Here is a 72,089-nt window from a genome sequence, read left to right as displayed (position 1 = left end):
TGTATAATAAATTCATTTATTAAACAAACTGTTTATTTGTGTGAACAACAATATCTGAAGTCCCCAATTTTCTCAAAGAATTCAAAAAGGGTGCGTATGTTATGTAATATGGTAAGTGATCGTAATAATTTGGAAATATACCATAATTTAGCTGTTTGGTAATTTATTATTAAGCACCAGGATTAATGGTATGATTCACTAAATGATTCCCTAAACGATTCATTGAATGATTCACCAAATGATTCACTAAACGATTCATTGAACGATTCACTAAATGATTCACTGAATGAGACTGATTCTATGGTATGATTCAATTCAACGAGTCAAATTAAACGATTCAATGGGATTGATTCATTTTAATTATTGACCTTCAAAATTTAATGAGACTGATTTAACGAGATTGATCACTTAATTTCAATAATTAACTGATTGCACCCACAAGATAATGAGAGATGAGATGAGACAACATATCAAATGTTGAAACAGAAATTTCATTGTTTTTTGAAAAATATATGCTCATTTTGACATTGATGTCAGCAACACATTTAAAAAAAGTTGGGACGGGGCAACAAAAGACTGAAAAAGTTGTGTAATGATAAAAATAATAATAATTTGGTTAATTGGCAACAGGTCAGTAACATGATTGGGGAAGAACATCCCAGAGAGGCTGAATCTCTCAGAAGTAAATATGGGGATGGGTTCATCACTCAGTGAAAAACTGCATGGGCAAACAGTGCAACAATTTAAGGATAAAGTTCCTCAATGTACTGTAAAATTGCAAAGAATTTGGGGATCACATCATCTATGGTACATAATATCATGAAAAGATTCAGAGAATCTGGAGAAATCTCTGTAGACAAGAGACAAGGCTGAAAACTGACATTGGATGCCTGTGATCTTCAGGCCCTCAGAAGACACTGCATTAAAAGCAGACACATGTCTGCATTGGAAATCACTGCATGGGGTCAGGAATGCTTGAGGAAACCATCGTCTGTGAAAACAGTTTATTACTGCATCCACAAATGCAAGTTAAAACCAGATATAAACAATATCCAGAAATACTGCCACCTTCTCTTGACCCGAGCTCTTTTATGATGGACTGCGGTGAAATGGAAAATTGTCCCAAGGTCTGATGAATCAAAAGTAGAAATTCTATTTAGAACTCATGGACACCACATCGTCCAGGCTAAAGAGGAGAGGGACCATCCGGCTTGTGTACAAAAGCCAGCATCTGTGATGGTATGAGGGTGCATTAGTGCACATGCCATGGGTAGCTTGTACATCTGGGAAGGCATCGTTAATGCTGAATGATATATATATATACATTTCAGAATAATATGCTGCCATCCAGACAAAATGTTTTTCAGGGAAGGCCTTCCTTCTTTCAGCAAGACAATGCCAAACTGCTTTCTGCACATATTAAAACGGCATGGCTCCATAGTAAAAAAATTAGGGTGCTAAAATGGCCTGCCTGCAATCCAGACCTGTCTCCCATTTAAAACATTTGGCACATTATGAAGTGCAAAATACAACAAAGGAGACCCCGAACTGTTGAGCAACTGAAATTGTATATCAGGCAAGAATGGGACAACATTTCTCTTTCAAAAGTACAGCAATTGGTCTCCTCAGTTCCCAAACATTTACAGAGTGTTGTTAAAAGTAGAGGTGATGAAACACAGTGGTAAACATGCCCTGTCCCAACTTTTTTAAAGCGTGTTGCTGACATCAAATTCAAAATGAGCATATATTTTTCAAAAAACAATAAAATTTCTCAGCTTCAACATTTGCTATGTTATCTTTTTACTATTTTCAATGAAATATAGGGTTTCCATGATTTGCAAATTATTGCATTCTGTTTTTCTTTACAGTTTACACAGCATGCCAACTTTTTTGGAATTGGGGTTGTATATATAATTCATATTAAAAGAAAAGGGAGGTCTTTGCCTGCATGCAAACTGTTCATAAGAATTCATCTGTTTATCTGACTTTATTGAGTTTTTCATCAGTAAAGTTTTATTGTGTAATAATATTTTTATTCCTCTCTCAACCACTGTGAAACAAATGTAACTTCACATCCTTTTCTTCTGCACATCACTCATGAACAAGAAAAGGGGAATCCATGTTTGGGGAAATGTGTCAACACAGGGAATCCATGTATATGCATGTGTCTTAATGAAAGAATAAAACAAGATGGCATCCCATTTTAGGAAAACAACAACTGGGAGGTATTATCGGGCCTGACATGAAGCAAAGTTACTGTTAACACAGGAAAGATCCAATAACAGCACATCCTGAAGAGTTGTATTCCTCTAAAATAATATTGCTGTATGTGAATATTGCTAAAGTGGGACACTTTAGGTCCCAACAGGTGCTAAAAGTATGTCTACAAATACAGTATCAGTCAAAAGTTTGGACACACCTTATAATTTTTTTCTTTTTTTATTATTTTCTTCATTGTGAAGAAAGAGAAGAAGCCAAGCAGCTTTAATTTGTCACATGTACACTCAAGCACAAACAAATGTAACTTCACATCCTTTTCTTCTGCACATTTAACCTCTGCATATGCACACACAAGTGAGCATTGAGCACACACACACACACATACCCAGAGCAGTGGGCAGCCATGCTAACAGTGCCCAGAGAGCAGTTGGGGTTTAGGTGCCTTGCTCATATTAGCCTAACTGCATGCTTTTGGACTGTGGGGGAAACCGGAGCACCCAGAGGAAACCCACACAGACACGGGGAGAACATGCTGCTGGGCTTGAACCCAGAACCTTCTTGCTGTGAGACGACCGTGCTAACCACTACACCACCGTGGCGCTGAAGCAGGGCAGGAATTTCACGAGGGCCACGAGGGCCATGGCCCTCGTGCCGTCTCATTTTAGCCTTGTGCCCTGGGAAAAAAATATCTGCCATAAGGCCACAGTGGCCTTGATGCCCTGCAGTTTTGCAGTCTGCCAACATGCTTTAACATCACCTGCGTCTATTGAGAAAAAAATAAGTCTTTTGATGACATTCTGGATTCTTATTGGGCAACTCATCAGTTGTGGATCGGACTAATGAGTGTAATAACACGTGTAATAACGTGTAATAATGTAATAAGAATGTAACAACACGTGTAATAATGTGTGTAATAACGAGTGTTGTAATAACAATGTAATAACGAACGTAATAACGGGTGTAATAACGCATGTAATAACGAGTGTAATAACACATGTATAACGAGTGTAATAATGCATGTAATAACGAGTGTAATAACATTGTAATAATGAGTGTAATAATGAGTGTAATAACAATGTAATAACGAGTGCAATAACAATGTAATAACGCATGTAATAACGAGTGTAATGTAATGACGAGTGTAATAATGTAATGATGTGTAATAACGAGTGTAATAATGTAATAATGCATGTAATAACGAATATAAAGACGAGTGTAATAATGTAATAACGAGTGTAATAATGTAATGAGTGTAATAATGAGTGTAATAATGTGTAATAACAATGTAATAATGAGTGTAATAATGTAATGAGTGTAATAACGAGTGTAATAACGAGTGTAATAACAATGTAATAACAAGAATAATGTAATGAGTATAATAACAATGCATGTAATAACGAATGTAATAACGAGTGTAATTACGAGTGTAATAATGTAATAACGAGTGTAATAACAATGTAATAACGAGTGTAATAACAATGTAATAACGAGTGTAATAATGTAATAACGAGTGTAATAACAATGTAATAACGAGTGTAATGTAAGATGAGTGTAATAACAAGAGTAATAATGTAATAACGCATGTAATAACAATGTAATAATGTAATAACAATGTAATAACGCATGTAATAACACATGTAATAACGAGTTTAATAATGTAATGATGAGTGTAATAACGAGTGTAATAACATTGTAATAACATGTAATAATGAGTGTAATAACAATGAATAACGAGTGAGGTAACGAGTGTAATAACATTGTAATAACACATATAATAACGAGTGTAATGTAATAACTAGTGCTGTCAAGCGATTAAAATATTTAATCGCGATTAATGTCGCGACAGTCATAGTTAACTCGCGATTAATCGCAACTTAATCGCACATTTTTGTCACATAAACCATTGTAATTCTCTTATCAGCATAAAAAAGTGAATGGGCTTGCTTTGTACCAATGTTTTTTTTTATTGCAAAGCATAACACGTCTTGACACAGCCACCGCAAAGTGAAACCTAAGCCAAACACCAGAGCAGGGCTAGCAAGAGAACCATGAGTGAAATGATCTACTGTTTGAGTTAGTCTCTAATCAGAGAGATAGGTTACACAGTGACGGTAGGCTTGACATGCTTGATTATAATACAAAGTACACTATTATATTAAGTTTAAGTTGTTCGTTGATAAATATTGCATTGAATCTGATCTTTACTGTTTCAGCTCACTTAACACATTTTGTACTTTTACACTTTCTGCCTGTTGATGCGTCGCGCTGTCCAATCAGAGGCGGCCAAATTTGCATATTACAGGAAGGATTTCTGGGATAGCATTGAGTTTACAGTTCAGAGGGATCTGGCTTCTTTAGACACTGTCTTTTTAAAACTGAATGAATATTTAAAAAGAGCCAAATGAGCCAGTCTTCTGAACGGCTCTTTTCAAAGAACGGATCACAAAGATGCGGATCCCATCAAAGAGCCATAAATCCCATCTCTACTAGCGCGCCCTGCCCGCGCTGGTTCTTTGGGGAGGGCAGAGGACTCTGGCTGTGCAGGGCATTACAGTCTAGCTGCTATCGGGTTTTTTTTGCAAAGTCTTTGTTCCAAGTTCCTGGCAGTTTCAAAAGCTTATGAAAAACCTACATTATGTCACAGAGCGTTAATCTCGCGATAAAAAAAATTATCGCCGTTAAAATTGAGTCAAGTTAACGCGTTAATAACACGACATTTTTGACAGCACTAGTAATAACGCATGTAATAATGAGTGTAATAACAATGAGTGTAATAACGAGCGTAGTATAGAGTGTAATAACAATGTAATAACGTGTGTAATAACAATGAGTGTAATAACAATGTGTAGTAACGAGTGTAGTAACGAGCGTAATGTAATAACGTGTGCAATAACGAGTGTAATAATGTAATGATGAGTGTAATAACAATATAATAATGTGTGTAATAATGTAATAACACATGTAATAATGAGTGTAATAACGAGTGTAATTACATTGGGGTTTCTTTGTTACCCAGGCGAGGTAACAATTCAGAAACCCCACCAAAAACAATACCTCGCCCCTCGTAATAATTCCATATATCTTCATAATGTCGATGACTTTAGTATTAATCTATAATTCAGAAAATTTTAAAATAATGAAAAACCACTGAATTAGAGGCGTTTCCAAACTTTTGACTGGTACTGTGTTTCCAATTTCCAGGAGAAATTAATAAAGTATGTAAGTCCATCCGGCCTTCCTTCCTTCTGAATTCTGAAGGGTTCACACACACACACACACACACACACACACACACACACACACACACACACACACTTTTCAAACAAGTCCTAAAAGTAGATAAAGATAACCCAGTTAACAAATGAGAAAAAAATATTATATTTGGTCATTTATTTATTGAGGAAAATGATCTAATATTACATATCTGTGATGAGGTTTTAGGTCATATTTATGCAGAAATATAGAAAATTCTGAAGGGTTCACAAACTTTCAAGCACCACTGTATATACTTTTGTGTATATATATATACTCATGCATAATGTGAAAGTCTCGTCTCGTCTTCTTCCGCTTATCCGGGACCGGGTCACGGAGGCAGCAGTCTAAGCATGGAAGCCCAAACTTCTCTTTCCCCAGAGACCTCGGCCAGCTCCTCGGGAAGAACACCGAGGCGTTCCCAGGCCAGCCGAGAGACATAGTCCCTCCAGCATGTCCTGGGTCTTCCCCGGGGCCTCCTCCCGGGGGGACATGCCTGGAACACCTCCCCAGGGAGGAGTCCAGGAGGCATCCGAAAAAGATGCCGGAGCCACCTCAGCTGATTCCTCTCGATGTGGAGGAGCAGCGGCTCAACTCCGAGCTCCTCCCGAGTGACTGTGCTTCTCACCCTATCTCTAAGGGAGCGCCCAGCCACCCTGCGAAGGAAACTCATTTCAGCCACTTGTATCCGCGATCTTGTTCTTTCTGTCATTACCCAAAACTCATGACCATAGGTGAGAGTCGGAACGTAGATCGACCAGTAAATTGAGAGCTTCGCCTTTTGGCTCAGCTCCTTCTTCAACATGACAGACCGGTAAAGCGACCGCATCACTGCGGAGGCTACACCGATCCGCCTGTCGATCTCACGCTCCATCCTTCCCTCACTCGTGAACAAGATCCCGAGATACTTAAACTCCTCCACTTGAGGCAGGACTTCTCCACCAACCTGGAGAGGGCAAGCCACCCTTTTCCGGTCGAGAACCATGGCCTCGGACTTGGAGGTGCTGATTCTCATCCCAGCCGCTTCACACTCGACTGCAAACCGCCCCAGTGCATGCTGAAGGTCCTGGTTTGAAGAAGCCAACAGGACAACATCATCCACAAAAAGCAGAGATGAAATCCTGTGGTTCCCAAACAGGATTCCTTCCGGCCCCTGGCTGCGCCTAGAAATTCTGTCCATAAAAATTATGAACAGAACCGGTGACAAAGGGCAGCCCTGCCGGAGTCCAACATGCACTGGGAACAGGTCTGACTTACTGCCGGCAATGCGAACCAGACTCCTGCTCCGTTCGTACAGGGACCGGACAGCCCTTAGCAAAGAGCCCCGAACCCCATACTCCCGAAGCACCCCCCACAGAATACCACGGGGGACACGGTCGAATGCCTTCTCCAGATCCACAAAGCACATGTGGACTGGTTGGGCAAACTCCCATGAACCCTCGAGCACCCTATGAAGGGTATAGAGCTGGTCCAGTGTTCCGCGACCAGGACGAAAACCGCATTGTTCCTCCTGGATCCGAGGTTCGACTATTGGTCGAATTCTCCTCTCCAGTACCCTGGAGTAAACTTTCCCTGGGAGGCTGAGAAGTGTGATTCCCCTATAATTGGAGCACACTCTCCGGTCCCCTTTCTTAAAAAGAGGGACCACCACCCCAGTCTGCCACTCCAGAGGCACTGTCCCCGACCGCCATGCAATGTTGCAGAGGCGTGTCAACCAAGACAGCCCCACAACATCCAGAGACTTGAGATACTCAGGGCGGATCTCATCCACCCTGTGTCTTGCCACCGAGGAGCTTGCAAACCACCTCAGTGACTTCGGCTTGGGTAATGGATGAGTCCACCTCTGAGTCATCAGCCTCAGTCTCCTCAGTGGAAGACATGACGGTGGGATTAAGGAGATCCTCAAAGTATTCCTTCCACCACCCGACAATGTCCCCAGTCGAGGTCAACAGCTCCCCACCCGCACTGTAAACAGTGTTGGCAGAGTACTGCTTCCCCCTCCTGAGGCGCCGGACGGTTTGCCAGAATTTCTTCGAGGCCGACTGATCGTCCTTCTCCATGGCCTCCCCAAACTCCTCCCAGTTCCGAGTTTTTGCCTCCGCAACTGCCCGAGCTGCAGCACGCCTGGCCTGCCGATACCCGTCAGCTGCCTCAGGAGTCCCAGAGGTCAACATGGCCCGATAGGACTCCTTCTTCAGCTTGACGGCATCCCTTACTTCCGGTGTCCACCACCGGGTTCGGGGATTGCCGCCACGACAGGCACCGGAGACCTTGCGGCCACAGCTCCGAACAGCCGCGTCCACAATGGAGGTAGAGAACATGGTCCACTCAGACTCAATGTCCCCCGCCTCCCTCGGAAGCTGGGAAAAGCTCTCCCGGAGGTGGGAGTTAAAGACCTCCCCAACAGAGTGCTCGGCCAGACGTTCCCAGCAGACCCTCACCATACGTTTGGGCCTGCCAGGTCTGTCCAGCTTCCTCCTCCGCCAGCGGATCCAACTCACCACCAGGTGGTGATCAGTTGACAGCTCAGCCCCTCCCTTCACCCGAGTGTCCAAGACATAGGGCCGGAGATCAGATGAAATGACTACAAAGTCGATCATCGACCTCCGACCTAAGGTGTCCTGGTGCCACGTGCACTTATGGATACCCCTATGCTCGAACATGGTGTTCGTTATGGACAAACCGTGACTAGCACAGAAGTCCAATAACAAAACACCACTCGGGTTCAGATCGGGGAGGCCGTTCCTCCCAACCACGCCCCTCCAGGTGTCATTGTCGTCGCCCACATGAGCATTGAAGTCCCCCAGTAGCACAATGGAGTCCCCAGTCTGAGCACCCCTCAGTACCTCTCCCAGGGACTCCAAGAAGGCCGGATACTCTATACTGCTATTTGGCCCGTAGGCACAAACAACAGCAAGAGCCCTCTCCCCAATCCGAAGGCGCAGAGAGGCGACCCTCTCGTTCACTGGGGTAAACTCCAACACATGGCGGCTGAGCTGGGGAGCTATAAGCAAGCCCACACCAGCCCGCTGCCGCTCACCACGGGCGACTCCAGAGAAGTGGAGAGTCCAGCCCCTCTCGAGGAGCTGGGTTCCAGAGCCCAAGCTGTGCGTGGAGGTGAGCCCGACTATCTCTAGCCGGTACCTCTCAACCTCCTGCACAAGCTCAGGCTCTTTCCCCCCCCAGCGAAGTGACATTCCATGTCCCAACAGCCAGCCGCTGTGTCCGGGGATCAGGTCGTCGAGGCCCCTGCCTTCGACTGCCACCCAATCCACACTGCACCAAACCCCTACTGCTATCTCTGTGGGTGGTGAACCCACAGGAGGTCGGGCCCACGTCACCTCTTCGGGCTGAGCCCGGCCGGGCCCCATGGGCAAAGGCCCGGCCACCAAGCGCTCGCATACGAGCCCCAACCCCAAGCCTGGCTCCAGGGTGGGGCCCCGGCTGCGTCATACCGGGCGACATCACGGTCCTTGCTTTTTTCTCCATAGGGGTTTTTGGTGAACTGCTCTTGGTCTGGCCTGTCACCTAGGACCTGTCTGCCTTGGGAAACCCTGACAGGGGCATAATGCCCCCGACAACATAGCTCCTAGGATCATTCAAGCACACAAACCCCTCCACCACAATAAGGTGGCAGTTCTAGGAGGAGATAATGTGAAAGTAAGGTTAATAATATAAAAACTTAGATTACACATTTTTTCAGTTTTACTCAAATTAGGGTGGTGCAAAAATGAGTACTTTGTATGGCCTCCATGATTTTTAATGACAGCACCAAGTCTTCTAGGCATGGAATGAACAAGTTGGCGACATTTTGCAACATCAATCTTTTTCCATTCTTCAACAATGACCTCTTTTAGTGACTGGATGCTGGATGGAGAGTGATGCTCAACTGGTCTCTTCAGAATTCCCCATAGGTGTTCGATTGGGTTCAGATCAGGAGACATATTTGGCCACTGAATCACTTTCACCCTGTTCTTCTTCAGAAATCCAACAGTGGCCTTAGATGTGTGTTTAGGATCATTGTCATGTTGGAAAAGTGCACGATGACCAAGGGCACAGAGTGATGGTAGCATCTTCTCTTTCAGTATAGAGCAATGCATCTGTGAATTCATGATGCCATCAATGAAATGCAGCTCCCCAACACCAGCAGCACTCATACCGCCCCACATGACACTGCCACCACCATGTTTCACTGTAGGCACCATGCATTTTTTTTGTATTCCTCACCTTTGTGACGCCATACAGTTTTGAAGCCATCAGTTCCAAAAACATTTATCTTGGTCTCATCACTCCAGAGTATCCCAGTAGTCTTCATCTTTGTCAGCATGGGCCCTGGCAAACTCTAGGCAGGCTTTTTTGTGCCTGGGCTTTAGGAGAGGCTTCTTTTGTGGACGGCATCCATGCATGCCATTCCTCTGCAGTGTACGCCGTATTGTGTCATGGGAAATAGTCACCCCAGTTTGGCTTTCTACTTCTTTAGATAACTGCAGTGAACTTGCATGCCAATTTTCTTCAACCCTTCTCATCAGAAGACGATCCTGTCGAGGTGTTAACTTCTGTGGACGACCTGGAAGTCTCTGTGAGATGGTTGCAGTTCCAGCTTTCTTAAATTTTTGTACCACATTTACTACAGATAAGTAAAGCTTTGCTGATCTTCTTGTAGCCTTCACTTTTGTAGTATAAAGAAAATAATTTTCTTTGGGGAATTCTGAAGCAACAAGGTGGCTCAGGTGCCGTACCATAAATCCGGGGACCTGGGTTCGATTCCGACCTGAGGTCATTTCCTGATCCCTCCCTGTCTCTCTCTCCCACTCATTTCCTGTCCTGTCTCTACACTGTCCTATCCAATAATGGTGAAAAAAGCCCCCCAAAAATGTGCCACACTATCGGGGACAGACACCCTCTTCTCCCGTAGCTATGCCTTTGTAATGTGTACAGAATGTGGTATCACATTGTCTTGTTGAAATCTCATCTCATCTCATTATCTCTAGCCGCTTTATCCTTCTACAGGGTCGCAGGCAAGCTGGAGCCTATCCCAGCTGACTACGGGCGAAAGGCGGGGTACACCCTGGACAAGTCGCCAGGTCATCACAGGGCTGACACATAGAATATCCCTTGAAAATATGTCATCTTGAAGCATCGGCGTCGCCAGGGGTATTTTACTGGGGCACGTGCCCCAGTATAGATCTGTAGTGCCCCAGTAAAAAAAATCCAGTGACGAAACGCTCTGAATTTTAAACTTGGGAATAGCTGCAATTTAATTAATTCATAACGTGGGGTAGGCTAACCGATGCGCGAAGAAGACCATCTACAATGCTTTTACATTGGTAGTTTTGGCTGGCCTCGCGCACACTAAGCAATGTGAAAAAAGTGTGCGCGTGACATGAGTAACATCTTGGTTGCTATGGGGACCGCAGACTCCAGCAGCCCTCAGATGCAATGAAATTCAGAGCAGGGGAAACCATCTCTCCGTGTTTTTCAACTGTTTACAGGTTAGTAGACAGTAATTCCACTGTCATTTTTGTAACACACACACACACACACACACACACAGTGGTGCTTTTAGAGGCTTTTGGATTGTGTTTAGAGATGTTCAATGCTGAAAATGCGTGTGCTTACAAAGATATGTTTGGTGATTTAAAAGGTATCAAGTGTGAATACTGTTGGCCATTAAGTACTCTTGGTTGAGTTTAAAAACTCGGCGGTGTTGTATTGTATGTTAATATGTTCTTTTACAATATTACCAACAGTATAAGTATTACATTGCTATTATCACAAATGTTGCAAATATTCATACTGTTATTATTAAATGATTGACCTGGATTCAGTGTCCTCGTAATCATTTTGAGTTTTACAGCTCTAGTGACTAGTTTTAAGCAGGCCGTTTCTAAATATAAATATCAATATATAAATATATATTACATAAAATATAATATATATTACATAAAATGTAATATATATTATATAAAAAATATAAATATAAATATAAATATAGTGCAAAATTTTTAGCTCGCGCGCTTCGCGCGCTCGCATACATTTCCTGTGCCCCTTTTGTGCCCCAGTATGGTCTTGGGTCTAGGGACGCCCCTGTCTTGAAGGCAGCATATGTTGCTCCAAAATCTTAATGTACTTTTCTGCATTAATGTTGCCATCACAGAAGTGTAAGTTACCTTTGCCAAGAGCACTGACACAAACCCATAATATGACAGACCCTGGCTTTTGGACTTGTTGCTGGTTACAGTCTGGATGGTCCATTTCTTCAAAAAAAAATCTGAAATACTGATTCATCTAACCACAATACACGTTTCCACTGTGTGAAGATCTATCCCAGATGCCTCCAAGCCCAGAGAAGTTGACAGCACTTCTGGACACAGTTAACATAAGGCTTCCTTTTTGCGCAGTAAAGTTTTAACTGGCATTTGTGAATGTAACTCTGTATTGTAGCTTGACAAAGGGTTGGTAAAGTAACCCCAAGCCTATATGGTTATATCAGCTATAGATGAATGATGGCTCTTGATGCCATCCAAGGGATCAGAGATCATGGGTGTTTAGCTTATGCTTGCGCTCTTGCCCTTTACTCACTGAAATTCCTCCAGATTCCTTGAATCATTTCAGGACATTATGCATCATAGAGCAGCCCCCCCAGGATTTCGCAGGCCTTTTTTGTGATTGTTGCGGGCTAAAATGTCTGATGTTGCGGGGGGGGTCCAAAAAATTGTGATGAAAGTTGCAGGTTTTTTTTAGGTTTTTGTTGCGATTACATTGCGGGAGGAAGTGAAAGTTGCGAGAAATTGTTGCGATTTTCTCTTTTTGTGATTAAAATTGAGTGATATGTTAAATATTAAGTTATTACTGAAAAACTATTGATTAAAAAAACAAAGACACTGAGAAATGGTCCTATAAACAACTTTACCAATATAAAAGATTACCAGGACTATAAAAATGCAGAAAAATAGGCTTTACTTATCCAAATGCACCTGTTGGTTCAAAAGTTAAAGTGCATAGAACCTCACAGCACAACATGAAGTTACCTTAAAATATAATATAAATGCCTCAGCTTTCATGTAAGAAAAAAAAATATTAATACTAGTACTGTGTGCAGGCAGTCTCTCCTGAAGACTAAATTAAACAATAATTATAAACTAATAAAATAAATGGCTCAGCCTTCATAGAAGAAAAAAACAATTTGAACAGAATCTCACAGTATGATGCTGAAGCTGCCTAAACAATGGAAAATAAAATACCATTTTGGCAAAAATATTGGCAGCCATTAATTTCTTGTATTAAGTAAAAAAATAATGTAAAGTGCACACAGTCCTTCACTGTAAACATAACACACTTTCAGTAACAGAATTTAAGCCTATATAAACACTGACTAGCACATGCTGCTGCTCTTGAACGTATACGCGAAAGTAAGGCGGAAGGTAGTTTGTCGACGTCACCAACGATTGGTCAAATTTGCGGGAAAGTTGTGGTGATTGGATATAATTGCAACACCGCCCTGAATTTGTGGGGATTGGTTGAATTTGCATTGAAGTTGCAAATCGCAACATCGTGAAACCCTGGAGGGTCTGATAGAGTGAAACATCCAAATCCCTTCATATCGTTCTTGAAAAATTTTGATTTTAAAGACTTCAATAATGGGGCGGCACGGTGGTGTAGTGGTTAGCGCTGTCGCCTCACAGCAAGAAGGTCCTGGGTTCGAACCCCGGGTCCGGCGAGGGCCTTTCTGTGTGGAGTTTGCATGATCTCCCCGTGTCCGCGTGGGTTTCCTCCGGGTGCTCCGGTTTCCCCCACAGTCCAAAGACATGCAGGTTAGGTTAACTGGTGACTCTAAATTGACCGTAGGTGTGAATGTGAATGGTTGTCTGTGTCTATGTGTCAGCCCTGTGATGACCTGGCGACTTGTCCAGGGTGTACCCCGCCTTTCGCCCGTAGTCAGCTGGGATAGGCTCCAGCTTGCCTGCGACCCTGTAGAAGGATAAAGCGGCTAGAGATAATGAGATGAGATGAGATGAGATGAGACTTCAATAATGTTCTCCTGCATTTGTTGACAAACTAGAGATCTTCAGCCCAACTGTGTTCCTTTCCTGGATACTCATTTTATACCAAAATCATGATCATAATTACTTGACATGACCTGTTTCAAATCACATTTTTAATTGTTTTACTTCATTTCTAATCCTAAATTGCCCCCATCCCAACTTTTTTGGAACGTGTTGCAGACCTGAAATGCAGGAATGGATGTATATTAACAAATGAAATGAAATTAACCAGATAAAACATGAAATATCTCCGGTTCATACTGTCTGCAACGAAGTACAAGTCAAAGTAAATTTAAAAATCATTGCCTTCTTTTATTACTTGCATTTTCCATACCATCCCAACTCTTTCTGATTTGGGTTTGCAGATTCTTCAAACTAGATGGGATGTCACTGTAGAAAACTGTGGTAGTGATGCTGGTTAAGTGTGCCTTCAAATTTTGAATAAATCCCCAACAGCGTTACCAACAAAGCACCTCCCCACCGATGGGAGCCATACATAGATACCATCCATTCCGCTTTTCTGCATCTCGTAAAGACACCAAAAATCTCAAATTTGGACTCATCAGACCAAAAGCGCAGCTTTCCAGTGGTCTAATGTCCATTCCTTGTTTCTTAGCTCAAGTGATTTTCTTCTTCTTATAGACCTCCCTCAGTAGTCGTTTCTTTGTAGCAATTCGACCATGAAGGTCTGATTCATACAGTCTCCTTCAAACATGTTGCGATTTTTGCTACTTGAACTCTGAAGAATTCATGTCGCCTCCAATCTGAAGTGATGTTAATTAGCAATTTCTGAGGCTGGTCCCTCTAATAACTTTTCCCCAGCAGCAGAGACCAGTCTTGGTCTTCCTTTTCTGGGACGGTCCTCACACGAGCCAGTTTCATCATAGCATTTGATGGCTTTTGCAACTGAACATAAAGTTCTTGCAATTTTCCAGATTCACTGAGCTTCATGTTAATGACTGACTGCCATTTCTCTTGACTTATGCCCAGATCAGCTGGCAAAAAGAAACATGCTGTGACTGGTGATTAGTCACCACCCGACCGATTGCAGGTGGATGCAGGCATTTTGCGTCAACTTCTTTGCTGTGGTCAGACGTATCGCAAGGTGCAGAGTTGTTAAGCTAAATCAACCAGGCAGAAGCAGACACAGCTAGACAGCACACAGAAAACCTTTTAAAAAATTTTATATATGCCATAGGTTGCTGTAAACTATTTGCAGGTGCAGTCTGCATGGACCTGTGATCAGGGATGTGATTTGGGGCTGGTGAAATTATCTGAAAATTTTAGCCGGGTCCAGGGCAGCGGCCTGGTGGGGGGACAAGGGGGGGAAGCCCCCCGAAGCTCCTGGGTTCTGGGGTTTTCTGACTTAAAATTTGTACTAAAATGGCAAGCAAACACACAAGAAAAAACTTGTCATGATTAACAAATTCAAGCCAATTTAATGGTCAACATGCAACTCTGACACACACACACACACACACTCTCGCTCACACACACACACATACACTCTCGCTCGCACACACACTCACTCTCACACTCTCTCACCCCCCCCAAAGAACCAGCGCGAGCAGGGCCCACTAGCCCCGCGCCTTGTGACGTAATTCACCCCGAGGCGAGCCGCGGTTTTTCTCCAACCATTCCCAGCGGAACTTTCATTATTCTGTCGATTTCTTTAACTCGATTTGCATCTTTACGCTCGATCACGGAGGCTGCCATCTTTCAACTCTGTTTGAAGCGAGCTTACGTACAGCTATCTAACAAGCGCGTTCATTGGTTGTTACAGATAGGGTGTTCACACGGCACATATTTGCATCGATGCTGCACCGATGTATTTTGTTGCGATATATCTTACACCGGTGTAAATTTTGCGCAGCGTTCACACGTCACAACCCTGCTTACTAGAGAGAAGCGTGTTAGCACCGGTGCAGCCCCACTTGCGGTCACACGGCAGTTTCTGCGACCGTGTTATAGTAGCAAAAACTTTATTACTATCATTTCCTATCATTATTACTATCATTTCCGATAGTAATAATGCGGAAATGAAATATGCGCATGCGTGAAAATGTACTTCTTTTTCCCGGTTGTCATGGCATCACCAAGCGCCGGGAAAACAACGTGGATGAAGACACCAGTGTTGCCAGATATTGCTGACGTTTTCCAGCCCAAAATATGTTCAAATCCGCCAAAATGCACTTAAAACTGCCAAATCTGGCAACACTGGAAGACACGCAGTTCTGTTGTTGTTGATATTCGCCATTTTGGAAGCGCAAAATACCAGGATGCAAATTATGCAATACCCTTATGTAATCAACTCTCCTCACGCGTAGCGAGTCTACCCCTGTAGCGTTCAGACGGCCCATTTTATATCGGTGCTGCCCCGCAAACTAGCATTTACTCCGGAGTAAATTTCTTAAACCACCTCCCGAGCAGGGTTAGATTTGCACCGGTTTAAGCAGCTTTCAGGGGCTACACCGGTATAACTTTGTACCGTGTGAACGCTCTACCGGGGCAGCCCCGGTGCTACACCGGAGTAAAAGTTGCCGTGTGAACACCCCTAGAGCGATGAGCCAATCATGTACCTCGTTTCATCTCATTGACGTAATTACGTCATTTACGCAATTACGTCATTGAGATGAAACGAGGTACGTGATTGGCTCATCGCTCTGTAACAACCAATGAACGCGCTTGTTAGATAGCTGTACGTAAGCTCGCTTCAAACAAAGAGTTGAAAGATGGCAGCCTCCGTGATCGAGCGTAAAGATGCAAATCCGAGGCTTCCATCTTTCAAAGTCGGAACGAATAGGATACGAATGTGGATGAGGGAAAAATCGGAAAAAAAATTTCTTCCAGTTTTGAGGTGAAAAAAGCGGAATTCCGCGAATTCGCGGAAAAATCACATCCCTGTGTGATGCATCACAGCCATCTCTAAAGACTTATCTTCCCCTGCGCCAGCTGCCACTATTTGCTTCAACCTGCGATTGGTTGCTCAAGCGTTGCATGACCACCTGCCTCTACATGCGTCAACCTGCTATTTCCACTGATTCTAACTGGAACGCAACTGAAATGCGAACAGATCGTGATCCACTTGTATCAACCTGCTTCTACGAAAGATCCTCTGCAACACTACCATTATCTGCATCATCGTGCGTCTACCTGCAATTTTAATCATCGCAGGTAGACACGAGTAGTTGAAAACTAGTTGCAGCCTTCCATCTGACCTGGGCATTAGTTGAGCAGCTCAACATATGGATTACTATAATTGTCAAATAGGGCTAATTACTGTATAGCAACATTACCCTGATTCAACACAACTGATGGTCTCAAATACATTAAGGCAGCAAGAAAATTCCACTAATTAGCTTTTAATAAGGCACACCTGTTAATTGAAGAGCATTCCAGGTGACTACCTCATGAAACTAGATGAGAATGCCAATTTGGAAAGCTGTCAATATTGTTCTACAATGTAGAAAATGGTCCAAAAAAATAAAATGAGTAGGTGTTCAAACCTTTGACTGGTAATGTACATCACCAAATATTTCACAAGTTTAGCACCTGATCAGTTTAAACAGCCCAGCCTGATGTTAAAATCAAACCAAAACTTTATTCAGAATGTGCAAGTCAGTAAAGCGGACAGTTTAAAATTTATGTCCAAGGAAAAATAAATTTACACCAGCTCAAAAGTTCTTCACATTAAACATGCCTTTTAAAGAAATGGCACAAATTCAATTGTGTATAGAATGGCTTCTGAATTGGTCTTAAAATTAGGTTTATTCTGGATTAGTACAGGATTCTGTATTATCCAAGTAGTAAATGGCACAAACTATTCATACTTGGTCCTTTTCAATGCATGTTTACTGTTATTACAAAAATCAAACATTGCACTTAAATAGCATCACTTTATATATATAAAAAAAAAAAAATGGGGTGGGGGGGGGAAATGAGTCTTGGACAAGAATTAAACACAAGTGGCATTCTGTAGTTGACCAACAGTGCAATTTGATATACTGCAATAACGTGGCTGGTTATGTGCTGCAATAATTAATATCTGACTAAAAATTAAGCATATACAATGAAACATTAAGGCTTACAGGGAAAAAAAAAACTGCCTAAAAGTGAACTAAATAGAAGAACCTTTTAAACAACTGGTTTGTAGTAGTAATAGACATCAAGAACAGCTCAAGACACTCATCTGTAAATCCCATGCTGCCAAATGGAGGAGACTATATATAGGCTTTTAGAATAGATGCAGAATTATAATAGCTTGGGTATCAAAACGTTACCATACATGGTTCAAATTAGCTGAAGAAAATGGCGCAGCAAAAAAAAAAAAAAAAAAAACCCACACTCCACCCACCCCAGGCTGATTTCAGAGGCAGGATGTAGCTGATCACATTGCTAAGTTTGGTATCCAAGCTAAAAGTTGTGTGGCACAGTAGAGGAAGCCAACAAGAAAAACCATCAGTTCATTCCCACAAGAAAATGATTTCACTACAATACTCTTCTACAGCAAGCATACAATCATGCATTTCCCTGCTCCCTACCCTGAAACCTGGTTTTTAAGAACACGCTCGCTGGCAGCACAATACAGAGAGGAATACTGGGAGAGAATGAAAACAAAAGCAAATCAATATTCAAGACATTTACACTCAAGCAGAAAGTGATTACTCAAAATGCAGAGCACACAATCTTCATGAGCCACACAGCAACTTCATGCTTTTCTTCTCTTGATTAGTAGTCATCAGAAAACCTACAAATGGAGCGAAAAGAAAGCAGGTCAGTGTACGTGATATGCTTTGAAGTATTGTCGTTTGATCCCAAAAAGACCTTTCGGGAACAGTGCGTGCCATTTTGTTTTATATCAACTTGCCTCATCTCTCAGTTGGAGTTTCTTTGTCGCACATTCTTGTCCTTATGGTTTGTAGCAGAGTTGCTCTTCCTGAAAAACAGCAGTGTGTTTCCTTAGTTTCCTCTTTAATTCACTTAAAAGGCCATTGTGCAAAATATTGTTAGAAGGGGAAAAATAATGAAAGACTTACAGTGGGGCTGATCCTGAGTCATCATCTAGTGTCAGCAGGAAAGCGGGGGGGGGAGGAAAACAGCCTTGTTAGACTTTGGCAAGCAAGTGGAAATACTTGTGCATCTCAGAATATTGGAATATAGTGGGGGCAAAAAAAAAAAAAAAAAAGTGTTTAATTTTGTAATTTAATTAAAAAAATAAAGGTACACTTTCATATTCTATATTCATTACATGTAAAGTGAATGATTTCAGGGATTGTTTTAATGCTGATTATAGTTTACAGCTCATGAAAAATCAGAAATCCAGTACCTCATGTTAGAATTTCATTTCGAGTACAGCAGTATAAATAGCGTCTCAATCTAGTTCAGTACACACAACCACAATCATGGGGAAGACTGCTAACTTGACAGTTGTCCAGAAGATGATTACAGACACCCTCCACAAGGAAGGTAAGCCACAGAAGGTCACTGCTGAAAAGGTTAGCTGGAAAAGATGCACAAGCAACAGGGATGAGCACAGGTTGAAGAGGACTGTCGGGGGGGGGCTGCATTCCCAATATCAAGCCACTCCTGAACCAGAGACATCAGAAGCATCTTACCTGGGCGAAGGAGAGAAATAACTGGACTGCTGCTCAGTGGTATAAAGTCCTCTTTTCAGGTGAAAGTAAATTTTGCATTTCATTTAGAAATCAAGGTCCTAGAGTTTGGAGGAAGAATGGAGAGGCACAGAATCCAAGATGTTTGAATCCAGTATGAAGTTTCCACAGTCTGTGATAATTTGGGGTGCTGTGTCACCTGCTGGTGTTGGTCCACTGAGCAACAGTCCAGTTCTTTCTCTCCTTAGCCCAGGTAAGATGATTCTGACGTGGTCTCTGGTTCAGGAGGGGTCTGATATTAGGAATACGACAGTTGTAGCCCCTTTCCTGAAGACGTCTGTGCTTGGTGGCTCTTGATGCACTGACACCAGTCTCAGTCCACTCCTTGTGAAGACCTCCCAAGTTCCTGAATCAACTTGACAATCCTCTTAAGGCTGCGGTCATCCCTGTTGCTTGTGCACTTTTTCCAGCCAGCCTTTTCAGCAATGACCTTTTGTGGCTTATCCTCCTTGTAGAGGGTGTTGACGATTGTCTTCTGGACAACTCAAGTCATCAGTCTTCCATGATCGTGGGTGTGTGTACTGAACTGACAGATGTACAGTATTCATAAAAAGTTTGAGTAAAACTCAAAATGAAATATTCTAATACTTTGAGATTCTGGATTTCTGATTTTCATGAGCTACAGTGCCTTGAAAAAGTATTCATACCCCTTGAACTTTTCCCCATTTTTCCACCTTACAACCACGAACTTAAGTTTTTTATTGAGATTTTATGTGATAGACCAACACAGAGTAGCACATAATTGTGAAGTGAAACGAAAATGATAAATGGTCTTCAAAATTTTAAACAAATAAAAATCTGAAAAATGTGGTGTGCATTAGTATTCAGCCCCCCTGCATCAATACTTTGCAGAGCCACCTTTTGCTGCAATTACAGCTGCAAGTCTTTTGTGGTATGTCTCTACCAGCTTTGCACATCTAGACACTGAAATTTTTGCCCATTCTTCTTTGCAAAATAGTTCAAGCTCAGCCAGATTGGATGGAGAGCATCTGTGAACAGCAATTTTCAAGTCTTGCCACAGATGCTCAATGGGATTTAGATCTGGACTTTGACTGGGCCATTCCAACACATGAATATTCTTTGATCTAAACCATTCCATTGTAGCTCTGGCTGTATGTTTAGGGTCATCGTCTTGCTGGAAGGTGAATCTCCTTCCCAGTCTCAAGTCTTTTGCAGCCTCCAACAGGTTTTCTTCCAGGATTGCCCCGTATTTAGCTCCATCCATCTTCCCATCAACTCTGACCAGCTTCCCTGTCCCTGCTGAAAAAAAAAAGCATCCCCATAGCATGATGCTGCCACCACCATGTTTCACAGTGGGGATGGTGTGTGCAGGGTGATGAGCAGTGTTAGTTTTCCGCCACACATAGCGCTTTGCATTTAGGCCAAAAAGTTCAACTTTGGTCTCATCTGACCAAAGCACCTTCTTCCACATGTTTGCTGTGTCCCCCACTTGGCTTCTGGCAAACGAGACTTCTTATGCCTGTCTTTCAACAATGGCTTTCTTCTTGCCACTCTTCCAAAAAGGCCAGATTTGTGGAGTGTACGACTTATAGTTGTCCTGTGCACAGATTCTCCCACCTGAGCTGTGGATTTCTGCAGCTCCTCCAGAGTGATCATGGGCCTCTTAGCTGCTTCTCTGACCAGTGCTCTCCTTGCTCGCTCTGTCAGTTTAGGTGGACGGCCATGTCTTGGTAGGTTTGCAGTTGTGCCATACTTTTTCCATTTTTGAATGATGGATTGAGCAGTGCTTCTTGAGATGTTCAGAGCTTGGGGTATTTTTTTATAACCTAACCCTGCTTTACACTTCTCCAGAACTTTATCCCTGACCTGTCTGGTGAGTTCTTTGGTCTTCATGATGCTGTTTGTTCTTCAGTGTTCTCTAACAAACCACTGAGGCCTTTCCAGAACAAGTGTATTTATGCTGAGCGCAAATTACACACAGTAGGACTCCATTAACTAATTAAATGACTTCTGAAGGCAAATGATTGCACTGGATTGTATTTAGAGGTATCAGACTACAGCGGGCTGAATACTAATGCACACCACATTTTTCAGATTTTTAATTTGTTTAAAATTTTGAAGACCATTTATCATTTTCGTTCCACTTCACAATTATGTGCTACTCTGTGTTGGTCTATCACAAAATCTCAATTAAAAAAAAAAATTAGGTTCGTGGTTGTAAAGTGGAAAATGTGAAAAAGTTCAAGGGGTATGAATACTTTAACAAGGCACTGTATGTCAATCATAAAAACAACCCTTGAAATATTTCACTTTGTGTAATGAACACAGAATATGAAAGTTTACCTTTTTGAAAAAAAAATACAAAAAAAGAATTTACTATATTCCAATACTTTGAGATTCACGAGTAATTGATCAGGATTTACATTTCCAAATATAAAAAGTTTCCAGATGACTGCACTCATGTTATATGGAAGCAAATCAGCACTCGGCACACAGTTTAACATACTCCATGTCCACTATCTTCACTGAGCTGTGGCAAGAAACCCATTTTATTAGCCTGCATATTGATAAAGGATAATTACACCCATATGCATGTAGCATAACTTGGAGTATTAATATTCCATGCACAATGCAGTTAATCATGCATCATAATGACTAAACATATGAAATATTCCACCCAGTGTAAATTTTCCATGCAACCACAAAATCCAAGACCACGGTCCATTTGATTGAAAATGTCACCCTCCCTTATTTTATTTTCACGCTGTTCTACATGGGTCTCTGAGCAGTGAGAAATACTGCAATTCACCAGCATAATCCATGCAATGAGAGTTTGATGCAGAAAGCATGCACAACAATGCTGCTAAACCTCTCCTGAGGCCTGAACTATTACATTACTTGACCGAATACCTAGATAGAGAAAAATAAATCTAGCCTGGGTTCAGGTCAGATGTTTTCAGCACTTTCATTGGATGTAACTGAAAATCAACTCATGAGAAATATAATTGTTTGACAAGTTCATAACTTTTTTTTAAAACCCCCTTTTCCCAGTAACCAATGAAAGAGCTGATCGCTATTCATCATAGCAGCAGCTACTCTAAGCAAGAAGTGCATCTGGACTTCAAAACACTGCTCCATGTCCCTAGCCTCAGTAAAACCACTTCAGCCTGACATGCAGTTTTGAACACTTACCACAATGTAAAAGCAGCAGCGAACAGAGAAATAAACAACGTAAATAAAAACACAGACCCAACTAAAATCACTGCAAATACTTCTCCAAGAGATAAAAATAAAATTACACACGTATGTACAAGAAGGGGGGAATGAAACAAGGCCAGGCATCCTTAAAAAGTATGTTTTTTTTTTTTTGGGGGGGGGGGGGGGGGGGGTAAAAAAAAAAAAAGAAAACCCTCACTGATGATGCATACATTTATCGTACATTCAGTGGGCTGCAAGCAAAATGAGTTAAACCAGGTGAATGATGCATACCGTCATTAATCTCGTCAGGCTTTCTCCGCTTCTCATAGACAAAGATAATGGTAACAAGGATAATGACCTCAGCCACAATGCCCAGAAAGGGCCAGAGAGCAGCCAAGCGGCTACGCACACGTAGTTGGATTTTGCCGGACTTCTCGCCAAGCTCATTCATCCCGATGCACTCATAGTCAGCAGCATCTTCGTTATTCAGGTTATCGATGATCAGCGTTGAATTGTTTGGTGTGCTCTTGATTGAATACCTCCCAGTACCATTGGTGTGGATTTGAATGGTCTTAAAGATCAGAAAAATATTAGTTTACATTAAAAAGGCATAGTACTGAGCATTTGCGTTGCAAATTCACTGTGTCATGAATGATAAACAGCTAAAATGAAACCAAAAATGCAGTACAACTGAACTTTCAAAAGCAGAAACAAAAAAGAAGCCGGCAAGAAGCCTTTGCCACACGTACACTCAAGCAGACTTAAGCACACAGTAAAATTGGTCCTCTGCATTTAACCCATCTGAAGCAGGGAAAACACATGAACAGTGAGCAGCTATGCTACAGCACCCAGGGAGCAGTTAGGGGTTAGGTGCCTTATTCAAGGGCACTTTAGCCCAAGGCCACCCCATGTTAACCCAACCACATCTTTGAACTGTGGGGGAAGCTGGAGCACCCAGAGGAAACCCACACAGACATGAGAACATGCAACCTCCAAACAGAAAGGCCCCTGTCGGCCACTGGGCTTGAACCCAGAACCTTCTCGCTGTGGGGCAAGTGCTAACCACTACACCACTGTGCCACCCAGTACACCCATCTCATCATCTCTAGCCGCTTTATCCTGTTCTACAGGGTCGCAGGCAAGCTGGAGCCTATCCCAGCTGACTACGGGCGAAAGGCGGGGTACACCCTGGACAAGTCGCCAGGTCATCACAGGGCTGACACAGACAACCATTCACACTCTCACCTACGGTCAATTTAAAGTCACCAGTTAGCCTAACCTGCATGTCTTTGGACTGTGGGGGAAACCGGAGCACCTGGAGGAAACCCACGCGGACACGGGGAGAACATGCAAACTCCACACAGAAAGGCCCTCGCCGGCCACGGGGCTCGAACCTGGACCTTCTTGCTGTGAGGTGACAGCACTAACCACTACACCACCGTGCCGCCCCTAGTACACCCAAATCTAGTGATTTATTTTTGAAATTAAAAAGTAGCTCCAACACTTTGAGGGCTGCTACAGCAGAATCATAACCACAATAAAAGCACTTTGAAACAGACTGTAGACAAAGGCACTGACCACAGCCTGGAATCACTGTTGTATTCCCAAAAGTACTAATGCTTTCAATCAACAGTACCATGGAGTTTCACAAGGTTAATTATCCAAGTAAAATTAGGTGCAAGTCATCAAAACTATCTGAACAATCGTCAGCATCAGTGCATACGTGCACGCACACACCCATGCATAAGACTTAAGCACACCATTTTTCGGTTAGATTTAAGACTAGCTTTTTCAGTAAAACAATGCGTTAAGGAAATTAGCTGGCAAGTTTTCAGCATTGTGCTGAACCAGCCACAGTTCTTCCACAGACTTTGACTGTTGCACTTGCTTCTTAGTTTTGCATACAAAACCCAGCAGCATTAGGTGTGCGTGTAAGTAATACTGAAATGAAGTGTCCCCTCCAACACTACTGCTGAGGGCAATATAAGGCTTTTAGAAAACAATGACTCCAAGAACTTGAAATGCAAAAGGATACATCTCGCAGACTCGACAAAAATCTCAATATGTATACCTCATCCAACTCCGTGACCTTATTCCAGAACCACTCAGTGACCAGGGGGTAGCTCTGGCACTCGCACACCAGCACCGCTTTATCATTCTCATTCCCGTTCTCAGAGCGCTTGGGGACATGAATATGAGGAGGAACTGTGGAAAGAAACATTGCATTAAAGTATTGGTTACAATCTCCAAATCTAAATATTCTACAAACTGCAAGTTTGTAAGAAACCATATGAACACCAATGTTCCATAAATGTCCAAGTTACATTAAAATGTGCTGCTCTGTGAAGCTTTCTTGTCTAACAAGGTCAAAAATTCTCACCTTTTACTTCGATGACCTTTTTAACAGGTGTCTCCGACTCAAAGACGCAAGCATATTTTCCAGAGTTGGCGTCAACCTTTTCGATACTGCCAATGGATGAAGTGGAAGGGGGGGGGGGGAGAGAAAAAAAAAAAAAGTTTTCAGTTCCAGGAGCTTCCTAAGTATTTCATATACCCAGAGGGCCCCCCAAGTCCAGTCCTGGAGCTCAAATCTAAAACCAATAATTAGTCAATGATTTTCACTCAGACACCTGAGAAGCAAATCCACAGGCTTCCATTTGTCAAGCTGCCATCACATCCTCATACAACCCCCCCTAAATAAATCTCACACTTTCATTTTATATACACGTGTATTTAATATACATCTTATTATACGTGTATTTTTTTTTTTAAATAACTACTCTCGGAATGTTCAAGTCAGCTTTTTTTTTTTTTTTACTTTTAGCAAGCCTAAACCACCCACCACACCCCACTCTCAGATGTGAAAACTATCTGTTTAACATCTGAACATTCCAGCTTCATAAAACATGGCTCAAAGTTGTAATTAATGGCATACTTCAAGTAGAGAAATTATGGAACCACTCAATAACCCCCCCCAAAAAAAGTTTGCATTTCTTAAACAAATACAAGTCTAAATATGCAAATTAGCCTGCATTTAAAAGAACGCTTGCAGCCCTTAACAAGCTGTTGCACCTGGCCAATTGAAAGGAAGCATGACCCCAAATGAGAGCTGGCAGTTGAAACAAAGGATTATAAAATTCCTTCAAGAAAGTACACTGCAACTCTGCTACAATGAACTCCTTGGGGGACATCCAAATAGTTTGTTATACCCAAAAGTTTGTAATACCAAAATGGACCCACTTGCACCCCAAACATCCCTCTTACATCAAACAAGACCAACTATGTTGAGGAAATAAGTCACTCTTCTATGCATCACGTAAAGGACACAGATGGATGGATGCAATTGCAGAAAGTGTGTTTATTTACAAACAGGCAGGTAAACTGAGCCAAAACGTAACCCGAAAGCAGAATGAGGAAACAGGTAAGGGTCAAGCGAGGCACAAACAGAATACCTGAGGCAAAAACAAAAGGCAGAATCCAAATATCAGTTTGTGTGACAAAACTAAGAAATCAGCTGAAGGAAGTGAGATTTACATCCAGAGAGGCCAAACAAAAACCATCACCAACATCTAAACAGAAGAAAATAAGGTTACAGTGGGCAGCAGTCATGGACTGTGGATGACTGGATGAAAGTGATGCTCCATAATGAATCACGAATCTGCACTGGCCAAGGTGATGCTGGAACTTTTGTCTGGTGCTGTTCTAATGAAACAAAGATGACTGACTGGAGAAAACAAGCAAATTTCCACAAAATCGCTGATAATACGGGGTTGCATGTCCGGTAAAGGACCATGGGAGATGGCAACCATTACCTCTATAGTAAATGCACAGGTGTACACTGAAATTTTGGGCACTTCTCATTCCATCCATAGAAAGTAGGTTTGCCTGCCACAGAGTGTTAAAACTTTTCTTCAGGAAAGGCAGATCAACTCCATGACATGGCCAGCAAACAGTCCCGAGATCAATCCAGCTGAAAATTTATGGTGGAAATTGGGGTGGGGGAACACGACACACCATCCTGCAAAGCTGATCTGAAAATTGGAAACGGATTGAATACTGGTTTTCCATCAGTGAAGTCCATGCCTCAAAAAATTCAAGCTGTCAAAAGCCCAAGGAAGTGCAACAAAGTATTGTGTTACCCCCACTTGATCAGGGAAGGAGGAAAAAAAAAGTTACAATTCAATTTAATATGTTTGAGGTATGTTTTACAAAGCCAGAATGTTCAGCTATTAAACAAAAATAGTTGAGTCATATGCAATTTTTTTCACTACAAAGTAAAAAGAACAAAAACTGACTGAATATCCTCCAAGAGTAACGATTCTTTTTTTTTTTTTTTTTGCCAGGGGTTGTAGTTACAACATTCAGTCTACTGTGATCCAATGAAGGAATTACATTCATTGGTGGTGGTTTAACTCTACCAGCTCTGGGTTACGTGCAAAGCTGCACAACAGCACCATCCCTACCTCACTGGGAATCAACTGGGCTACATGTTTACAACCTAATGCATAGAACTGCTTGAAACTTTTTTGCTCTTTGGTCAGTGTTCATCTAGAACAGGGGTGTCAAACCTGATCCATAAAGGGCCTTGTGGCTGCAGGTTTTCATTCCAGCCATGCAGCAGCACACCTGACTTGGCTCATTCAATCAACTGAACTGTCTTCACACAGTCAAATACTTGCAGCCACACCCACCCTTGATTAAAGGGTGGGTGTGTCAGTTGATTGAATAAGCCAAATCAGGGTGCTGCTGCATGGCTGGAATGAAAACCTGCAGCCACACGGCCCTTTATGGATCAGGTTTGACACCCCTGATCTAGAACCTCTCCCCCATTTCAGGGTTTATTACTATTAAAATATTCCATACAAGTAACATGAGAAATCTTTGAGCAGTGTCTGTGTGATGAGAACGTACGTGTACTCCGTGTAGAGCTCTGCGCCCTTCTTTTGTGTTGTCGAAATGACCTCGTCATTTTTTTCCCAGTGGTGGCCTGTGACTGGAGATGCTGGGCTGGTTAAATTGCAGCGGAGTGTGGCAGAGGTTTGGTTGGTAACCTCTTTGGGATTAACCTCAATCACAGGCTCTGCAGAGGTACAAATTAAAAAAAAATAAATAAATAAAGGTTATGCACATTAATGGGACACTTAAATGGAATTTCCTGAACTTGCTAGTAGGGAACTGCATAAATCAGACTAATCAGTGGTTTATATTAACAAATAAGCATAGAAACATCCATGGTCTAACCCACAAGACATGCCCAATTTAACATCTGACAAACTGCCTTGAAATTTAGCTCAAAGTTATTTAATTACAGAAATGTTTACTACGCATAACTACCAGTATAATAATTTCACATTTTAAAATATCACAAAAATCAGGCAAAGGTTAGGTAAAAAGTGCACAGGGGCAGGACTAAGTCAAGAAGGCAAGTTATATTAGGACTATGGGTTAGCGGGAAAACAAAATGTAGTGCTAACATACCAGTGATAGGAGAGGGACTTCAAACAACCAAGAAGTGGACTGGAATTCAGGTAATACTTAAAGGATTAACAAGTAATGCTGAATAAAGCAAAACAATGCAACATGGGACCAAAAATAAAGTGAATCAATTTACAGGCCACTTATTTTGCAGTGGCATATTTTGATCTCATAAGAAATAAATTTAACACTATTATTTAAAAAAAAAAAAAAAAACCTAGGGAGCCCTGAACACCATCCACATAACCAGCACTAAGCATACACAAAATGGAAATCTCAGGACACTTCCTGGAGCAACTGTAGTTCTAAAAGAGCATTGGTTTGCTAACTCAGGTACAGTAATATTGGTGGGCTGGTCTGTGGTGGAAGGGAAGACACAGGAGGAGCAATAGAGGGGTAAGAACTGAAATCTAAGGGGTTCACATCCTCTAATTGTAGGCTGCTCCTCTACACCTCCCCACTCACTTTCAAACACAATAACATTGGCCTGTGAGCGGATCCACTTGACTTTGGGCAGCGTCCTCAGGGAGTTGCGGTCGGGGTCATTGGAAGCACGGCACTCGTAAACCCCAGTGTCGCTGGATGTGAGATTGTAGAGAAGCAGGGTGCTGGCGCTGTGCTGGATGTAGGTGGTGTTGATGTGCACACGATCATACTGTGCTCCTTCAAATAGCTGAGAGGCTGTCTCATTGAGCTCATCACCCTCTATAAACCACCACTGCAACTCTGGGATGGGGTTCCCCATCACCTCACAGTGCATAACAGCACTGTCACCTACCAGCTTTGTCTGAGACATGGGTGACTTTATAAAGCCCGCTGTCCATAAAGGATGACGTGGCAAGGATTGATTTTGGATTCAGAGCAAGCAGTTTATTGGAATGAACAAGTGATGGTAATGTTGATGGTTTAAAGTTAAGGAAAAAAAGAAAAAAAGATTGTTAGAGCAAAGATAAGAATAACCATGCTTGTTTGGTCATTAGTATGCAAGAACAAATGCTGGCTTGCATAAATGTAGATACTACATGATACCCAACTCCATCATGGAAAAAAGTATATTTTGAAAAACAATGAGAACAGTCAGGACATGCAGTAAACCTTGAAAGAAAACATTGTGGTGGAGGGACTACGAACAAGTTAAACAGAAAAGCTCGGAGTAAAAAAAAAAAAAAAAAACCTGGTGACTCCTGACATACTTAACTTCTAAAGAACAGTCATGCCTTAGCAATATTGTTTCAGTTTTACAGAAGCTCAAGTGCTCTTCCGATGAATCTTGAATTTTTTTTCTGGGAAAAAAAAAAAAACACAAGCAAACAAAAACAAAAAACCCACACATACCACTAAAGTTTAGGTAACCTTAACCCCCTATGGAGATTTCAGTGGAACTCCTCAGACCAATATGAAGAGCAGACAACCTTGGAGCACATGCATGTCCAATTAATAAATACATTTCAACACCAATGCTGAGAACACAGACCATAAAATGTGATTTTTTTTTTTTCTTTAAGCAGAGTACAACTGTATATTTTCTCAAAACAAGTGTGGAGTCAGTCTCCTTATGCTCTCCATTATATTTCACAGATGAAATATAAAAAGCTCAGCTGTATGACTACAGTATTGGTAGAATACTATCAAGAATTTATTCAACTGCTCCAACTGGTAAACTCAGAAGCAGCTGGTGCATGACTGGATAACATTTGGCCTTTAAACTGGAACAGGCTGCATTTGTTTGACCATTACTAAAGGTCATCTTTACAGTATTATTAACACAAGGTCAGAGCTGACTGAACAAACTTACTAACCTCAAGTCATGTTGCAAAGGTTCAATTTCTCATCACATGTTAAAGTAAAATATTTATTAGCCATCGCCTAACTCATGAGCATCAAAAATTTCCTGCATTCGTCTGTAGATATTCTGACTGGAAATCGATTTATTATGAATTAAGATCAGAACAGCTGTTTATAAGATATCCGTCAAATAAAGGGCACACGCAACGCTCCTAATATGTACAATCCCTGAAATATAGCTTGAGATCACAAATGCTGGCCAGGATGTGGCCTACCATGCTTTGAATAGAAGGCAGAAAATATTACAATATTCTGAAATGTTGATAATTATCGTACTTGTATATGTCTCCCCCAGAAAAAACGAAAGCCCTAAATTCTGGCATGATAATACACAGACAATTGAGTGCCAACGGCACGAAGTGAAACTGGGGGGTGCAGGGGCATGTCCCCCTGGAAAATCTTTTGAAAATAGATGCTCTCAGGTGCATTTTCAGGATCTCTCAGATTTTAGATACATGATTATAGGATGGATTTTACCAGTGTTTCAATGATTTCTAACCTAAAAATAGTATTAAAATGTATACACATTTGAAATTTCACCGTAAAAGTTCAACATGCAAGTCAAACTGTTTTGTTATAGATTACTTAGGTATATGTAGAACTGGGCGATAAATTGATTTTATCGATTAATTCGATTTTACAGTTAAGGACGATGTGTTTTTAGGAAAATCGGTTTTCTCTCAGTTTTAACTTCCGCCACCAACGCTCCCCTCTGTGCATGTGCAGAACAGATCAGGCAGCAGGGACAGATCGGGCACCGACACTATAGCCCTCCTCCCGCGCGCTTGCCATAGACACACAAACATGGCAGCGATTGGGGAAAGCCGCAAGTTGTGCCCAAGAAAGGAGCAACTTTCTCCGTGATCTGGAATTGGTTCGGTTTTGCGGCATCGGACGCAGACCAAACAAGTCCTTGCTGTACAGTGTGTTTGATAACGGTTGCTTCCAAAGGAAGCAGCACGATTAATTTATTCCAACACCTTAAACAGAAGTATGCAGCAGAGTAGGAGAAGTGCTGCTCCCAGCGGAATGAAAACAGCCGCAGCACTAGCACACCATCCAAAGTAAAGCAAGCAACCATCCCGGACACATTTTCAAACTGTGTGGAAGGCAATCACAGACGCTATCGCGATGTTCTCATCTACAAGCTTGTTTTTTGGCTTCTTTTTGGTTTCTGGTTGCACTTTAACCCCAAAGGAGAACTTTAAGTGAAAACAAAAAAGGTAAAACTTGTTTTTAACCATTTCTTTGCCATCTGTAGTTTGATTTTTAGTGTGTGTGTGTGTGTGTGTGTGTGTGTGTGTGTGTGTGTGTGTGTGAGATTAAAATCAAATAGGATTTTTTGTGAAAAAAATATATTTTTTTCTTAAGACCATATCGCCCAGCTCTAGGTTTATGATAGATTGAAAATCTACGGGGATCCCTTAATTATCTATGATCAAGTAGTATTGTAACAAAAACATGCATGAAAATACGAACAGTGCTTTGCTCCATCTTATGCAATCCAATGAAGAGAATCGATCTTCATGACCTCCTGTTGATCACAAAGGGATCTGAACCTCAGAACTGCCACCTTAAAATAAGTTGCTGTATTACTATAACTAATGATTTAGAATGTTTCTGATGCAATTACCATAATATATGTATAACCAAGATGCACTGAAAAGAAAAGTAAGGCAACTGCATATTATAAAGTTTAAATTGGCACTTTATTAAATGGACTAGATTAAGATTAAAACATTTAAAGGAAAAGAAAACTTAAATGTATGAATTAAGTTTGCAGAAAGATTATGTACTTATTAACAGTCTCTTCATGAATGTGTTTATAAGTGTCAAATATAGCATAATTTCAAATAATTAGAGATGAAAGTGGAGCAAAGAAAAAAAAATCCTGAACTTTTGAAAGTCAAACTAAGATGGGGGGGGGGGGGGGGGGGGGACAACAACATCCCCACCCCAAAAAAATTTTAACATAACACGCAAAACTCTGCATTCTAGTGCATTTTAGTACTTCTTTTCACTAAAAGAAGTTATAACTTAAGCCTTTTTCTTTCATGTACATTAATGATTAACATGTCAAAATATAAAATTTAATTCCCCTAGTTAATGAGTAATTTTCAGGAGTGCATTTAGAAAACGCGGTGATTTTCCTGGCTACACAGTTAAATTTACTTTGGGGGAAAAGACAGTTGAAGGTAGACTCAGCAAAATCCCAAAACAGTACTGTTAAAAAGTAAAAGGTCTGTTAGAGTTTCTAAAGCTTTCAAGTTTCAACGTTGGAGACATTGATAAACGAGGCTCAATCTTTTAGTAGAGTTGTGCGTTTGCATAAGCTAAAGTGAACTAAAAATTTCCAATTCATATTTATGCGAGCTGAAGCCAATTGTTTACAGTAGTTCGTATTGTCTGTAAATTTAAACACTCCAATGAATACCAAATTTCTCATGTAAATCAGGGGCATAGCTAGGATTTTTCAGGGTGTGTGTGTGTGTGTCACACACTAACTGGCAGCCTGAGTACATTATGTAGAGGGACTGAAAATCCGCGATCACGGAAAACGGACGCAAATCGCAAAATTATGCATCTGAAACGGAATTTATTGTCAGAAATGGAATCTACACATTCTAAGCTTGGGGAGGCTGGGATCTCCCCTGCCCGAGCTATGGGCGTCCAAAGTGGGGCTGGAGCTGCCGATGGGAAAACGAAACTAAAGCCGAGCACCGTGGCTCTTCATCCCGAGGCTAGCGGGCCCTGGCAGGACTGGTTCTTTGGGGAGAGGGCAGAGGTCTCTGGCTGTCAAGTTTGGGGCGGCTGGGACCTCCCCTGCCCGAGCTACGGGCATCCAAATTCGGGCTGGAGCCCTGGATAGAAGCAAAACCTAAGCGCAGCACCACGGCTCGCCTCGGGGCGAATTACGTCCCAAGGCGCGGGGCTAGCGGGCCCTGCCCCCGCTGGTTCTTTGGGGAGAGGGCAGAGGTCTCTGGCTGTCAAGTTTGGGGAGGCTTCTTTAAATATAAACTACATTTCGAGCACAAGAGGCTGGTGCAAGCAACATTCAAACAGTTACAATAAAGCTACGCAGAAGCCTCCCCACCACCAGATACCTGAAACAATAACTTTATATGTTAAAATGTACTTGAAATAATCTTAAACCTAGTTTTCAGTGCCCAAAAAAAGCATTTGCGAAAGCATACGAGTTATTAATTGTAGCAAAATCAAAGATATAAACATCAAATAAAATATAATTTTATTGTAACAAAATGGGCTAAATGTCACAGTTTTTAAATTTTATTAGTTTTTTTCTAAATTAAATATCAAATTATCTGAAACGGAATTGAAACGGAATTCACTATCCTCCAAAACAGAATTTGCTGTTTTTTGAAACGGAAAATCAGAGGCTCTAATTATGTAACAAAAAATAAGTTACCATTGCTAGTTTTAGGTAGCTTAGAAACCGGCTCTTCCATTATTGCTGTTTCTTCCACGTTTTCTTGATATGTTCTAGAAATGGCATACTAAACTTAGCTTCAAAGCCACAAAATGCAACTTTGATGGAAAAAAATATATAATAAATTGCTTACCTCTTCACGTCGAAAGAAGGAGGAAAGTTTTGCTTGTTTTGACATGGCGAATTATTAACAAGAGGAAATACTTGTAATTTGCAACTAAAAAGACTGCAGCTACACTGGCAGCTTGACCATGCTTTCTAGTGCAAATGTGATGCACTTGCGCAGAACGGTGTCAGTCCTGCACGCTTTAGCTCGTGCACCTGAAGGCGCGCCTAACAAGCTCCAGCACGCACGCCGTTAACAAGTGGCCCTTTTCCACTACCCTTTTTCAGCTCACTTCAGCCCAACACGGCTCGCGTTTCGACTACCAAAAACCAGCACGACTCAGCTCGCTTCAGCCCTGCTTAGCCCCTAAAACTCGCACCGTTTTGGAGTGGGGCTGAAGCGAGCCAAACCGTGCCGAGTGAGGCTGGGGGCGTGAGCAGACACTCCCCTGTGCACTGATTGGTGAGGAGGAGTGTCCTCACATGCCCACACACGCCCCGCGAGCACGCTGGGATCTGTAAACACCGCAAACCCGGAAGAAGAATAATTACGAGAATTTCTGAAGCCTTATGCGCCTCGCCTCATCTATACGCTCTTGCCAGTATCTGTCCGCGTTGTCGGTGACAACAAGCCACAGCACCAAGACCAGCAACACTAACGACTCCATGTCCTCCATGTTTATTGTTTACTATTCGGGTTGTGAGACTAACGCTTAAAAGATCACTGATGTCACTGTTTGTGCTGCTTAACGACATCACGTGACGTCCACCCACTTTCGCTAACTCCACCCAATGTGTCCACCCACTTCCAGCCAGCACGGTTCAGCGCGGTTGTAGTCGAAATGCAACTCCAACAGCCCCGCTCAGCTCGACTCAGCACGGCACGGCTCAGCCCGACTCAGCCGCGTTTGTAGTGGAAAAGCAGCAAAAGAACACCTGTCTAATCAATGAACTATGTTTGGGCTATTTAAGGACTGTGCCCACGCAAGGACGATGCGACAAAGGCAAGATTTAATTAGACAGCTGCGGGAGATTGGCTTGGAAGAAGTATCTCTGAAAGGTATTTTAGAAATAGGGTCAAGCGGGAGGGGAAGACAATGTTTTTTCAAGTTCTTAACGGACACTGGTATATATAGCGGGATATAGTGCACTAAGGTGGTAGTCCTGTAGATGACAGCAATGCAACTTTTTGATACCGGCTGCCGTAAAACCTCAAAAGAAGGAGGACGATGCGAAGTATTACGCCACGTCTAGGAATGCGAAAAATTCGAAAAATAAAAGTTTCTCCATTCGGAAAACCAGAGATTTTCAAGACTTGTGTCAAATATCCGGATTTCCGGGTAAATCTGGAAGACTTTAATCTATAAATAATAATAAGCATATTTGACAGTGTGAGGTCACTGTGACCCTTTAACAAAAGAATAATCCGGAGTCGCCTTTTGTTAAATGGATCCCAGTGACATCACACTGCCAAAAGCGCTTATGATTTGAAATTCTGCTATATTTGAGACATTTGGACAACTTCACTTCGTGAGTGTTTATAAGCACATAATCTTTCTGCAAACCCAAACTAATGAATTAAGTTCTCTACTCCTTTAAAGCAGATAAATTCTCCTTGGCTTTTGCTTGGCCCAACGTTGGGCAACCCTCTCATAGTCCATCTCGCTGTCATCCATGCTGATGTGGATCAAATTGTCCAGCGAGTCTTCTCCTAGCTTATTCCTCACTGGGGCCTTTATTCCCTTTAGGCAGGAGAAGCCTCGCTCACAATCTAAACAGAACAGTCTATCAAATAAATCAGTCGGCTTTGTCCATCTGATGGGGGACAACATTGGCAGCAAATGAGATCACTTATAACGAACAGGAAAATTCCGGGATGTCTGCAGTTTTCTTTCGATATTTTTATTGGACGGTTTGAACACGTGATCTTGACATAGCCAACAGATTACAGTTTGTTTACATCATACTACGTGGACATATTACTTTGACAGAATCAACACAAACATTGGGGGGGGAAAAAAAAAAAAGACAGCTTGTTTAACACAAAAAAAATCAGTCAATATGTAAATGGATCCGTTATTTGCTCTCCTACCGGTATGTATCTAGTTACTTGTGGGTAGGAAATTTAACATATCGGTATAAATCTAAGCGTATTGGATTTTAACTAAAGCGACTAAGCGTATCGGCAGGCAGAGCAAGCGTATCAGACCCGATACGCTAAAACGCTTTGGGGAAAACCATGATGTATATCACACACGCACGCATCTCACACACCAAATTACCCACTTAAAACAAATGGCAGTAGAAAGAAAATTAAGCTACACTAATGCGCCAATATCATGCAAATATGAGCATTAAAATCAACCAGACTGGCATGACATTCAAAGGTTCAAAGTCTGTCATGTGGCAGTTAACGCATTTACTCTGTAGTAAAGACTACAAAACTCTCCTTCCCACACTGACAGCCAATTTCCAAATACGTAACTGTAACCTGACAATTTTATAGGATTACAGGAACTTAAAATGAGCACCCCCCCCCCAAAAGGGGACTATTAAAGGGATGGGATGTAGACAAAGGTCATCAAGCTAAAAACACTTTGCATAATATAACGTGCTGTTCCTCAGCTGCCGAGTCACCCTGAGAATCATGTGTTTAAAAAAAAAAAAAAAAAGTTTTAATCAGAACAATGGACTTAACTTTTCAGTCAGGAAAAAAACAAGCTAATTGTCCTCAAACCAGGTGAGGAATAAATGAATTATGGTCAACTGATTAATCTGAGAGTTTGTTTTGTTACCCAGTCGAGCTGATGTTCAACAAGACAACTCATGACACCCAGCTAGTGACAACCTGGAATGTGCATTTCTCTGTAATTTTGCATGTTAAACCCAGTTATATTGTGCGAGTGAGTTTTGAGAGTGGGTAATAGGCTGGAGAACAGATTCAATAACAAAATACACAAGATCACACACTGGGTTTCACACACACACAAAAAAAAGTCATCCCAACAGAGAGAGAAACAAATTTCAGGCAGTGAAACTGATGTTTCAACAAGATCATGTACAGCAATACTGCAGTCAGTTGCCACATTACTTTTTTCCATGATGAAAAAAAAAGGACAATTGAGTCTATACCAAATGAACACATCAAAAATGTGTCACGATTACAGTACCTCTGGCTAAACTGCATCTAAAATGACCACATCTAGGTTATTGCTTAAACAGCTCAGTTATGAAATGCAGAAAGTTCCTAATCATGTTGAACAATTCTGTAACTCCGAGCCAAAAAAAAAGCAGCACTCCCATGAACAAAATGGCAGCCACTAGACAGCCATCATGCGGACAGAATACCAGACCCATTCAGCTCTCAATAAATGCCTAAATGCTCTTGTTAACCCAATTTTCCAGGCTGCGACAAGCTGAAGACAAGGCTCGAGGGAAAATCTAATTTTAAGTCGGGTGTAGAGCTGCAACAGCATAACGGCTTCGAGCTAATGGTGTTGGTACTGTTGCCTTCTGACAACTGACGGACTCAACCTTTAACTACCACAAAGGCAGTCCTAAAATAACAGCTGGAAAAGCAACCTGATGCCAAAAACAAAACTAGGTGTCATTTAATAGCAGTGTGGAGTGTGCACGCCTGGGTTTAAGTACAGGTTTACCTCAACTGCAAAGCACACAGCCACCCCTGCCATGACCATTTCTAAGGCTGATTAGGTGGGGATTAACAGGCACAGACAATTTAGCTCTTGTTCCGAGTGGCAAAACAGGTTATGGACATAGAATTCATGATCAAGGCTAAAATACATGAATGAATAAACACTAAGCTTCCAAGTTACAGCATTCAAGCCTCACATTTCTGCTCCTTTTGTCTGGCATGGATTTCTGCACCATGGCCATTTACAGCGCTGGAAAGTTATAAAGAGCTTACACTAAACCCTTTAAAGACTGAGGCCTGCCCGAAAGGTACATTGTCCATCAGATTGGTGAGATTACTGCACTGTTAAGACAGGGCTTTTGTTTGTTTCAACACAGTGCACATGCAATTTTAATAAGAACAATTTGGTTGGACAACAATTTGAAAGAAACCAGTTGTATATGTAAACTGAAATGAGAAAGGCTTTCCAAAAGCCCATAAAACGTGTTGATTAAAAAAAAAAACAAAAAAAAACTGGCCTAATCCAGTCTGACCAAATATGTAAATGCTAACCAGTATCAAAATAAAACGCATCAGGCTGTAATGCAGTCAGTCATAAGGGTTTGAAAAGCAAAACTACTTACTAATTTCACTATATTTACACGACCTAATCTAATCTTTTACTCAATTTAGTGGAATGTGAGTTTCAATTGTAATGCAACTAATAATTAACTAACTAACATGAAGTCTCTCCATATCCTGAATTGAGGCCTCGAGTTAAATTAGTTTAGCAACCCAGAGTTTGTGGGTTTATTTAATTCGTGTTATGCATGGCGTGTTGCTTTAAGAATCACAATTTTCAATTAATACAGGTAAACAACTGGGGAGTCATCCAGACATTTTAACTAGCATTACTAACAGGTAGGAGCTCGACTAACTGACGGTCACTTTAATAACTGCGTAGAGGAATAATATTCATTAATAGTCTATCAAGAACATTAACACTGGGACGAAGCAAATAATTAAAAATATATATATAAACTTAAACAACTAATATCCTAAAATGTGTTGCTAAGCAAGTTGTTAGCTAACAAACTGCCTAGTTAGCTCACGCGAACCACTTCGCTGGCGAGAAAATCCTTTTATTTTATTCAAGCCTTAAAAGCTTTATAAAACTGTCCTATTTGATGCAATACATTACAAGTAACTCATCTACAATAAAACCACTCAACACCATGTTTTTTAAAACAAATTTAAACAGCTTGTTTTTCGCGGAAACAAACAGGCCAGTGTGTAGCATGCGGTGATGGCTGTTCAGCGATAAGCTGTGAAAGACAGCAGTCTTACCTGTCCCGGCAAAGGCCTGGTGAAAACTAAATAAAATGGCACAAAACGCCCACAGCAGCGGCATGTTGGCTTCTCACGCTTGTTAACAGCGTGTGTCGAATGAAACACTGTCGTATAAGTTTAAAAACTTTGCGTAAATTTACAAAACAAGACCGGTCAAAATTCCCTGCCCAACCGTTCGCTCGTCGTCCTCTATTTGATCCTGACGCACACGAGAGCGCGCACGTACACACAATAAAACGTGTTTACGTCATCACGTATTATCGCCATCCAGACAGAACCACAGACCGGGTTATTATGTAAACAGGCCAGTACTCTGGGTGGACTTAAAAAAAAAAAGGCTAGGTATTTGGGACACAGAAAATAGCCTTCGTGAAACATTCCAGTTTTAGTCAATGTTTTCCGATCAAATTATATATGTATATCAGAATCAGATTTATTGCTCAAGTATGTACACACACACACACACACACACAAGGACTTTAGTTCTGGCAGTTGGTGTCTCTAGCGATACAGAAGAGGGGAAAAGTGTGTGAAGGATAAAGCGGCTAGAGATAATGAGATGAGATATATATATAACGTACATTATGGACAATATAGACATCACACAATATCAGGATCAGAATCAGATTTATTGCTCAAGTATGTTCACACACACAAGGACTTTAGTTCTGGCAATTGGTGTCTCTCTAGCGATACAGAAGAGGGGAAGTGTGTGTATATGTAAGTTATGTATATGTAATATAAGAAAAAAATATAACGTATATTATGGACAATATAGACATTACACAATATAATAAATATATCAGGATCAGAATCATATTTATTGCTCAAGTATGTTCACACACACAAGAACTTTAGTTCTGGCAGTTGGTGTCTCTCTAGCGATACAGTAGAGGGGAAAAAGTGTATGTATATGTAAGTTATGTATATGTAATATAAGAAAAAAGTATATATAACGTACATTATGGACAATATAGACATCACACAGTATAATAAATTTCAGAATCAGGGCGGCACAGTGGTGTAGTGGTTAGCACTGTCGCCTCACAGCAAGAAGGTCCGGGTTCGAGCCCTGTGGCCAGCGAGGGCCTTTCTGTGTGGAGTTTGCATGTTCTCCCCGTGTCCGCGTGGGTTTCCTCCATGTGCTCCGGTTTCCCCCACAGTCCAAAGACATGCAGGTTAGGTTAACTGGTGGCTCTAATTGAGCGTAGGCAGTGGCGGCTCCTGAATTTTTTTTCAGGGGGGCAATTTTCCCCCCGTTATGTCTACGCGGACCGTAAATGTCCACAGGACTGAAGTAAATTGACCTAGGTAGCAAATCAATTGGCCAAACTTGTTTTTGCCTGGTAAATTCAGATATCAATATAGACAATATCTCTTCTCTCCACTAGGTGGCAACACTAAACAAGTTAAAGGTGGCAAACTAAGGTAGCCTAGTAAACTAGACCCACCCGCCTAGCGGCCAAAAATATTTTCGTAGACATTTGCTTGATGTTTAAATTCGGTCTAGGAGGTCCTAGCTGTTTGATTGCCGTTTTCTCCTCATTGGTACGACGACTAAAGGGAACTTCTTTCAGAGACGCTATGGTATTGTTGCACTCAACACTCGCCGCCATCTTCATAGAATGTTCACACATTTCCCGCGCAAGTTGCGTTTTCCAGCCCAGTTCAAAACCCACCAAAATGGACTTAAAACCAATCTGGCAACACTTGCGCGGCGCACCAGGCGTATGACGTAAGCACGCTGCTTGTGCGAGCACATGAAACCTGATAGACCATTAGTGTCAATGGGAGATTTTGGGGCAAATCTGAACCTGACAGAAATCGCCCCAAAAGGGCGTGGCTACACCAGGTGCGACCTTAGCCTGATTGGACAATGACATTACTGTTGGTAGTAGGAGTAGATTAAAAAAAAAAAATCTCCCTCCCTGTTTGGGAGTGCGTCGCCCAAATCGCCCCTATTAACGAGCCGCCAGTGAGCGTAGGTGTGAGTGTGAATGGTTGTCTGTGTCTATGTGTCAGCCCTGTGATGACTTGGCGACTTGTCCAGGGTGTACCCCGCCTTTCGCCCGTAGTCAGCTGGGATAGGCTCCAGCTTGCCTGCGACCCTGTAGAACAGGATAAAGCGGCTAGAGATAATGAGATGAGAATCAGAATCAGATTTATTGCTCAAGCATGTTCACACACACAAGGACTTTAGTTCTGGCAGTTGGTGTCTCTCTAGCGATACAGTAGAGGGGAAAAAGTGTATGTATATGTAAGTTATGTATATGTAATCTCATCTCATTATCTCTAGCCGCTTTATCCTTCTACAGGGTCGCAGGCAAGCTGGAGCCTATCCCAACTGACTATGGGTGAAAGGCAGGGTACACCCTGGACAAGTCGCCAGGTCATCACAGGGCCGACACATAGACACAGACAACCATTCACACTCACATTCACACCTACGGTCAATTTAGAGTCACCAGTTAACCTAACCTGCATGTCTTTGGACTGTGGGGGAAACCGGAGCATCCGGAGGAAACCCACGCGGACACGGGGAGAACATGCAAACTCCGCACAGAAAGGCCCTCGCCGGCCCCGGGGCTCGAACCCAGGACCTTCTTGCTGTGAGGTGACAGCGCTAACCACTACAACACCGTGCCGCCCTGTATATGTAATATAAGAAAAAAGTATATATAACATACATTATGGACAATATAGACATCACACAGTATAATAAATATCAGAATCAGAATCAGATTTATTGCTCAAGCATGTTCACACACACAAGGACTTTAGTTCTGGCAGTTGGTGTCTCTAGCGATACAGAAGAGGGGAAAAGTGTGTGAAGGATAAAGCGGCTAGAGATAATGAGATGAGATATATATATAACGTACATTATGGACAATATAGACATCACACAATATCAGGATCAGAATCAGATTTATTGCTCAAGTATGTTCACACACACAAGGACTTTAGTTCTGGCAATTGGTGTCTCTCTAGCGATACAGAAGAGGGGAAGTGTGTGTATATGTAAGTTATGTATATGTAATATAAGAAAAAAAATATAACGTATATTATGGACAATATAGACATTACACAATATAATAAATATATCAGGATCAGAATCATATTTATTGCTCAAGTATGTTCACACACACAAGAACTTTAGTTCTGGCAGTTGGTGTCTCTCTAGCGATACAGTAGAGGGGAAAAAGTGTATGTATATGTAAGTTATGTATATGTAATATAAGAAAAAAGTATATATAACGTACATTATGGACAATATAGACATCACACAGTATAATAAATTTCAGAATCAGGGCGGCACAGTGGTGTAGTGGTTAGCACTGTCGCCTCACAGCAAGAAGGTCCGGGTTCGAGCCCTGTGGCCAGCGAGGGCCTTTCTGTGTGGAGTTTGCATGTTCTCCCCGTGTCCGCGTGGGTTTCCTCCATGTGCTCCGGTTTCCCCCACAGTCCAAAGACATGCAGGTTAGGTTAACTGGTGGCTCTAATTGAGCGTAGGCAGTGGCGGCTCCTGAATTTTTTTTCAGGGGGGCAATTTTCCCCCCGTTATGTCTACGCGGACCGTAAATGTCCACAGGACTGAAGTAAATTGACCTAGGTAGCAAATCAATTGGCCAAACTTGTTTTTGCCTGGTAAATTCAGATATCAATATAGACAATATCTCTTCTCTCCACTAGGTGGCAACACTAAACAAGTTAAAGGTGGCAAACTAAGGTAGCCTAGTAAACTAGACCCACCCGCCTAGCGGCCAAAAATATTTTCGTAGACATTTGCTTGATGTTTAAATTCGGTCTAGGAGGTCCTAGCTGTTTGATTGCCGTTTTCTCCTCATTGGTACGACGACTAAAGGGAACTTCTTTCAGAGACGCTATGGTATTGTTGCACTCAACACTCGCCGCCATCTTCATAGAATGTTCACACATTTCCCGCGCAAGTTGCGTTTTCCAGCCCAGTTCAAAACCCACCAAAATGGACTTAAAACCAATCTGGCAACACTTGCGCGGCGCACCAGGCGTATGACGTAAGCACGCTGCTTGTGCGAGCACATGAAACCTGATAGACCATTAGTGTCAATGGGAGATTTTGGGGCAAATCTGAACCTGACAGAAATCGCCCCAAAAGGGCGTGGCTACACCAGGTGCGACCTTAGCCTGATTGGACAATGACATTACTGTTGGTAGTAGGAGTAGATTAAAAAAAAAAAATCTCCCTCCCTGTTTGGGAGTGCGTCGCCCAAATCGCCCCTATTAACGAGCCGCCAGTGAGCGTAGGTGTGAGTGTGAATGGTTGTCTGTGTCTATGTGTCAGCCCTGTGATGACTTGGCGACTTGTCCAGGGTGTACCCCGCCTTTCGCCCGTAGTCAGCTGGGATAGGCTCCAGCTTGCCTGCGACCCTGTAGAACAGGATAAAGCGGCTAGAGATAATGAGATGAGAATCAGAATCAGATTTATTGCTCAAGCATGTTCACACACACAAGGACTTTAGTTCTGGCAGTTGGTGTCTCTCTAGCGATACAGTAGAGGGGAAAAAGTGTATGTATATGTAAGTTATGTATATGTAATCTCATCTCATTATCTCTAGCCGCTTTATCCTTCTACAGGGTCGCAGGCAAGCTGGAGCCTATCCCAACTGACTATGGGTGAAAGGCAGGGTACACCCTGGACAAGTCGCCAGGTCATCACAGGGCCGACACATAGACACAGACAACCATTCACACTCACATTCACACCTACGGTCAATTTAGAGTCACCAGTTAACCTAACCTGCATGTCTTTGGACTGTGGGGGAAACCGGAGCATCCGGAGGAAACCCACGCGGACACGGGGAGAACATGCAAACTCCGCACAGAAAGGCCCTCGCCGGCCCCGGGGCTCGAACCCAGGACCTTCTTGCTGTGAGGTGACAGCGCTAACCACTACAACACCGTGCCGCCCTGTATATGTAATATAAGAAAAAAGTATATATAACATACATTATGGACAATATAGACATCACACAGTATAATAAATATCAGAATCAGAATCAGATTTATTGCTCAAGCATGTTCACACACACAAGGACTTTAGTTCTGGCAGTTGGTGTCTCTCTAGCGATACAGTAGAGGGGAAAAAGTGTATGTATATGTAAGTTATGTATATGTAATATAAGAAAAAAGTATATACCAGTATAATGTACATTATGGACAATATAGACATCACACAATATAATAAATATATCAGAATCAGAATCAGATTTATTGCTCAAGTATGTTCACACACACAAGGACTTTGGTTCTGGCAGTTGGTGTCTCTCTAGCGATACAGAAGAGGGGAAAAGTGTGTGTATATGTAAGTTATGTATATGTAATATAAGAAAAAATATATATAATGCACATTATGGACAATATAGACATCACACAATATAATAAATATATCAGAATCAGAATCAGATTTATTGCTCAAGTATGTTCACACACACAAGGACTTTGGTTCTGGCAGTTGGTGTCTCTCTAGCGATACAGAAGAGGGGAAAAGTGTGTGTATATGTAAGTTATGTATATGTAATATAAGAAAAAATATATATAATGCACATTATGGACAATATAGACATCACACAATATAATAAATATATCAGAATCAGAATCAGATTTATTGCTCAAGTATGTTCACACACACAAGGACTTTGGTTCTGGCAGTTGGTGTCTCTCTAGCGATACAGAAGAGGGGAAAAAGTGTTTGTATATGTAAGTTATGTATATGTAATATAAGAAAAAAATATATAACATACATTATGGACAATATAGACATCACACAATGTAATAAATATATCAGAATCAGATTTATTGCTCAAGTATGTTCACACACACAAGGACTTTGGTTCTGGCAGTTGGTGTTTCTCTAGCGATACAGAAGAGGGGAAAAGTGTGTGTATATGTAAGTTATGTATATGTAATATAAGAAAAATGTATATATAATGTACAATGTACATTATATACAATATAGACATTACACATAATATATAATGTACAATGTATATATATATATATATATATCTCATTCTCATCTCATTATCTCTAGCCGCTTTATCCTTCTACAGGGTCGCAGGCAAGCTGGAGCCTATCCCAGCTGACTATGGGCGAAAGGCAGGGTACACCCTGGACAAGTCGCCAGGTCATCACAGGGCTGGACATAGACACAGACAACCATTCACACCTACGATCAATTTAGAGTCACCAGTTAACCTAACCTGCATGTCTTTGGGGGAAACCGGAGCACCCGGAGGAAACCCACGCGGACACGGGGAGAACATGCAAACTCCACACAGAAAGGCCCTCGCCGGCCCCAGGGCTCAAACCCAGGACCTTCTTGCTGTGAGGCGACAGCGTTAACCACTACACCACCGTGCCGCCCTATATATATATATATATATATACACACATTGTATATATACACATTATATATAATGTATATATAATGTACAATGTACATTATGGGCAATATAGACATTACACATAATAAATATGCAATCTACAATATACATTATATGCAATATCTGTATTATACAATATCTATAATAAATTTTATGCATTATATATATATATACTGTGTATGTGTGTGTGTGTGTGAGAGAGAGAGAGAGAGAGAGAGAGAGAGAGAGAGTAAATTGCAAATGTCAATAAAAGTTCTTTTCAGTTGTATTTCATGTTCCTTCCTTGGCCTGATAGTATTACTTTTTTATGCACAAACCAAATTGCACTTTGAAACCTATGACTGTTGCTTTTTACAGAACATTAACAATGCCTCTCTTTTGGTACACCATCATATCAGGTGATCAAACTTTATTTTACTGCCCTAGTCCTTGTTCAGGTCGAACCCTTTAAAAATTTAATTATGGCTGTTCTTGGGAGTGAATCTAATGCGGATATGGCTTTCCTATTGTCCATTATTGTGAAGGAAGTGAACTGTTTTCCTTTCACCTGCTTGACAAATTGAATCGACTCTTTTCATCACGGTTTAAAACTCCATTGAGTCCATTATGATGCAGTCAGAACTAACCTTGCCAAATGATCTCTATAAGCCTAAGGCTATTTTCCAGCCCTAGATTAAAAAAATCAAAAACCCGATGCTGCCATCTAGAGGCGAGATCTCAAATAATTCAACTCAACTTTATTGTCATTCTTCCACATACAGTGCTGCTTGAAAGTTTGTGAACCCTTTAAAATTTTCTATATTTCTGCATAAATATGACCTAAAACATCATCAGATTTTCACACAAGTCCTAAAAGTAGATAAAGAGAACCCAGTTAAACAAATGAGACAAAAATATTATACTTGGTCATTTATTTATTGAGGAAAATGATCCAATATTACATATCTGTGAGTGGCAAAAGTATGTGAACCTCGAGGATTAGCAGTTAATTTGAAGGTGAAATTAGAGTCAGGTGTTTTCAAGCAATGGGATGACAATCAGCTGTGAGTGGGCACCCTGTTTTATTTAAAGAACAGGGATCTATCAAAGTCTGATCTTCACAACACATGTTTGTGGAAGTGTGTCATGGCATGAACAAAGGAGATTTCTGAGGACCTCAGAAGAAGCATTGTTGATACTCATCAGACTGGAAAAGGTTACAAAACCATCTCTAAAGAGTTTGGACTCCACCAATCCACAGTTAGACAGATTGTGTACAAATGGAGGAAATTCAAGACCATTGTTACCCTCCTCAGGAGTGGTTGACCAACAAAGATCACTTCAAGAGCAAGGTATGTAATAGTCAGCGAGGTCACAAAGGATGCCAGGGTAACTTCTAAGCAACTGAAGGCCTCTCTCACATTGGCTAATGTTAATGTTCATGAGTCCACTATCAGGAGAACACTGAACAACAATGGTGTGCATGGCAGGGTTGCAAGGAGAAATCCACTGCTCTCCAAAAAGAACATTGCTGCTCTTCTGCAGTTTGCTAAAGATCATGTGGACAAGCCAGAAGGGTATTGGAAAAACATTGTGTAGACGGATGAGACCAAAATAGAACTTTTTGGTTTAAATGAGAAGTGTTATGTTTGGAGAAAGGAAAATACTGCATTCCAGTATAAGAACCTGATCCCATCTGTGAAACATGGTGGTGGTGGTATCATGGTTTGGGCCTGTTTTGCTGCATCTGGGCCAGGACGGCTTGCCATCATTGATGGAGCAATGAATTCTGAATTATACCAGTGAATTCTCAAGGAAAATGTCAGGACATCTGTCCATGAATTGAATCTCAAGAGAAGGTAGGTCATGCAGCAAGACAACGACCCTAAGCACACAAGTCATTCTACCAAAGAATGGTTAAAGAAGAATAAAGTTAATGTTTTGGAATGGCCAAGTCAAAGTCCTGACCTTAATCCAATCGAAATGTTGTGGAAGGACCTGAAGTGAGCAGTTCATCTGAGGAAACCCACCAACATCCCAGAGTTGAAGCTGTTCTATACAGAGGAATGGGCTAAAATTCCTCCAAGCTGGTGTGCAGGATTGATCAACAGTTACTGGAAACGTTTAGTTGCAGTTATTGCTGCACAAGGGGGTCACACCAGATACTGAAAGCAAATGTTCACATACTTTTGCTACTCACAGATATGTAATATTGGATCATTTTCTTCAATAAATAAATGACCAAGTATAATATTTTTGTCTCATTTGTTTAACTGGGTTCTCTTTATCTACTTTTAGGACTTGTGTGAAAATCTGATGATGTTTTAGGTCATATTTATGCAGAAATATAGAAAATTCTAAAGGGTTCACAAACTTTCAAGCATCACTGTACAGGTACTGGAACAACATATGCTGCCATCAGGGGTGATTTCTCAGAGACAACAAGGGAAGCCAAGCTTCCCCTAAAATTCTCTCCCCAAACTGCGGTGTCTACGACATTGAATTCTCATTAAAACAATAACTTGCATAACATAATATATGCCCAAGATTGTATTTATGTTCATAACTATCCTGTAACTTATTTGAGTGATGTCTGACGAACTTGCAGTTCGCTACGAGAATCACCTTTGCTGCCAGGCTGTAACCTTTCTTATTTCAATGGGCTCTATGGACTGGCAGCAGTGTTGCCAGATTGGGTGGTTTTAAGTGCATTTTGGCGGGTTTTGAACATATTTTGGGATGGAAAACATCAGCAGTATCTGGCAACACTGACTGGCAGCCGGGTATCCGTTGCAGTCTACGAGACGGCTCTGAACAGCCAATTTCAGCTAGTTGTTATTGGTTAAAATCAACAAAATCGTCACTTCCAGGGAAGCCAGGCTTCTCTGGGACTAAACGAGACAGTGGGAGGGACAAGAAGCCGGGCTGATAAAGGATTATTGGAGGTAGTGTTTGAAAGACATGAGGAGGGAGGTACTTCGGCGAGGAACACGGAAGTATGATCAGTCAGTCCCTAGCGGATGTCGAGAAAGTGTAGTCATGTGCCAAAGTGCTGTCCGAATTTCTTTTCATATAAACGGTTCTTCTCATTGATGTCTCTGTAAATAAATGTAAATATTACTCGTTGTGCTCCGTTAACTTTCATCCATTCTATCAGTTTGATCATTCGTGAATTCACTCATTTATTTAATTTGTAGTTCAATCTGGTTGTAGGCTAGCTTGAGCCTTATTGGGATCTGCAGTGCTAGCTGCTAACAGAAATTGGTAAAGTCTCTGGAAAGCACAACCAGCTGGTATGACAGGGTCACAGACCATTTTCTAGAAAAGGAGCGGAGGGCAGAATTTGTGTATAAATAGTGTTCATGAATCTGAAGTGTGTATATTGTTCAGTAATGTTAAGAGAATGGTGGGTTCTGTGTTATAGGTTATACCTGGGTATAATATTCAAGGTTCTGTGTGTTGCATAGCCTACCTGGTTATGAATTTCCAGACTGTGTTGCAGAAGATGTTCAAGGATGTGTTGCACAGCTGGGTGTTGTGTTAAAGACTCTGTGTTGCATATCAGGGTATGATGTTCAAGGCTCTTTGTTGAATAGCCAGTGATTTTTGGATGTTTGATATTTTTGATGAAGGATATGAGGCACTAGCCTGGCAAGCCAGACTATAACATGAAATGTACAAGCAAAAATACTTTCTGCCACTAGGTAGGGTTGTCTAGTTCACTATGCTAATGGGGCACACCTTTCTATGCTTTGATATCCGGCCTACAGGTTTTACGATGAATGCGTAAAATGGGCTTCCCCTATTTTAAAAACCAGCAGCCGCCACTGGCTGCCATCCAGACAACCTCTTTTTCAGGGATGTCCCTGTTTATTCCAGCAAGACAATGCCAAACCACATTCTGCACATGTTACAACAGCATGGTTTCATAGTACAAGAGTGCAGGTGCTAAACTGGCCTGACTGCTTCCCACTGAAAATGTATGGTGCGTTATGAAACGCAAAATACAACAACGGAGACCCTGGAGTGTTGAACAAATTAAATTGTATATCAAGCAGGAATGGGACATTCTATAGCAGACATCATGCATAGCAGACATGAAATTCAGAATGAGTGTATATTTACAAAAAACAAAGTTTCAGTTTGAACATTAAATATATTGTCTTTGTATTGTATTCAACAGAGTATAGGTCAAAAATGATTTGCAAATCATTGCATTCTGTTTTTATTTATATTTTACACCGCATCTGAACTTTTCTGGAATCTGGGTTGTGTTATGCAACAAATAATCAGTTAACTAAATTAGTTAAGGCTCTGTGTTAATAACCTGAAGGTTGTGAGGTCAAATCCCAGAACTGCCTTTGAGCTACTATTATGCTCCTGATCAACACCCATAACTCTGAATGGCTCAGTTGTTTATTTGGTTTAGATCGCTTTGAATAAAAGTGTTTGCCAAATTTAATTGATTGAAGAAGGCAAAGGTTGTTTGAGTCTCATACACACAGATCTATATAATATGCTGTACCTCCCCCCCCCCCCCCCCACACACACACACACTGCTCCATTTATTTCAGAAACAGGAAATAAACACTGAGTCTCACTATCTTAAAGCAAGTGACAAACTTTCATGATTTCCAGGTGAATTTTCTTTTAAACCCTTCACCGCTCTTATCCGAAAGTGATCCACTTATTGATGCTTAGTAATGTTAGTATTTTGAAACATTTACTATTAGATAGGGCAGATCCATTTATCCAGTGTTACTCAGAAGTGATGCAGAATTGAATCCAACCCAATAGCTGAGCTCGTAAGAGATTAGGCTCTTGCTCAAACACTCAACAATGGTTAGGGGTCATCTTGGGATTTGAACAGGCCATGTTCTGGCAACTAAAACAGAACTTTAACTTCTGCTTATGTTCTATGTTTGTGTACATTAAGGATCTGTGTTTAAAGAAACAGACAGAGGAACTACAATTCTATCAGACAAGGAATTTTATTTAAGAGCTATTGCATAATGTTAAAATATAGCTAACCATTTCAGATTTTTGAAATATCTTCTGAATATTATGATGCATATCTTGGGATAGACTCAAGACCCACCTCGACCCTGATCAGGATAAAGTAGCTACTGAGGATGAATGGATGAATGAATGAATGGCTGATGACCTCTTTGATTCATGATAAACTGTGTTTTTGTAAAACATCTGATTAGTGACTCTGATATCTGATTCAATTATAAAACTAAGGCTGTCATCCTACAAAAAAAAGATGAATACATGTTGTGGGTGATCTTCACAGGCTTATAATGAACAGTGGGCTGAAATAAACAGCTCCAATCTGCAGGATTAATAGTCTTCACACCCCAATAGTCATGTAACCAGTTGAAAAAGTGATCACACGATAAACCAGAACACTGATTCAAATAATGGAACAGGAAATATGTGAACATCTAGATTAAACCTATCATTTATTCTTGTTATATTGGAACACATGACCACAAGGTGGTGCTTATGGTTACTGCTTTGAAAACACCGTACTTTGTTTGGACCTCCATTGCACTTAGTAATGCTCTTTAACTGCATGTGGCATTTCTTCTCACCTGTTTATTTCAAATTGTATTTACACTTGTACTGTATGTGTACATGTTCACACATGTTAATAGCATTTCATCATTCTGAATATGTTGGATTGACACCTTAAAATTTGATATATGATATTTATTGTCATGTTATACTGTTTATTAGAGATGTCCTAAAGAGTAGGAAAATTACCAAAATGTACTGGATTCTGGCCCTCCTGGATTAAAATGGGGTTTCCCTGATTTATTAATATATGTTTATTAGGTGTAATGTGCATGTCCCTTTCATTTCAATTTTAAAACCTTATTTGAGCACTTGAGTACAAACAAACAAACAAACAAACAAACAAACAAACAAACAAACAAACAAACCCTACTATAAAAAATTCAAGTACTGTTTAATTTATAAGCTTTTTTTAAAATTATTATTATTTTTTTAAATAGAACAGACAAGAGTAGTAAACCATGTGGTCCTCCTTTTGGTTAGGAAGCTCAAGTCCTTGTAGAATTGGTGATTTAAGGCTATATTTGTAAGATATCTTTCCAAACTCAGAGTACACCGTGTTTCTGCTTCCTTCTGAAACACACGCTACATGGCAAGTAGGAGGGTCTGCGTGACTTTCTATTAGCCAATCCCGTCTTTCCTGTGAGCTCACCCGAGCCCAGTTTCACATGTCTTTAAAAAAAAAATGTTTTTGACCTAGAAAAGCCCTGGTAGGGGTAAAACAACAGATCCACACTCTATAAAATGTTACATTTACATCAAGAACTTCAGACATCCACTGTGGCATAGCTCTATAAACATGCTCCTTCAGAATATGAGGTTAATTGACCATAACGGCTTGTTAAATTCAACAAAAATGTACCAGGATCCAATTAGATATATACACAGAACAATGGACAATACCCTGCAGAAGCAGTAATATAAAACAGATGAAAGATGTTTACGGCATTGAATAGTTTTAACATGCTATTGCCAGTGTTCATAAAAATAATGGCACAAGCACTTTATTTGTACACATAAAGGAACAACAGACAGGACAGGCTTTTAGCTTAAATGTGGGATTTAAACATTTCGTGCTTACAAGGCAATGTGGCAAACACTAATGGACTGAAAAACATGCATTGCTAATGGGAAGCAGTTATAGCCTGGTTCAGGCCTTATGTGGGAGCAACACTGCTTTTCTGTACACTCTGATTAGGAGGCTTTGATAGCGGAGGATTGCTGTGTCTGCGAGTATGAAGGAGGTTATTATATCCCCAGTTCTAAATGCGTCACCACACGAGCCACTTCACTGTTCTCTGTTGTGTCTGGAGAGCAGCTCAGACCTGTGGGTTAGAAGCAGGTCATGTGGCCACATCAGCTATGCAAGCTTAGAAATTCCATCATGTGTTACTTTCAGACTCCTCATTTCCAGAGCCTTTTTTTTAAACACATTATGGTGCTTGCGTCATTCTTTTTCATACTGATGAATATTCAGAACATTACAGTGAAAGTATTACTCATTGCCAGTCAGGAATAAATGAGGTGACAATGACACTTACAGCCAAAGTGAGAACTGAATCTGTAAACTGTGAAGTGCACATCATGTTCAAGATGAAAGGCCAAAGCAGAGACATCATATGTTATGTGTGTGTAATTTATTTTTATTTTATTTTATCCTAATGCCCTGTAGGCCAATTGGCCTGATAGTTGCCAGCCTCCTACGAGTCTGTCTGCATCTATCGAGAGCATACTACATCTACTGCTGGCTTGCTAGACTTGTCACAGCTTCACCAGACAAACAACCATTCACACCTGTGGGTAATTTCGAGTAGCCAGTTAACCTAACTGCATGTCTGGACTGTGGGAGAAACCGGAGCACTGGCACAGAGAGAACATGCAAACTCCACACAGAAAGGCCCCATTTAGCCGTTGGACTTGAACCCAGAGCCTTCTTGCTGTGAGGCGATAGTGCTAACCACTACACCACTGTGCCGTACACAGCACCTGGTTTACAGGTCTATAGATGTAACTGGTCTACCATCCAACTACAATTAACATCTGTTAATAAGTCCTATTAGTGGTTAAACTGTAGTGGGGGAAACTGGAGCACCCAGAGGAAACCTACACAGACACGGGGAGAACATGCCCCCGTTGGCCATGAGATTCAAACCCAGAGCCTTCTTGCTGTGAGGTGACAGTGCTAACCACTGCACCACCGTGCTGCCCTGTGTGTGTAATAACATAAAAAAGCCAGTCCTTGAGTACCTCTACTCTACACATGCTAATGTTTTCTAAGAATAAAGTGATACCATTTTGTCCGAACTGCATAAAAGTATGTTTTAAAAAAAAATTGATACATATTGGGGCTGCATGTTGGTGTAGTGGTTAGCACTGTTGCCTCACAGCAAGCGGGTTCTGGATTTGAACCTACAGGTTGACTGGGGCCTTTCTAGGTGGAGTTTGCTTGTTCTCCTCATTCCTGTGTGGTTTTCCTGTTTTCCTTCTGGTCAAAAGACACGCAGATTAGGTCAACTGGCTACTCTACATTGCCCATAGGTGTGAATATAAGTGTGAATGATTGTCTTTCTTAGCCCTGCAATAGACTGGCGACCTGTCAAAGGTGTACCCTGCCTCTCGCCGAATATCAGGGAGAATCTGTACTAGCTCACCGACAACCTGCAATAGATAATGATGAATGAATGACACATATCAGTATATTAATGATTAGTATTAATCAATTAAGATCATCATGGTATTTTTTTCCCGCTCAGGCTATATTGCCCTGGTTCAAATCGTGACCATGAAAAGCACACACATGAATGTAAATGCACTTAAATGGCTATTCTTGTTCTTTATAACATTAGCTATTTGACTTTAAATTAGTGCATTAGCTACATTAGTTACCTTGAATTGACAGTGAAGAACAGGTTTTGTTTCAGTTCAGAAGATCACGTCTGTACAGCTGTATGTAACACATGATTTATTATTTTCATTACATCCAAATCCCTCATTGTCAATGGTTGATAATATACTGGGTAATAGCTGGTATTTTTACTCACCATGTGCTGTCTATAGAAACGTTTCTGTAGCTTTGGTTGCTGCAGTGTGGTACACTCCTCAGGCTAAATTTAAGTTCAAGATGTTTAAGATGGGCGGCACAGTGGTGTAGTGGTTAGCACTGTCACCTCACAGCAAGAAGGTTCTGGGTTTGAGCCCAGTGGCCAATGGGGGCCTTTCTGTGTGGAGTTTGCATGTTCTCCCCGTGTCTGTGTGGATTTCCTCCAGGTGCTCCAGTTTCCAAAGACATGCAGGTTAGGCTAATTGGTGGCTCTAAATTGACCGTAGGTGTGAATGTGAGTGTGAATGGTTGTCTGTGTCTATGCGTCAGCTCTGTGATGACCTGGCGACTTGTCCAGGGTGTACCCCACCTCTCACCCATAGTCAGCTGGGATAAGCTCCAGCTTGCCTACGACCCTGCACAGGATAAGCGGTTACAGATAATGGATGGATGTTTAGATTGTTACATGTATTGTAGTTGTCTGAAGGTGCTATAGACCCTTTTCAGTCACGTGACCTTCGTAAACGCGACCGCCATTTTGGACATGTAGTGGACTTTGGCTCGAATCAGTTTGAATGCGAGGAAGGCGACAAACGAAAAACATAAAAGAAAAAGGAGCGAGATGCAGAAAACACCTTCACTATCCAGCGACGTAGGGCATTTACAGGGTGAGCAGAGGGAGAGGTATTTGCAAAAATTGAGGTTAGCAGGCTTAGAGAACAACGTTTACCTGCTTCCACCAGGATTGTTCACTGACGTACGGAAGTACACGAAGCCCTCGTCTTTACCTGACTTCGGCCCACATGATCTGTATACCTATGTCGTTAAAAACCCATCGCCATACACATACACGCCAACGTCCGAGGTTCCGGAGCGCGCTCTGGCTTGCTCCAGGAGTGCTCCGGCCGAGGTTCCAGAGCACGCTTCGGCTTGCTCCAGGAGTGCTCCGGCCGAGGTTCCAGAGCGCGCTCCGGCTTGCTCCAGGAGTGCTCCGGCCGAGGTTCCAGAGCTCGCTTCGGCTTGCTCCAGGAGTGCTCCGGCCGAGGTTACGGAGCGCGCTCCGGCTTGCTCCGGAGCAAGCCGGAGCGCGCTGCTTAATTTGAGGGCAACCTCGGCCGGAGTGTGCTCCGGAACCTCGGCCGGAGCACTCCGGGAGCAAGCCGGCGCGCGCTGCTTAATTTGAGGGAAACCTCGGCCGGAGCACTCCGGGAGCAAGCCGGCACGCGCTGCTTAATTTGAGGGAGAGCAAGCCGGAGCGCGCTCCGGAACCTCGGACGTTGGCTCCGGCAGCTATTTACACTGGATCCGGTGTAAATAGCTGCCGGATCATAATTACAGTAAACTAGTAAATACAGTAAAGGAAAAACTTGAGACTGAAAGGTTTTAACAGTCATCCAAATGACTGAACGTAAACATTGCTACAGTAACATACCAGCTACTTGTTGACATTAGCTAGTCAACAATAGCTACTACAGAAGAACAAAGAGGTTACAATGGGTTATTTTAACCTATTTGGTTACACACTCGCCGCCACAGAATGTTAACAGCAATGTAATGCCTTTTCTGGCTAATTTTATTCGTCTTACCTCCAACAAAGTGGTCACTACACAAGCGTTGGTATGCCGAGGGCTGCCAATCTGTTAATGGCCGCTATCCATCTTCTCCGTCGGGATCCGATAAAATGATAAACCTTGCCTTGTTTGTTGATGGTTACTACATCCAGGTGCACAACAATATAGTGGCATGATGGAAGTCTTGCTGAAAGTAAAAACTTTCTTTGCTGCCGTTCCTCAGTGTTGGCTGTGGTAAACTACTGGTAGTACACGTCCAAAATGGCGGCCGCGTTTGTCGTGACATCACATGAAAAGGGTCCATAGTATCTCCTCATGATATTTTTGCAGAGCACAGTTTCCAATTTATTGTGAAATACATTCAAATTGTATTATTTGTTCACTTCAACAATGCACACTAGGCTTACATCACATGGTATCAGATGTTGGTTTCTGAGTATTTTTTTATGATTAAATGAACACAATATTGGACCAATACCAGTTTTCCCTCCCCTAAATGATCAAGTTCAACCCAGTTCATGGTTGATAATTAGCAGATGAATTCAAGCTGATGAGATGGGAGCAAGGAAATACCAAACTGTGCATGGTGATAGTACTCCAGGAATAGGATTGAGAAATACTGGCCTAGACCATCTTGTATGATTCACCAAATGGTTCCCATCACTAACACTTACTCTGACTACAGTCATGAGTCAGGCCAAACTGCAAAACGTCCTGGGTTTGAGCCAGAGAGAGAGTTTTAACACCAGCTGAGAGTGTTGCTTAACACATCTGAGCAAAAATTCTGTTTTCATTAATTTTGTGTGTAATTATGTGCACATTATTTGTGCTGCCTGTCATCCTGTTTGGCGGGAAGTCCATTACAAACGTCACAATGTCATCATCATAAATTTGATAATGTCACACATTGAGTGAATACATGTGATTACACCATCTATACTGCGTCAAAGGTGGTAAAAATACCAAAACTATTTACTTGAGGAAAAGTGCAACTATTTATCTTAACTGAAAAGTAGGTTTATAGTACCAATTTAAATTGTTCCTGCACATTAAAGTAGCAATATATACAGTGGTGCTTGAAAGTTTGTGAACCCTTTAGAATTTTCTATATTTCTGCATAAATATGACCTAAAACATCATCAGATTTTCACACAAGTCCTAAAAGTAGATAAAGAGAACCCAGTTAAACAAATGAGACAAAAATATTACACTTGGTCATTTATTTAATGAGGAAAATGATCCAATATTACATATCTGTGAGTGGCAAAAGTATGTGAACCTCTAGGATTAGCAGTTAATTTGAAGGTGAAATTAGAGTCAGGTGTTTTCAAGCAATGGGATGACAATCAGGTGTGAGTGGGCACCTTGTTTTATTTAAAGAACAGGGATCTATCAAAGTCTGATCTTCACAACACATGTTTGTGGAAGTGTATCATGGCACGAAGAAAGGAGATTTCTGAGGACCTCAGAAAAAGCATTGTTGATGCTCATCAGGCTGGAAAAGGTTACAAAACTATCTCAAAAGAGTTTGGACTCCACAAATCCACAGTCAGACAGATTGTGTACAAATGGAGGAAATTCAAGACCATTGTTACCCTCCCCAGGAGTGGTCGACCAACAAAGATCACTCCAAGAGCAAGGCGTGTAATAGTCGGCGAGGTCACAAAGGACCCCAGGGTAACTTCTAAGCAACTGAAGGCCTCTCTCCCATTGGCTAATGTTAATGTTCATGAGTCCACCATCAGGAGAACACTGAACAACAATGGTGTGCATGGCAGGGCTGCAAGGAGAAAGCCACTGCTCTCCAAAAAGAACATTGCTGCTCGTCTGCAGTTTGCTAAGGATCACGTGGACAAGCCAGAAGGTACCTGGAAAAATGTTTTGTGGACGGATGAGACCAAAACAGAACTTTTTGGTTTAAATGAGAAGCGTTAAGTTTGGAGAAAGGAAAACACTGCATTCCAGCATAAGAACCTTATCCCATCTGTGAAACATAGTGGTGGTAGTATCATGGTTTGGGCCTGTTTTGCTGCATCTGGGCCAGGACGGCTTGCCATCATTGATGGAGCAATGAATTCTGAATTATACCAGTGAATTCTAAAGAAAAACATCAGGACGTCTGTCCATGAACTGAATCTCAAGACAAGGTGGGTCACGCAGCAAGACAACGACCCTAAGCACACAATTCGTTCTACCAAAGAATGGTTAAAGAAGAATAAAGTTAATGTTTTGGAATGACCAAGTCAAAGTCCTGACCTTAATCCAATCGAAATGTTGTGGAAGGACCTGAAGCGAGCAGTTCATGTGAGGAAACCCACCAACATCCCAGAGTTGAAGCTGTTCTGTATGGAGGAATGGGCTAAAATTCCTCCAAGCTGGTGTGCAGGACTGATCAACAGTTACCGGAAACGTTTAGTTGCAGTTATTGCTGCACAAGGGGGTCACACCAGATACTGAAAGCAAATGTTCACATACTTTTGCCACTCACAGATATGTAATATTGGATCATTTTCCTCAATAAATAAATGACCAAGTATAATATTTTTTTGTCTTATTTATTTAACTGGGTTCTCTTTATCTACTTTTAGGACTTATGTGAAAATCTGATGATGTTTTAGGTCATATTTATGCAGAAATATAGAAAATTCTAAAGGGTTCACAAACTTTCAAGCACTACTGTAAACACTTAAATTGACTTCAGCTTTGAAGGTAAAAGAACAAGAAAGATTCATGATATAAAAAGATGTCCGCTTCAAATCATACAATGATATTTTAGTTTTTGGCAGTCAATTAGTGCCCCTTTCACCAAGGAACCAAGGAATGTTGGACAGTTAGCTACTGCTAACTACAAACCAGGAGTACAATGTAATGAACTACATGTACTCTCATTACAGTACTTGAGTACATGGTTCAGCGTAATGGTACTTTTTTTTGAGTATAATTATATCATAGTACATTTATGTTTACTTGAGATTTTTTTTTTAAATGACATATCCAACTTGTTTACATTTACTTTTTAACAGTATTTCTTGGTTTTAAAAAAATGCCTGAAAGTCTACACTTCTAGTCCTAATGCTTTCGTCAGTGTCTGAGAACATGAAGACAGATGAGCATTCCTGGCCCAATTTATCAGGTGTCTTCAGTTTTAAATGCTTGAATGGAAACAGAATTAGAATGAAATGCAAATTATATTATCCAAAATCTGTAGAGATGTTCGCATTTCACTGCTCAACATCTGACCAATGGAAACATGTACAGGTAAGCCATTAGCTAGCTGAGTGGGCTAGACTAGCTAGCCTGATCTTTTGATGATTAAAGCAGGGCCGGCTCCGTGAACTAAGCGCCTGCTTAGGGCCCCAGTGGCCACTAGAGGGCCCCCGAGAGCACTTAATGTCCTATAAGAGAGTTTGAAAAGCTTTTTTTTTGTGTGATATACAATGTCAGTGGTAATCATACAAAGACACAACATTATGATAACAGACTGGCTAGCTAATACTACTGGTTTAATCAATTCCTACTGCTTCTATCAGTACTGCATTCTGATGCAAGCACAGCCAGTCAGACTAATGTTTGGTTATAGTCCTCTCCTCTGCAATGGAAAAAGCAGCAAAAAAAGTAATGTTGCAAAAAAGAACATATTTGTCAACAGCAAAGAAAAGAAAGAAGAAAACAGAAGATAAGAAAAAACAGCAAGATAAGGATATGTTTGCATGCCTAATTACAGTATTTTACCATAAAAATTCACCTGCAAAATAGATGCATTAAACAAGCCTTCAGTTCAGTCAAGGTATGTTATGCTAGCTAACATTAGCTAACAACAACTCACTCTTGTGATTTTTTTTCCCCCTTTTTAGATTAAAAACCATAGAAGGGTAAACTCATGCCAGGCTGACATTGGTATGATGTCAGCAACACAGCTACAAAGAAAATTGATAATGGGTGTGTTAGATTTACAGTAGGTGTGCAAATTATCAATAATTGACAATAATCAATAATATTGGTGGTACCAAGGGGGTAGAGGGCCCCCAAATCAAATTCTGCTTAGGGCCCCCTGGCATAGTTCGAATTACGGGGGGTACTGGGGGGTACTATACCCCCCAATGAAGACCCAGTACCCCCCAAAGAGACAAAAATATAAGTTTTGGGGGGTCCGATATTTTTTCTGATATTATGAAAAGGAATATATAATTCAAACCAACTCCCATTCGGCATTCTTATTGTAGGAACATTTTAATGTAAATCGATTTAGTCACCGCAGCGCTAGAACGCGCTAGAAGCAACAACTTCTAGTCCACACCGTATTCAGTTGATTCATCAGATACAGTCCGTGGGTTTGCAGCAATTTATACAGTCTATGGTTTGCAGCAGAAGACGTGCATTGGTAATGTTAGTTGCTAACCAACTTGTAGCCTGCTGAAAATGTGTTATTTTACAACTTTCATTTATTAAAGTGATTTGTTCTTTTTTCAGCTCATGTCACGTCTTTATATGTTGAATTACTTACCCACTGAGGCCAGTAGTCTACAGTGGACGGACGTTAACGTTAGTTACCAACGTTAGTTAGCAAGATAAGCCAAGTCTCTATTTAAATCAAGCTTATTACAGTGTGGTATAGAAACAATTCTCATTTCAAAGGAGAAGAACTCCATATGTTTCCATTCTCATTTTATCATGAATAAATTGTGCCCTTCTGAAATTCATTTGGCACATAGGCCCATCCTGTGTGTGTGATTAGGCACAAGAAGTTCTGATGTAGGCCGAGCTAAGCCTATGTAAAATTACAATCAGAACCTCTGGGGGCAACATAAAAAGAGCCAGGTAGTAGGCTAGCTTAGGCAAAATAGCCGAGTACATATGCTAGTATTTTAATTTGTTTTCTATTGTTTTTACTTACATTCCTTTTGTATTATTTAAGATAATCATCGTTTCATCTGAGTACCCTGTTTATTTTATTCACAGAGACAGTAGGCCAAGCACGAGGAAAAGTAAAGGGCCAGACATCAGGCATTTTTTTGGTGCTAAAAGAGTAAGTAGTAAATATTAGCACTAAGATCTACAGACAATTAAAGTACAAGTGTAGGTGCAGTTAGGTTTTATATACTGTTCATGTGAATAAAGAAAATGGGTTCCCAGCAGACAGGAGAGGCACAGCAGGACGAAAGAGAGCAAGACATTCAGCAGGACTGTTCTGCATGTGTGTATATACACTGTATGTGACTCATTTGTAGTGTTGATACCCAGTTTGTTCTGACAAAGAAGGTTATCAGGTTGTACTGCTGTTTTTCTTCTGTGGTAGTACTGTATGGTTTGTCATGCTTCTTAATGACATTAAAAATTATTGTTCAGAGTTATTGTGTTGAGTTACTGACACCGACTTCCATAGACGAAATGGGACAGGACCGGGGGGGGGGGGGATTGATATGATAGTGGACCATGATGGTACCCCCCCAATTATGGTGGGGTAATTCGCACTCTGCCCCCCGGTGAAAAATAAATGTGCTAAGTGTACTAAAATTTAGCATACCTTTGTGTACTTGAAGCCACACTAATCATCAATATACTTCAAGTGTGTTTATGATTAGTTAACTTGAGGCATGCTATTTTGGAACAACTAATTTTGTACTAAATATATTTTAATTGTAATTAAATTGTCGAAAAGTGCAACTTGAAGTATATTTAGTGTACTTTTATGTGCTAAATTACACATAACTTTCACTTAAAGTATATTTTAGTATAATATATTTCTATAAAGTGTAATATAGCATAATTATTTTAGTGTGTTAAAAGTGTTAGCGTGAAAGCGTGATGTTAGTATGCTTTTTATATATTTACAAAAAGTACAATTTGTGTAAGTACATTTTCAATATACTATTGAAAATATGAATATACTTTAAATGCAATAAAGTACATTTATTTTTCACCAGGGCCCATAAAGGCTTGGCCCTGTTTTACAGTATGAAGTACTCTATACTTATAAGTACACTATACTATAAGTACTCTATACTATAAGTACAGTATGAAGTACTCTGTAGTACACTTAAAATGTCAGGTCCATGTTAGGTAGTGATATTCTGTTTTGGTAAATGCAGATATCAATGCTCAGGATAATGTGTAAGGGGTACCTTTGTTAAATAGCTAAATATGTAGCTGATAACATGTATGAATTAACCTTAGTTTGCTAACTAGATAATGAACATAACAAACAGCCTAAACCCCAACAGCATTTAGCTAAGTTAGCTAGCCAGCTAACATTATTTCAACATAGTTCACATGGTTATTTAAAGCAGATATGCAGAACCTTTATTTTTAAATGAATTTCTGAGTGGATAGTATCTCCATCCTTGACTCTTATATGCTGCATAAATGGGAATAAAAATATATATATTTGAGAGTTAAAAATCGACTGCAAAGTTGGCATTCGAGCTGCCCCGCTGAGCCAGCCAGCTCTGAGTGTGTGACGTCACAGCGGGAACTGGTTTTAAAGTGCATATCACGGGTAAATTCAGGAGCAAGATCGATGTAATTCTTCTATTTTATATTAAACTTTGGTCAAATATCTGTAACATTCTGCATTCTCTGCTATTTTTTTTACCTTGTGCAATACCAGAAAAATTCAGTTGAAATCAAGCCATTTGAGGCGAATTGGTCCGCCTCTGAAAAAACTTTGCATTTGAATTTCCCAGGAAGCACTTATTTTCGTGATGTCATCTGCGGGACGCCTCCTTCTGAATCCTACGTCAGCGCTGGTTTGTTTATGAGAAAACGACCTTGTGGTTTTCTGCAAATTTCTTCAATGTTATCACGTAATTATTAAAATGGTTAACAGATGTATCATAGGAGGGTGTAGCAACACCATTCATGATGGGATTAGTACTCATCGTTTCCCAAAAGACCGGACAATGACAGAGAAATGGGGGCGCTTGGTCTACACAGGCTGTGCACTGAAACCGTCTAAAGCTCGCGCAGCCTGCTGGTGCTTCCGCAGATAACGTCACGAATCTGGCTCCAGACTCCCTTGGGGATTTTTCCAGACGCATTTTGGTTATTTTATTTTTTTCTGCTGTAGACAGATGGCCTTGTGCAAAATTACCCTTCTGGATGAGTGTGTAAAGGGACATTCTTTCATATAAAAAAAACAAGAAATTGGTCCAGAATATGCCCTTTAAGGCTGAGGCCTTTGACAGCTATAGACCAAAGTCATATAAATAAAAATTTATGGTGAAAGTAAGAAATACTGTTACCGACTTGCTCAACTGATTGTGGGTTGACTCTAATCAACACAGGATGGGTGTTATAACTTATGCAACATACATGTACATGCATGCATTTTCACTGATAAAACGTAAAATGCTAATTAAATAATCAGATGAACTGAGACAATCACATTCTGAAGCAAATTAAATAATCTTATACCGGTAACTTAAACACACAATACAAGTTTTAATTTAAGTTTTGTATTAATCTAAATGCAGGTATACAATGTGCTGTTTTTTTTATCCAAATGAGAGTTGGAGCTTACCTGTCTGTGTTCTCGCTTCTTGAAGGCTGATCTTGTGGCTGATTGTTTTAAAACAATCAGACTTTCAGTTGTTTGTTCAGTTCTCCGTTCATTCACTTCTTCCACGTAAGGGCGAGATCACAGCAATATCCAGTTTAGAAATAAGACAGCTGGTCCACTCATTCTCTCCATACTGTGTACTCTGCCATTACTGCTTAGCTCAGGCAATTACTAAAACCTGGGATGTCACTGGTTTTAGCAACAACTGCGGGGAGGTCACTGCCCGAGTGATATGTCCTGTCCCGTTCTGTCCCGGGTTTTAGCAACAACCCTCGGCTCACACTCCGGGAGGACTGGTGCAACTGAACTCACTTTAAACAAATAAAATAAAATAAATACTTTTCTTTTTCTTGTTTCCTTTTTCTTTAATTGTTGGTACTGCACCCTCTTTCAATACGGGCTTATAGCCAACGCTCCTCAACAGATCAGAGGTTTCGTACGAGTCTTCAGTAAAATGTGCAGAGCAGAGCAGAGACCACTTTGTAGGCGCCCAAAGTGCCCATGAACTTCTCGCAAAATCTGTCCAAATCTTTGCAGTTTGAACATTCTTGGGCCATGAATGCAACGTAAATCCATCTTCTGTCATGTTGCTGCACCAGCCAAAAACACATCTACGTGGCATGGCGATAAATTAGCTCATAATGGAGAATCAGAATTGCAGTCAGCTGGGGGGCGTCGTGGCTCAGGTGGTTAAGGCGTCATACCATGAATGCGGGCGACCCGGGTTCGATTCCGGCCCGAGGTCATTTCCCGATCCCTTCCCGTCTCTCTCTCCCGCTCATTTCCTGTCTCTACACTGTCCTATCCAATAAAAAGGTGCAAAAAAGCCCAAAAAAATATCTTAAAAAAAAAAAAGAATTGCAGTCAGCTCTGTGTTTTAGTATAGCGGAAATGGCGATGAGACCGATAGACTTCCTGTTGTGACGTCATGAATGTCAAAGTCATTCACTCAGACCGCTACCTGTATGAATCACTTTAATGGTGTCCATGATTTCTAAAAAGAATTTCTACTTTTGATTCGTCAGACCATGGGACAATTTTCCACTTCACCTCAGTCCATCGTAAAAGAGCTTGGGCCCAGAGAAGGTTGTGGTGTTTCTGGATATTGTTTATATCTGGTTTTAACTTGCATTTGTGGATGCAGTAATGAACTGTTTTCATAGACGATGGTTTTCTGAAGTGTTCCTGAGCCCATACAGTGATTTCCACTTCAGACATGTGTCTGCTCTTAATGCCGTGTCGCCTGAGCGCCTGAAGATCCCAGGCATCCACTGTTAGTTTTCAGCCTTGTCTCTTGTATACAGAGATTTCTCCAGATTCTCTGAAATTTTTAATGATATTACGTACCATAGATGATGTGATCCCCGAATTCTTTAAAATTTTACATTGAGGAACGTTATTCTTAAATTATTGCACTGTTTGCCCATGCAGTCTTTCACAGAGCGGTGAACCCCTCCCCATCTTTATTACTGAAGGACTCAGCCTCTCTGGGATGCTTTTTTTATACCCATTCATGTTACTGACCTGTTGCCAATTAACCTAATTTTTTTTAAGCATTACACAACTTTTTCAGTCTTTTGTTGCCCCTGTCCCAACTTTTCTGAAATGTGTTGCTGACATCAAATTCAAAATTAGCATATACAGTATATATATATATATATATATATATATATATATATATATATATATATATATATATATATATATATATAAAACAGCTCTCACCTATGGTCATGAGCTTTGGGTAATGACAGAAAGAACAAGATCATGAATACAAGCGGCTGAAATGAGTTTCCTTCGCAGGGTGGCTGGGCGCTCCCTTAGAGATAGGGTGAGAAGTACAGTCACTCGGGAGGAGCTCGGAGTAGAGCCGCTGCTCCTCCACATCAAGAGGAACCAGCTGAGGTGGCTTGGGCATCTTTTTCGGATGCCTCCTGGACGCCTCCCTGGGGAGGTGTTCCAGGCATGTCCCCCCGGGAGGAGGCCCCGGGGAAGACCCAGGACACGCTGGAGGGACTATGTCTCTCGGCTGGCCTGGGAACGCCTCGGTGTTCTTCCCGAGGAGCTGGCCGAGGTGTCTGGGGAAAGGGAAGTTTGGGCTTCCATGCTTAGACTGCTGCCTCCGCGACCCGGTCCCGGATAAGCGGAAGAAGATGAGACGAGACGAGATATAAAACAGTAAAATTTCTCAGTTTCAACATTTGATATGTTGTCTTTGTACTATTTTCAATTAAATACAGGGTTTCTATGATTTGCAAATCCTCACATTCTGTTTTTATTTATATTTTACACAGTGTCCCAACTTTTTTGGAATTGGGGTTATCAATACAGTCACAAAGTGATTGGACACTGTTACTTCTAACTTCTGAGTTTAGCCCATCCAATAAAAAAACTGCAGGTTAATTAGTTAATTAAGGGTACAGCATTTCATAAGATTTGTATTTCTCCATCTTAAGTGATGTCATATCCTTTGAGAAATCCATTGAATGGGAAACCACAGATTTGCCAGTGTTATTGGTGAAACTCCTTTTATCACTTATTGTGCAATCATTTGTTCTGAATAGTTTTGGAGTATTCACTGCTATATTGACCTGTGCTGGGCTGCTGGACTTACACTGGCATTCCTATAAACAGTTTTTGTCCCTGTGCTCTTGGACGTATTCCATTTAAACCATGATAATGGATGGTGGCATGATGCCATGCCAGATTAAGATCCTTATCATCTGCTGGAACGCATTAACAAGAGCAGATGTGTCAAATGGATTCAGTCAAGGCCCAGTGCATTGAAAACAATATGGCTATCACAAACCCACCATGGCAGAGATAGCATAGATAAGAGAGATGCGTTGAACTGCTTGGGTGGCACTCATGTGTGTCTAATGACCATATCAGGTCTGAGGTCTGTCCTCCAGACGGGCTCTAGGACTTTAAGCTCTGTTGATGTGTAGATTGCTAAGGAAATGGACTCCATATGGCCAAATGAGATCACCAGGAACAGGCACTTTGTATTTCCTCTATCATGTTTGAACTTTCATAATTTTCGATTGGAGACCAGTTCTTCCAAATGGCCAATAATTTAATACAGACATTAAGTTGAACTGTTGAACAACTCATTTCAGTTTGTGGGTTTGGATTGGACTTGTTATATCCTGAGTCTTTGAAAAATGACCTGTATATTTTACTCAAACACCATGTATTTCCTACATGGGGACTTTAATCTGTCAGTAGTGTGGCTTGTCCTGAGGAAATATGCCTTCATATGTCTGCTGTCCTGCAAAGCAGAATTCCAATCAAAAGCTGACATTTACTGCACAATTTGTCATCTGTAATGGATTGAACCCAAGGAGTAAATCAGTAAATGATGTGGAAGCAGACCACACAGACAGAGCGTCCCAGTAGAGCAGCCTGGAGATAACATCTCAGCTCAACTTTCAGTACTTAATTGGAACAATTAGAGGTTGCTTAACTTCCGAAGTCTGTTTATCTCTTTGTAACAAGGAATCGAAATCCATTTCACTTATAGAAAACATAGCTATTTATGCCATATTTGAACTTATGATGTCTTGAGAAATGTTTTTGGTAGATTAGATGGCTTTGGATCTGTTTTCCAGGACATCTTCAAAAAGATGACATGTTTTTCAAGCCAGTTTGGTTTAACATTATTTAATATACATTAATATAGTTTCTTTTTAGATGTCTCAGGTGGTGCCCTGAGTGCCCTCTAAGACATTCAGTTTACTCGCATAAACCTCTGCATTTGGAGTCAGAGTTTAGTGCTACTGCTACCATGTTGTTATTCTGAAATTTGTACCAAAAAAGGTGCCATGTGATCACACTGATGACTGAAACATGCTATTGTGCATTTCTCCAATTTATTACATACCAACTGTTCTGAATCTTACGTCAGTCATAGTCTAAAGAAAACACACTCACTATGTCAGTAGAATACACAAAATAAAACCACTTTTGTTTGCATTTTTAAATCTAAAAATGACGTAATTCATATAAACCACATCTGTCTTGATTCATGCAGGTCTGGAGCCACTCCACTTGAGGATTAAACAGAAGAAGGGAGAGTGGGTGGTCTCCTAGAAGTTTAAATTGTTGTTGTCAACTCAAAATTCCTGGCAGCATATACTCGTCTCAGTGGGTAACAATAACGTAGGCCTACATTTACATAGCTTTAATGACAAAATACATGAATTAACTTTAATTTCATTTTTGCTAAGGATATTCAAAAATGTACTTAGCTATGTGAATGTCTATTGCTGTATAACCACCGAATGGGTATATGAGGTTCCGTGTCATCCGAGGCTCACCAGGGCGAGTTGGCACATTTCATCAGCGTCTTCTCCCTCAGTGCCTTAATCAGTTTCAGAAGGATTTCACTGCATGTTGAAAACAAGCAGCACTGCATTACAGGGTTTAGCAGTCAAACTCATGCTAAACATAATTACAGTTGTTTGGACAAGCATTCTGAGGCCATACCTCTTCTGAAGATTAAAAAAAATATGCAGGTATCTACTGGGAACAAGTGAGACTTCGCATTGAATTGAATTCTCAAGCATAGTGCAAGTAATAATTCAATGAAAGGTTTATATTAATTCACTCTATGAGTTTCTAATGGGTTATCATTAGACAGCCTATACAAACAGATAAATAAAAAACAGATTTTATATATGTGTTATTATTTAACAAAGAAATATGTCAAACTGTTTATATGGTGACACTTAAGTAGGTGCGCATGGAGATACTTATTTAACATCATTAGAAGGAGTCTCCAGTGTCAGTGCTTTGTAAATGTCAATAAGTTTTCCACCATAGGAAAGTATTCAAGACAGAAGATAACAGGGACTAACGTTGTCTTGTGGACATTCTCATCTCATCTCATTATCTCTAGCCGCTTTATCCTGTTCTACAGGGTTGCAGGCAAGCTGGAGCCTATCCCAGCTGACTACAGGCGAAAGGCGGGGTACACCCTGGACAAGTCGCCAGGTCATCACAGGGCTGACACATAGACACAGACAACCATTCACACTCACATTCACACCTACAGTCAATTTATGCTGTATTCACATATATACTGGTACGATAGTGGTATAACTGTATCGATACAAAGTATACCGGTACAGTTTAGTGCATCTGTCCACACTAGCGAGAAATGTTTGCGGTTTTCTTTCACGGTAATTGAAATGCACGTGCGCGAAATGTTTCCGTGGTTACCGAGTAACTTCCTTCCGAGAATATGGCGGATGAAACAACGTGTGTGTGCTTTTTGTTGTCAATGTACAGTCTGTATTTCTGGTGGTCATTTATTCAGTCGAATCGTGTAAAACACACGAAGCAGTTGAGAAAGAAACAAAGAAAACGAATCTCCGTTCTTCACTATTTTATTCAGCGAAGACATCGATTGAGGTGTGTGACTTTGCGCATGCGCATTATATTTGTATCGATACAGAACCGCTTCATCTGTCCACACTACAGCGAAGTGCTACAGTACCGATACTGTACCGGTATGAAACCCATACATTTGTGGGTTTCGTACCGATACAGTTATACCACTACAGTACCGGTATAGTTGCTAGTGTGGACAGGTGTCGCGGTACGAAAGTAGTATCGTATTGGTACAAAATCCCTAGTGTGGACAGGGTATTACACTACGTTCAGACTGCAACCTGAAACGACCCATATCCGATTTGTTGTGAAATCCGATTTTTTTGTTAGGCCGTTCACATTACCGTTCACATATGAGACTTGTATGCGATTTCCAATATGAACGGAAAACGACCCAAAAGTGTCCCGCATGCGCAAATTGACATGTAATAAGTACATCTACATAATACGTAAACAAAAAAAAAAGCGCACTCTTCAAGTTTAATGATTTCTTTTTTTTGTTTGTTTGTTTAATTATCTGGTTAGTGTTAAAGTGTGAGGTCTCGTGCGTGTTTTGTTTCTGAACTGAAATGAAAACGTGTAGCCTGGTAACGAGGGTTGACTCCTAAATGTCTCTCTAATTTCCATATAAGTGCACTACATGTTACTAGGAAGTAATGGATTTTTAAACTCTATATAGTGCACTCGAGCTTCAGTAGGCAGTCATTTGGGATACGGCCGCTGTATTACCAAACTCTTAATTCAGGCTTAATAATTTGCACATATTTATTTCGTCATATTAATAAACTTTTTCTACATTTTTATAAATATTTATTTAGATTGTTTATAGCCAGCTGAATTCTGCAACTTCTCTCAGCGCTGGCTCAAGGTGCATAAACACCAGTGCAGTTTGCTATGGAGATGAGGCGAGACCTGGCGATGTGGTTTTTGTGGCGGCGGCGGAACTCACACAATAATCTGATTAATGTGGGCAGCAGACTAATGAGACCGAAGGTGTCAAATTACTGGAAATTTCCAGAACAATCTTATAATCTTGTAATACAGGATGGTTTAAGTTATAAATCAGTTATAGAAACTGTTTTATTTAATCAGGCTAACAGATCAACATCCAGGTCCCTACCAAATCCACCATTAGCTTGATCAATTCTATAAAAGTCTATTTAAATTCTGAAAACTGTACAAATGTTGTTGTTTTCCACCAAAGAGGCGGGATTAGCCAACGCAGAACAGTGACGTTTGTCTCTTGTTGATGACGTGTAGGTCGCATGAATGCGACCTGTCCGGTCAGACTGCAGTCGCATGTGAAAATATCGGATATGCATCGGAATTAGGACCACATATCCAAGCGGCATGGGTCGCATGTGAAAAAATCGGATCTGTGTCGTTCAGATTGTCAATAACAAATCGGATACAGGTCGCATATGGGCAAAAAAATTGGATATGGGTCGTTTCAGGGTGCAGTCTGAACGTAGTCTTAGAGTCACCAGTTAACCTAACCTGCATGTCTTTGGACTGTGGGGGAAACCGGAGCACCTGGAGGAAACCCACGCGGACATGGGGAGAACATGCAAACTCCACACAGAAAGGCCCTCGCCGGCCACGGGGCTCAAACCCGGACCTTCTTGCTGTGAGGCGACAGCGCTAACCACTACATCACCGTGCCGCCCCTGGTGGACATTCTACAGCATAAATTGTAACTAAATGTTAAAAAGCAGACTGTCAAACTATAACCCCGATTCCAAAAAAGTTGGGACAAAGTACAAATTGTAAATAAAAACGGAATGCAATGATGTGGAAGTTTCAAAATTCCATATTTTATTCAAAATAGAACATAGATGACATATCAAATGTTTAAACTGAGAAAATGTATCATTTAAAGAGAAAAATGAGGTGATTTTAAATTTCATGACAACAACACATCTCAAAAAAGTTGGGACAAGGCCATGTTTACCACTGTGAGACATCCCCTTTTCTCTTTACAACAGTCTGTAAACATCTGGGGACTGAGGAGACAAGTTGCTCAAGTTTAGGGATAGGAATGTTAATCCATTCTTGTCTAATGTAGGATTCTCGTTGCTCAACTATCTTAGGTCTTTTTTTGTCGTATCTTCTGTTTTATGATGCGCCAAATGTTTTCTATGGGTGAAAGATCTGGACTGCAGGCTGGCCATTTCAGTACCCGGACCCTTCTTCTATGCAGCCATGATGCTGTAATTGATGCAGTATGTGGTTTGGCATTGTCATGTTGGAAAATGCAAGGTCTTCCCTGAAAGAGACGTCGTCTGGATGGGAGCATATGTTGCTCTAGAACCTGGATATACCTTTCAGCATTGATGGTGTCTTTCCAGATGTGTAAGCTGCCCATGCCACACGCACTAATGCAACCCCATACCATCAGAGATGCAGGCTTCTGAACTGAGCGCTGATAACAACTTGGGTCGTCTTTCTCCTCTTTAGTCCGAATGACACGGCATCCCTGATTTCCATAAAGAACTTCAAATTTTGATTAGTCTGACCACAGAATAGTTTTCCACTTTGCCACAGTCCATTTTAAATGAGCCTTGGCCCAGAGAAGACATCTGCACTTCTGGATCATGTTTAGACAGCTTCTTCTTTGAACTATAGAGTTTTAGCTGGCAACGGCGGATGGCACGGTGAATTGTATTCACAGATAATGTTCTCTGAAAATATTCCTGAGCCCATTTTGTGATTTCCAATACAGAAGCATGCCTGTATGTGATGCAGTGCCGTCTAAGGGCCCGAAGATCACGGGCACCCAGTATGGTTTTCCGGCCTTGACCCTTACGCACAGAGATTCTTCCAGATTCTCTGAATCTTTTGATGATATTATGCACTGTAGATGATGATATGTTCAAGCTCTTTGCAATTTTACACTGTTGAACTCCTTTCTGATATTGCTCCACTATTTGTCGGCACAGAATTAGGGGGATTGGTGATCCTCTTCCCATCTTTACTTCTGAGAGCCGCTGCCACTCCAAGATGCTCTTTTTATACCCAGTCATGTTAATGACCTATTGCCAATTGACCTAATGAGTTGCAATTTGGTCCTCCAGCTGTTCCTTTTTTGTACCTTTAACTTTTCCAGCCTCTTATTGCCCCGTCCCAACTTTTTTGAGATGTGTTGCTGTCATGAAATTTCAAATGAGCCAATATTTGGCATGAAATTTCAAAATGTCTCACTTTCGACATTTGATATGTTGTCTATGTTCTATTGTGAATACAATATCAGTTTTTGAGATTTGTAAATTATTGCATTCCGTTTTTATTTACAATTTGTACTTTGTCCCAACTTTTTTGGAATCAGGGTTGTAGTAATCTTTGGCAAATTGCTGTAGTGTCAGAAGAATGGAACATTTTGGGTCGTGCTGTTATTGGAAATTAACCAATGTTTCAGGCAGTGTCAGTAACTCCATCTCACAATCAGGCTGCATCACACTACCTTGTCATTTATTATTTTCCTATAACAGGGCACCTTATTCATTGCTTCTGTTTCTCTGCTAATTCTCTACCATTTTTATTGTCATCAGAGGATCTGCATTGGAGATAGCAGTATTACATTTCTGTCTTTTATTTCATATGGTGCAAAAACTGATTCCACACACAAAGGCTGATATTCAAGGATGTATTGGACTGAGAAACAATTGCTGAAAAATTGTAAGAACCTTAGATAAAAAAGACAGAGGGACTAACATTTCAGGCTTAGCCCATCCTCACTATTTCCTCTGTGAAAAGTGTCACCAAATACGCATACGCCTCTTATAGGCTGTGACATAAGAGGCACTGTAAATATTGTAGTAGATTCCTACAAGTAAACAGGTTTATCATAGACACAACAGTGATCACAGATTGTCATAACACCAAAATAAACAACAGTTCAGGGTACAGTAGTACTTGAAAGTTTGTGAACCCTTTAGAAATTTCTATAATTCTGCATAAATATGACCTAAAACATCATCAGATTTTCACACAAGTCCTAAAAGTAGATAAAGAAAACCAAGTTAAACAAATGAGACAAAATATTATTGTGGCAGCGGGGGCGTGGTCAAGCACCGGTCTGTGACAGGAGGGCGGAGTCAGGGAAGGTAAGTGGCAGAATCACTTCACCTGAGAGCAATTAACCTGTGTTTGTGTGTCTTCCCAGTGACCGCGCCCTATATGAGGAGGGAGAGCGAGAGCGGAAGTGGCTCATCCCTGAACCAGACGCCGGTTGTGTGTGTGTCTGTGTGAGAGCAATTATTGTTGTACTGAAAAGTGTGGCAATAAAGCCAAGTATTAAACCTGATCTCTGTCCTGCCGTCCTCTGTGCTCCACCCACACAT

At 41.1% G+C, this 72,089-nt stretch overlaps 1 protein-coding gene across 1 annotated transcript; it reads right to left on the bottom strand.

Moving 5' to 3' along the window:
• Positions 1-17,098: 17,098 nt before the first annotated feature.
• Positions 17,099-38,416, bottom strand: bsg (basigin). The gene is made up of 9 exons (XM_060941400.1): positions 38,203-38,416; positions 28,289-28,639; positions 27,260-27,428; positions 24,729-24,814; positions 24,420-24,553; positions 22,640-22,919; positions 18,554-18,578; positions 18,385-18,453; positions 17,099-18,264 (listed from the first exon to the last, which is right to left on the bottom strand). The coding sequence occupies exons 1-8, from the start codon at positions 38,264-38,266 to the stop codon at positions 18,393-18,395; spliced, it is 1,170 nt and encodes a 389-aa protein (XP_060797383.1). The 5' UTR covers positions 38,267-38,416; the 3' UTR covers positions 17,099-18,264; positions 18,385-18,392.
• Between the last annotated feature and the right edge of the window lie 33,673 nt (positions 38,417-72,089).

This window comes from Neoarius graeffei, chromosome 15, assembly GCF_027579695.1.
Source record: "Neoarius graeffei isolate fNeoGra1 chromosome 15, fNeoGra1.pri, whole genome shotgun sequence".
NCBI lineage: Eukaryota > Metazoa > Chordata > Actinopteri > Siluriformes > Ariidae > Neoarius > Neoarius graeffei.
This window is presented reverse-complemented; position numbering and strand designations above follow the sequence as displayed.

Excerpts from the sequence above, each read along its gene's own strand:
- bsg (XM_060941400.1), bottom strand. The coding sequence starts at position 38,266 with ATGCCGCTGCTGTGGGCGTTTTGTGCCATTTTATTTAGTTTTCACCAG. Across the intron at positions 28,640-38,202 it reads CCAGGCCTTTGCCGGGACAG|CGGGCTTTATAAAGTCACCC; the intron begins GTAAGACTGCTG and ends CTTTATGGACAG. Across the intron at positions 22,920-24,419 it reads AGGTCACGGAGTTGGATGAG|ACCATTCAAATCCACACCAA; the intron begins GTATACATATTG and ends CTGATCTTTAAG.